Source organism: Polypterus senegalus, chromosome 3, assembly GCF_016835505.1.
Source record: "Polypterus senegalus isolate Bchr_013 chromosome 3, ASM1683550v1, whole genome shotgun sequence".
Classification (NCBI taxonomy): Eukaryota; Metazoa; Chordata; class Cladistia; order Polypteriformes; family Polypteridae; genus Polypterus; species Polypterus senegalus.
The window spans coordinates 139,277,052-139,349,140 of NC_053156.1; the positions used below are offsets into that span (position 1 = coordinate 139,277,052).

The window sequence follows — 72,089 nt, forward strand, 5'->3', positions numbered from 1 at the left end:
AAAAATATTAAAATAAGAAAGCACATTTCTATATGAAAAGCCAGTTTTACTTTTGTCAAAATTATTTAAAAGCCATTTGACATAAAACTCAGCTACAAAAGAAGGATGCTCTGTACATCTTACTGTGAATACAGAAAACATGCCACTCACTGCAACTTAAAAACTTAACAGAAGATACCCAACGACAGAAACAGCACTGTTACCATGGTAACAGAAATAAAAGAAAGCAGTAAAAAACAGTAGCTACAATTACTGTACATTAATCCCATTCCTTTACAACATTCTTTAATGATAGCACTACGCATGAACTATAACAAAATTATGGTATACAGTATTTAGTTTATATATTGTACCTTAATTTTCTGTAATGTAAATGTTTGAATAAAAAAGACAAACTTAGAAATTAAGTGGTATGTTCATATAATGTATACAGTATGTCTGTGTAAATCTAGTATATAAAGCAAAGTCTAAAGATGTTCTTTTAACTCCATACATATTCATACTGCTTGATTCTAGTCTAGTTTGTTAGAAGTGCAGAAGTCTGAGGTTCAGTGTATTTATTTCAACACTTCAAATGTATTTATTTTTGCTTGGTAATAAAATCCATAATATACACTATATGCCAATTTACATAATGGGTCTTCTTGAACCATAATTTGAAATTTGTCTAATCTGGTGATACCCTTCTTACTACAGATACATTTATGAATAATACTCAGTGAAACTTGGAAAGGGTTCAGATTTATCCTAGGAAAGTTCTTAATTTTGGGTGGCGCAGTGGATAGTGCTTCACAGAGTTAGGGAGACCCGGGTTCGCTTCCCGGGTCCTCCCTGTATGGAGTTTGCATGTTCTCCTCGTGTCTGCATGGGTTTCCTCTGTGTACTCCGGTTTCCTCCCACAGTCCAAAGACATGCAGGTTAGGTGCATTGGCGATTCTAAATTGTCCCTAGTGTGTGCTTGGTGGGTGTGTGTGTGTGTGTGAGCGCACCCTGCGGTGGGCTGGTGCCCTGCCCAGGGTTTGTTTCCTGCCTTGCGCCCTGTGTTGGCTGGGATTGGCTCCAGCAGAACCCCGTGACCCTGTAGTTAGCTTGGATAATAGATGGACTAGAGTTCTGAAAAATTACTAAAACAATGAAGACATATATTGTACCAATAATACTGTATTTTATTTTGTTTTTAAAAAGAGAATGTTTATTTGCATGCCCAGTGTACCATATACATTTACATATGTAGCTAAAATGAAATGCTAAATGACAGGAAAATAAAGAAAACTCCATGCAGGTATATATGCACCTAGAAATCATAAGTACCTTTAGAGTTTTTAATTTTTAATAAAGTGGTTTATAGGAAGTGATAGGCTTGGAGGCGCAATGGTTAGCGCAACTGCCTTATAGCTCCACGATCCAGGTCTCTACTCTTTCTATATTATGTTTTCAGGTCCTCACAATTTCTATGTGGGTTTTTCTTCAGGTTTGATTAACTAGTAAAAAGTGTGAGAGATTGTTCAGTGGTAGATAGGTGCCTTGAGGAATGCTGGTCCATGTCCAAAATTTTGTAATGATGGATTTAGCTCCTGTAATCCTTAGATAGATTCAGTAATGGATGGATGGATTTAGGTGCTTAAAGATGCCAAATAATCACAATGCTAAAAAAATAAATGGCTAGTTATGAATATGTTAAACTAATGCCAGCTGCCAATAAAGAAAAGAGAAACATAATAATTGTGTTCTGCTGCCACATTTCTAGGTGAAGGGAGATAATTGATCAAAATGACAGTAATGCCAGGATACCAAGAGAAGAAAGAGAACTGATAAAGCCTAATACAAACTAGTCAGAAAGAGTGCCACTGTTATTAAAAAGTAATCTGAATCAACTCTAAAATTGGGTTGAATTGTTTATATTCCCCAATTAACATGAAGTGATCTCTTTTAAAAAATTAACAAGATGTAAATGAGAACAGGCCATTCAGCCAAACAAAGCCCATCAAGTCCTATCCACTTATCCATCCATTTTCTAACCTGCTGAATCTGAATGCAGGGTCACGGGGGGTCTGCTGGAGCCAATCCCAGCCAACACAGGGCACAAGGCAGGAACCAATCCTGGGCAGGGTGCCAACCCACCGCAGGACACACACAAACACACCCACAGCACACACTAGGGCCAATTTAGAACCGCCAATCCACCTAACCTGCATGTCTTTGGATTGTGGGAGGAAACCGGAGTGCCCGGAGGAAACCCACGCAGACACGGGAGAACATGCAAACTCCACAGGGAGGACCCGGAAGCTTAACCCGGTCTCCTAACTGCGAGGCAGCAGCGCTACCACTGCACCACCATGCCACCATCCACTTATCTAATTGTTAAAATATGGACAAAACTTTGCAATTTCCAGGGTATATATAATGTCAGAGCAGTAAGGTTTACATTATTATACAGTCAGCTTTTAGTTAAATTGAGTGGTGGATGGGAAATGTAAGCCTAAAGTAACCTAAAATCTTGGTTAAAATAATTATAGTGAAAATGAGGTAAAAAATATGGCTGCAGGTTAGGTGATTCATTTGATGACCTATAAAACTTGGTTATGAATTTCAGCTAGACAGTTATTTTCTAAGTGCGTTGCCAAGGGGTGATTGATCCCATTGGAAGCAAAGCCATGACCTCATTTAACCCATCACATATGTAGCAGTAACAGGTAAGGCAGGCATTTTGCAGCTACACATAGTGGCACACATATGCGAGAGACAGGGGTTGGAAGAGGGGGACCATAGTAAAAAAACTGACATACTATTCAGTAAGGTGTTTCATTTAGAGTGATGCCTATCAAACATATTATTGAAAAAGATGGAAAGCATCAACATTTCTTTTAGAAATGCAAATGTACTGCAGCTGCTTGTTCATCCTGAAATTAAAAAAGTTTACATGCTTTCATCAGTTCCTACATTATATTGTGCACTTGCAGAAACAAACTTTCTATGAGAAATAACTCCAGTCCTTTATCACTACGAGTTGGATTCAGTAGATCAAGTTAACCTTTTAGAAGCATTATTGATATGTTAGTTTTCTGCTATTATTTTTATGGTTAATCTGCTGACTATTTAATCAGTCCCTAGCTAATAAAGACCTGTATGTTCTAGTAAACGGCAACACCTAACTAAAATAAAGTACAGTAAAAAAGTCTGTCTTAGGGTAAAACATAAAATAATGAAGGACTGCCACCATTTGGGACATAATGACTGTATTTTTTTTTAAATCAAATATAGTTTGTCAACTTATTTGTGTCAAAAATTTCACCATCTTATGTCATTTATTTTACTTAAGCTACTTATCTTTCTCTATCAAGTAAACTCTCAGTTTATTTTCCCATAATAGGGAGTAGACATTTCTAAAATATGCCACTGAAATGGAATACCACTGAGATAAATCTGAATACTGTCACTGTAGATCAGTTGTGTCATTTGTTCATCACTGGGAGGATCATCCATCCATTTTCCAAACCAGCATATCCAGAGCAGGGTTGCAGGGCAGCTAGAGCCTATCTTAGCAACCATACGGTGCTAGTTAAAAACTCCTGAACCGAGTGACAATGCATGTTTGCATTTGGCATTGCAAGTTCACCTCACCTGCATGTCTTTGGCCTGTGAGATTAAACCAGAGCACAGAGGATCAAACAATTGATCCTAAAGTACATTTGTCAATGGGTTACAGCACACCATGCATCAAGCAGTCTGAGTTTTAAGAGAGGAAGCCACATGGCTGCTTCAAAAATCCTTCTCAGGGTAGACAATAGAAGCAGTTCTTCTTTGGATTGAAATGTGCTATAATACTACATTTCTTCCTTTGACAGTCTCCGTTTATTCTGTAAAACATCACATATTCATCTTTAAGGAGCACATGGCCCCCTTTGAAATCGTACCATGATGTTGACAGGGATAAACCACATGCTTAGACTTTAAGGGAAAATGAACACTTTAACTACTAAAAACACGTTGCTAATTTGGAAATGTAGGTATATGGAATAGGAAACATTGAATCTAATATCTAGGAGATACCTTTCTAAAAATGCTCAAAGGCATTCTCAAGGTAAATGCAATGCTGCATCGCAACTATGTATTTTATCAGAAAACTAAGCCTCCAGTTATTTTTTGTGTGATGATATCTTAGTTGGACAAGATTGGCTTCTTCTTGGCCATTTATGCTGCTAGGATCAGCTCCACTTCTTTACTGCACTTTTGATGCTGAAATTGTAAGATTGAAAAATGTTTTAAGTCTTAAATATCCTGACAGCACATACTGAAGGTTAAAGAGAAAATGTTCAATATTTTCTTCAGTATCCTGGGCTGTTGAGTTAGGAATTGCTTAGGTAACAAATGTCCTTATTGTCCATCCCAAGGCCTTTCATTTGTTATCAGAGTTCAGCTACTTCAAAGACTTGACTGATATAAGGAAAACAGCACAAAAAGATGCGTTCTCAAAAGATATTCACCTAAATAAATATGTGTACTTTTTTACAAAACACCTTGCAGCAACAAATCTAGTTCAGGCCAAGGAGAAAACTGAATGCCAATATCAGGCTTGAAGATGAGAATAAACATTAATAAATTACGCTTTTCATTATACACATTCAAATATAATGTAGGAACTAGTAATTAGGATTTAGATATATAAAACAGTTGTATTCTTTATACATCAACATTTATGTAAACAGAAAAAGCCAATAAGCAGTGCTGTAGCAGATACTGTACTGTTTTTGTACCATACTCCATTTTTATATCACACATTTATGAGCATCATCTATATTTAAAACTTTCCAGGTAAACTTCCATTTGGCTTCTGTTTTACTGCTGCACTGCAGCACAAGTACTTGCAGGCTTGAAGTAAATTGAGATTATTAGCCACAGATTATCATGTGCTTTGTCACCTTGACAAATGATTTAATACACAGTGTTTTGGTCAGGGATCCTGATTGATACCTTTTATTTATGTGTTCTGTCGTCGTATCTCTGCCACTACTGTTACATTTGCCAAAGACAGAGCCTACTCAAAATTAGATGTTTTTTAAATTATAAATTATAGATGCAAACTTCAGTAGATGCATGATTTAAAGAGAGTATACATAGTGTGCCATCTAGAGTGTGCCTAACACATTACAACACACTAACAGTGCTATGGTTCCTATTTTGAGAGAATGACTGTGACCTTGCAGCTTATGAGGATCTTAACACTATATTTACAAACAGTTGTATCCTAATTAGGGCTTAAACAGTTTTCTATTTGTTGATTAGTTTGTTAATTAATGTGACTTGCATAAATATCAAATATTTTAAGTGAAGTTTCTCCTTGCAGTAAATTTTTCACATTCTGATATTTACAGCATTGTATAAACAATCATCTGTAGCAGTACGTATTCTTTTTATACAAACTGTTACTTATTTAAAAAATGGACACACACTTTTTGCTGTTCAAAAGAAATATCTAAAGTGAGAAAAGATGTTATAAGAGAAAATGTGTCTGTTGAGATAATGATTATAAATACAAAGCTAAAAAATACAATAAACTCTAAAAGTAATGTAATGGAGGCCAATCATTTTAAGGTTGTATTGTATATTGTATATTAATGATAGTAAATGTAGCAAAAAATGCTTCAGAAATATAAGAAGTAAATTTAGGATAAAATGACAGTAAAAGCAAAAAGGTGCTCTTGTAGACTCACCTTCAGTGTTCAAATGCTGTTACGTAAGGTCAGACATGGCTGACAGTTTTACAAAGCCAATTAAGTAATTCTTTTACATTTTATGTTTATCCTGGAAGATAAAGAATAGAATAGAATATTTATTCCAAATGCATCAATTATATTATCAATATAAAGTACAGATGACTCTTCATGAAGTGGTAACTTTATAATTTCTATAAATTAGTGGCTAAATGCAATAACAAAATAAATATAGTATAAATAAAACAATGTTTGGATTAAGCATTTAAGTAATGTGTGATCTGTTGTGGCATATATTTTAAAAGTAAATTCATCCAGCAAGCTCCAGATATCCCATTATGTTTACTGCAGCAATGAAGAGAATGGCAGTCTGACAAAATGTTACCCTTGCTACTGTCCAGTACTAAAAAAAAGAATAGCATGATTGAGCTGTTTATTGTTTTCTCAAGGAAAGTGAATTTGCATGATAAAATAAACAAGTAAAAAATAAGACAGCTGGACAAAAGTGCTTTTAAATGCTCAATTCCACATAACATAAATTAGTCCTTTTGTTTTACTTTGCATGAAAAGCGGATATCTACTATTTTTTTATTTTACAATACACTATTTGACTAACACTCTTAAGCACACAGTACCTTCATACATACATAAAATTAAAAGTTAAAAAAGGTGGGCCAAGAAAAACTTGTATAATCTGTGTTTAAACCAACAAGGTAAATCAGAAATTTCAGACAAGTAAATTGTTTTGCTATTACTGTGCTTCCACATCTGCCATTGGAGACTGAACTTAAAACAGTTCTAACCAGAAAGGTTTGTATAATGGCTCCCTTAGGACACATATACTGCTAGTATAGAACATGAAGGATGTCTCAACAATGCCATTGTTATGTACAAACAAGTGGGTGACTTTCATAGGAGTCAAAATGTTTGTCTTTGTGTGGCTGGTTGTAGGGATAATGAATGTGGAAGAAAGTTGTTGCTGATGCTTAAAAGTAGGCACACATAGTAGGTGGCCCAGATAAAGAATATTATGAGAGGAAAGGGTAAATTGTGCAGTAGACACAACAACTACATCAATACAGTATATAATATCTGCTCCAGAGGTTTGTTATCCTCCCTGAATCCATGGTACAACAATAGCTTGAAGTGAGACTTTACTTACTCTTCTTCTCCAGGAAAACACTGCCATCTCCAGTGTCTGGATGTGTTCATTGGAATGGTTCATTGTATGATAACTATTGCTTCAAGGTTAATATTCATAAAATTCTTTTAAGAGTTTATTGCACTTATATATTGACATGTTGTATTACTATATTTAATTACATTTGTTTATGTATAACTGCTTCATTGCCTGAAAATGTTTCATTTAATAATATGGTTCAGCAAATTCACCACTACATTAGGTGTAATTGTTGCATTATGATTAATGAATGTCAAAATATTAATCTGAGGCCATGTGATTTACCAGTGTTATTGTGAGGGACATGTATCCATGTGGTGGAGGAGCCATTTTGTACTACAAATGAGCTGACCACAGTTATAATGCTATGACTTATCAATCATTTTTATAATCTACATGACAGGGAATTTCACCCACACTTTCAGGCTAATTTGGAGTCAATAATCAAACTAACGGGTGGCACGGTGGCGTAGTGGTAGCACTGCTGCCTCGCAGTTAGGAGACCCGGGTTCGCTTCCTGGGTCCTCCCTGCGTGGAGTTTGCATGTTCTCCCCGTGTCTGCGTGGGTTTCCTCCCACAGTCCAAAGACATGCTGGTTAGGTGGATTGGCGATTCTAAATTGGCCCTAGTGTGTGTTTGTGTGTGTCCTGTGTTGGGTTGGCACCCTGCCCTGGATTGGTTCCTGGCTGGGATTGGCTCCAGCAGACCCCCGTGACCCTGTGTTTGGATTCAGCGGGTTGGAAAATGGATGGATGGATAATCAAACTAACATCTATATCTTTAAATTGTGGAAGTGGAGTTCAATCCATATGAACGTGAGTCTAATGTGAAAGCTCAAACGTGACTGTTACTGGGCTAGGAAATAAAGCTAGGTCCCTCGATAAGAGCCACTGGGGCACCGTGTTGAAAAATATCTTACTGTATATAAATTACAAATGTAATCTAATCTGTTTAGGTAGTTTGCATTAATCTAGTTCAGGTGTTTCCTAAGGTACACTACTAAAAATAAATAAACTTAGCTTGTGCTAATCTCTGGAGATTTTAATCATGTGACGCTGGACAAAACATTACCTGCCTTCTCCCAGCATGTGGATTGTAACACCCGGGGAAATAGAACTATTGACCTAATGTATGCAAACGTTAAAGACACATACAGTGCCATCCCGCTGCCTGTGCTTGGGAAAGCATATCATAACTTGGTTCTGCTTCAGCCTCACTACAAACCAAGAGTGAGGGAGCTACCTACAACCACATGCTCATTCAGGAAATGGTCCCCTGAGGCTGAGCAGACTCTGAGAGACTGCTTTGGAACTACGGACTGGGATATCCTGCAGGGGTCACATAGTGAGAACATTGAGGAGGCTGTTGACTGCACTACTGACCACATCAACTTCTGTATGGACATTGTAGTTCCAGTAAGAACAGTACGCCACTATGCTAACAACAAGCCATGGATTACAAGTGACATTAAGGGCCTTTTGAACCAGAAGAAAAGGGCTTTTAAAGGTGGTGATCAGCGTGAGCTCAAGTGCGTGCAGAAGGAACTCCGAGTCCAGCTCAGGGAGGCGAAAGAGCAGTACAGGAGAAAGCTGGAGCAGAAGTTGCAGAATATCAGCATGAAGGAAGTGTGGGATGGGATGAAGATCATCACTGGCTGCAGCTCGAAGCGCAGTGCTACCATCGAGAGAGACGTGGAGAGAACAAACCTGATGAACAACTTCTTTAACTGGTTTAACCACCCTAACCCACTCTCACATTAGAGTACTGCATCGTCCACCCATCCTTCTGCTGATACCAGCATAGGAGAAAGTTTCCCCCCACCCACAATTACAGCAGCTCAGGTAAGCAGAGAGCTCAGGAGACTTCGTGCCAGAAAAGCAGTAGGTCCAGATGGAGTATCACCACGACTGTTGAAGGCCTGTGCGTTGGAGCTGGGGAGTCCTCTACAGCGCATCTTCAACCTGAGCCTGGAACAGGGGAGAGTCCTGAGGCTTTGGAAAACATCTTGCATCAACCCAGTCCCAAAGGTATCACGGCCTGGGGCCTTATGCATAATGCCGTGCGTAGAATTCACACTATAACATGGCAGAAGCACAAAAGCCGAAATGTGTTTACGCACAAAAAAATCTAGATGCAGGAATCTGTGCCTACTCCAACTTCCACGTTCTTCCGCTACATAAATCCCGGTCAGCCTGAAAAATAACGCTTGTGCACCCAAACTCCTCCCAGAATTACGCCTCTATGAATATACAAATCAATATAAATAGCCCTTAAGCACAGCCTTTTGTGAAAAGACAATGGGAAAAGCACAGGGGAAAATATAAGAATTTCAGCTAATACCAAGTGGAGGCAAGGAAAAACTTACTATTTGTTGGTTTAAACAGTGGTATAATCAATAGAAGGAAGTTGATCGAGTGACAGAGTGTCAGAGAAACTCGAAAGCTCAAGTCCACAAAGTCACACAGTACCCGAAATAAAAAAGAAGTTGTCACATATCCAAGTCGCAGTGAAAAGGCGAGTCGTAGCCCAAAGTCTAAGTGTCGTATGAAAGCTTATTAGGGTACAGAGAAAAAAAAATAGGCACACAGTGGGGAAAAAAAGCAGGAAATATCAACTTTAATCTCGAAATTTCCACTTTAATCACGTAGTTTATTCTGTCATTAAAGTATAACATCATAAACTTCATCTTAAAATCAATTAATTTACTAGTTTCTCAAATCCCATCGTAACTAAAGTAACACGTTAAATGCCTTGTTTTGTATTTGATCTTCTTTGTGCTCTGTGTATGAATCACTACGTGGTTCTTAAACCGGCTTTCTCTTCCTCTGACAGGACACAGAATCCATTAAAATTGTGATATTACAGCTGTCTGAATAATTAAAATACTGAGATGTATACGTGATATCTTTTTCATGATGATAGGAATGAAAGCATGTTATTAAACATGGGAACACGGTGGTGGTACTGTCTCTTTTAAACGTACTAACCCCCAATTCCTGTCCTTGCTTTTCTTTGTCCAAATACCCAATCGCCACACAATCAGCCCTGTAATAGACGTTAAGCCATCTGTAAGCTTACAACGATGATTCTTCAAAACTTTTAAGGAACATTGAAATATCTTCGTAGTACGTGTTTAATTATTCTATCCATCTATCCTTCCAGCATACAGCAATCAATCAGGATCAATCTGTGAACTAGCTAGTGCTGCGGCACTGTGTCCTCACATGTTTAATTATGAACAGTACAGATTATTTAAATGAAGTTAGTTTTATCTGTATAATATAATCAACATACACTGCTCACAAAAATTAAAGGAACACTTTAAAGAAACACATTAGATACATCAGATCTCAATATGAAGTTGGATATCTATACAAATAACGACAGGGCAATGTCTTAGGAACCAAAGGATGCCAAGTATTTTAATGGAAATAAAAGTTTTCTGCCTACAGAGGGCTCAATTGTGTAGACACCCTAAAATCAGAGTGAAATGAAGATGTGGCAGGCTAGTCCATTTTTTCAAAAACTTAATTTCTGCTACTCAAAATGCTTTTCAGTATCTTGTGTGGCCCCCAAGAGCTTGTATGCATGCTTGACAACGTCGGGGCATGCTCCTAATGAGACGACGGATGGTGTCTTGTGGCATTTCCTCCCAGATCTGTATGAGGGCATCCCTGAGCTGTTGTACAGTCTGAGGAGCAACCTGGCGGCGCCTAATGGACCGAAACATAATGTCCCACAGATGTTATATTGGATTTAAGTCAGGGGATCGTGAAGGCCATTCAATTGTTTCAATTCCTTCATCCTCCAGGTACTGCCTGCATACTCTTGCCACATGAGGCCGGGCATTGTCGTGCATTAGGAGGAAACCAGGACCTACTGCACCAGCGTAGGGTCTGACAATGGGTCCAAGGATTTCATCCTGATACCTAATGGCAGTCAAGGTGTCTTTGTCTAGCTTGTAGAAGTCTGTGCGTCCCTCCATGGATATGCCTCCCCAGACGATCACTGACCCACCACCAAATTGGTCATGCCGAATGATGTTACAGACAGCATAACATTCTCCATGGCTTCTGCAGACCCTTCAACGCCTGTCACATGTGCTCAGGGTGAACCTGCTCTCATCTGTGAAAAACACAGGGTGCCATTGGTGGACCTGACAATTCTGGTATTCTATGTTAAATGCCGATCAAGCTCCACTGTGCTGGGTTGTGAGCACAGGGCCCACTAGAGGACGTTGGGCCCTCAGACCACCCTCAAGAAGTCTGTTTCTGATTGTTTGGTCAGAGACATTCACACCAGTGGCCTGCTGGAGGTCATTTTGTAGAGCTCTGGAAATGCTCATCCTGTTTGTCCTTGCCGAAAGGAGCAGATACCAGTCCTGCTGATGGGTTAAGGACCTTCTATGGTCCTGTCCAGCTCTCCTAGACTAACTGCCTGTCTCCTGGAATCTCCTCCATGCCCTTGAGACAGTGCTGGGAGACACTGCAAACCTTCTGGCAATGACACACATTGATGTGCCATCCTGGAGAAGTTGGATTTCCTGTGCAACCTCTGTAGGGTCCAGGCTTCACCTCATGCTACCAGTAGTTACACTGACCATAGCGAAATGCAAAACTAGTGAAAAAAACAGTCAGAAAAGATGAGGAGGGAAAAATGTCAGTGGCTTCTACCTGTTAAACCATTCCTGTTTTGGGGGTCATCTCATTGTTGCCCCTCTAGTGCACCTGTTGTTAATTTCATTAACAGCAAAGCAGCTGAAACTGATTAACAACCCCCTGTGCTACTTAACTGACCAAATCAATATCCCAGAACTTTCATTGACTTGTTGCTATACTCTGATTAAAAAGTGTTCCTTTAATTTTTTTGAGCAGTATATTTTGCTGCATTTCATCTTAAAAATATTGTCATCATATGTAAATACGTGCTTTATAAAGTGGAGCAGGTTGTGCAATATTATAACTGAAGTGGAAGTTTACAGTGAGGTAATTGTACTTATAAGTACAAACAGTTCTACAAGGAGCATTTGATGGACTGATCGACTGTGTTTAAAGTTCTTGGGATGAAACTGTTTCTGAACCGCAAAGTCTGTACAGAAAAGACTCTGAAGCGTTTTACCGTGGCTGAGGCAGCGTGTGCTTAATGCTGTATCCTGACAATTCTCTTTCCGATCAGCTGCTGCTGTGATTCACCACTCAGATACAGTGATATAAATACTCCGAGTGATGCAGTGAGAGCAATATGGAAAAAGATGATCTGCAGTGGCAACCCCTAACAGAAGCAGCTGAAAGCAGAAAAAGAAGGTGCAGTGAGAGTAACAATGCTAAAGCAGTTATGGTATTTGGAATACTATGGCTATTCCCTGGACCATTATATTGTTACAGGTTAATTACAATCAGATGCATTACACTAATAAACAATATGCAGTTAGTTTCAGTGTATTTATAATGCCGTGTCAGGAATGTGCGTCTAAGAAAGAAAGGGTAACCACACAGGAACAGTAGCACTGCTTTGACACTGGGTGCCGCCAGTCTGCAAAATCGAAACGGAGAACTTGCGTACGACAGGGTATGAGGTACCGTGGAAATGTGCGTGGCTTTATGCCAAGTTTAGGTTTTATACATCGCGATTTGAACTTTGGAAACTTTCTTACACAACATTTCTTTGCGTACGCACCGTTTATACATGAGGCCCCTGGTGAGCTGAATGACCTCAGGCCTGTCGCCCTGAAGTCATATGTGATGAAGACCATGGAGCGGTTGCTGCTTCACTACCTGAGGCCACAGGTCAGCCACGCCCTCGACCCTCTGCAGTTCGCATACCAGGAGAAGGTGGGAGCGGAGGATGCCATCATCTGCATGCTACACTGATACCTCTCCCACTTGAACAGAAGCAGTGGTGCAGTAAGAAGTACAGTGGAACCTCGGTTCACGAACGTCCCGGTTCACGTACAACTCGGTTCACGACCAAAAAGATTGCCAAACTTTTGCCTCGGTTCACAACCACACACTCGGTATACGAACAAGCCAGGTTCCCTTGCCTGCCTGCAAGCTGAGCTGAAAGAGAGAGAGAGAGAGAAAGGGCGAGCGAGCACGTGCCTGCTAGGGAGGTGGAGGAGGAGATTGCTTCACGTGTTTGCTGAACAAGCCAGTTTCCCTTGCGCCCTCAGTTGAGAGAGAGAGAGAGAGAGAGAAAGGGCGAGCGAGCACTTGCCTGCTGGGAAGGGGAGGGGAGATTGCTGCACGTGTTTGCCTGCCTATCTGTAGGCTGTAGTGCAAGCTTAAAACATCCCTCCCCCACAGGCAGCCTGAGAGAGAAAGAGAGCTGCCATGCTTTTCATTTAAGCAAAGCCGCTCCTTGTTCATTGTTTTCAATAAGACGTGCACTCTCTTTGTGCTCTACAGTATTTCGTGTGCTTTTGCAGTTAACTATGGCTTCTAAGCAAGTGGAGAGTTGTCAGAAGAAAGTTTTGAAGAAAATTGAAATCGAAGTAAAGAAAGAAATTACAAAAGGTGGAAAAAATGTTTACCAGTTTACTCATTTACCAATCGGAGAACCCTCGTGCTTTCAAGCAGCATAATGTAAACAAAGCCAGACTGCCAGTAATGTGGAGGGTCACAAGAACGTTCTTTTGGAATGGCTGCATGAGGCTTTCACTCCCACCAGTTAAACAGCTAAAAGCACCAGAAACCCAAGAAATCACAAGAGAGAAAACACCTGAAGGAAAACACTTCATGCCAGAACTCGTTTCATGCAAGGTTAGTTTTCTTGGTGGTTTTTGTATTATGGATTTTTCAAAAGTAATTTTTAGTTCATAATGCGATTTGTTGCAATGTTATTTTTCTCTTTTTTCAAATGTTCGCTTTTTTCCTTGTGCTTAAAACTCATGAAAGGTTTACAGATGGAGTTTTTCATAGCGATTAGGTGCGATGTTACATTTCTCTTTTCAAATGTTTGCTTTTTTCCTTGTGCTTAAAACTCATTAAAAATTGTTTACATGGAGGACTTCATCGTGTGATTTGTTGCAATGTTACTTTTTTGGTTGCTTGCGAGTTGGTTTTTAAATGAAGTTCGTATTTGTGCGATGTTTATTTCTGCTGTGCTTAAAAGTCATTTTAAAAACATTGTTTACAGCGATCAGGCTTTAGGTTTAATAGCGTGATCTCCTGCAATCTCGCTTTCTTGTTTGCTTGTGAGTTGGTTTTTGCAAGCGCTTCGGATTTTTTTCTGCTGTGCTTAAAAGTCATTTTAAAAAAAATGCTGCGCACGTGCTACAGAGAGATTAGAGAGCCGGGCAGCTGACAGGGAAGGGATTGGGGGGACGGATAGGTGTGTGTGTGTTTGTGCGCTCGCGCTACACAGAGAGAGAGCGCGTGAGCGAGCCAGCTCCTGTAGCTGATCAGGGAGCCTGGGTGTTTTGTGTCAGTGTTATTCAATGTTTTTACATTAGTTTACTATTACACTGTGGATTCTATGGTGTAATTAACTATATTTGTGCTTAATCTGTACATATTTTTACATATTTACATACAGTTTGTACGGTCTGGAATGGATTAATTGTTTTTACATACAATCCTATGGGGGAAACTGCTTCGGTTCACGACCAACTCGGTTTACGACCAAAGTTCTGGAACGAATTATGGTCGTGAACCGAGGTTCCACTGTATGTTTCTGGACTCCTCTAATGCCTTCAGCATCATCCAACCTCTGCTCTTTAGGGACAAGCTGACAGAGATGGGAGTAGATTCATACCTGGTGGCATGGATCGTGAACTATCTTACAGACAGACTTCAGTATGTGCGTCTCAGGAACTGAAGGTCTGACATTATGGTCAGCAGCACAGGAGCGCCGCAGGGGACTATGCTTTCTCCGGTCCTGTCCAGCCTATATACATCAGACTTCCAATGTAACTCGGAGTCCTGCCACGTGCAAAAGTTCACTGATGACATTGCTATCGTGGGCTGCATCAGGAGTGGGCAGGAGGTGGAGGAGTATAGGAACCTAATCAAGGACTTTGTTAAATGGTGCGACTCAAACCACCTACAACTGAACACCAGCAAAACCAAGGAGCTTGTGGTGGATTTTAGGAGGCCCAGGCTCCTCATGGGCCCCGTGATCATCAGAGGTGACTGTGTGCAGAGTGCAGACCTATAAATACCTGGGAGTGCAGGTGGATGAAAAATTGGACTGGACTGCCAACTCTGATGCTCTGTGCAAGAGAGGACAGAGTCGACTATACTTCCTTAGAAGGCGGGCGTCCTTCAACATCTGCAATAAGATGCTGGCGATGTTCTATCAGACGGTTGTGGCGAGCGCCCTACTCTATGCAGTGGTGTGCTGGGGAGCATAAAGAAGAGGGATGCCTCATGCCTGGACAAACTGGTGAGGAAGGCAAGCTCTATTGTAGGCACGGGAGCTGGACAGTTTGACATCCGTGGCAGAGCGACGGGCACTGAGCATGCTTCTGTCAATAATGGAAAATCCACTGCATCCACTGAACAGGATCATCTCCAGATAGAGGAGAGGCTTCAGCGGCAGACTGCTGTCACTGTCCATCTCCACTGACAGACTGAGGAGATCGTTCCTCCTCCCCCATGTTATGCGACTCTTCAATTCCACCCGGGGGGGTAAACGTTAACATTATACAAGATTATAGACTATTATACCTACGTCGTATTCTCCACCTTGCATTTTTTTTTTAAGTTGCACTGCTTTTTTATTGCTCTTTAATTAATATTGTTTTTATCAGTATGCTGCTGGACTATGTGAATTTCCCCTTGGGGATTAATAATGTATCTGTCTATCTATCTATCTATTTAAAAGATTACTAAGGTACTCCCTCTCTCTCTCTCTCAACTCACTATTGTCACTTTCTCTGCAGTGCTTCTTCCGGTTAGCCTTTTCATAGAACATTACAGTTGGCAAGGAGGAGATCAGAAACACAGTTTTTGCAAACCAAAGCAAAAATTCACATATGTACTGTAGCTTGAACATGAAGAAAATAAGCAAGATAGAGCTAAATCAAAGCGAAAAACTCTGAAGCAAAAGCTTAAATTAAAGTTATTCAAGCTTACATTGAGCTTCTAATTGTTATTTGCCTTTGAACTACTGATTTTTCTCATCATTGTAGCTGTTTTTCATTTGTCAGTCCATCACTTGATTCTTTTTCTGGTAGTACTGAATGAAAGTCATTCACCAACTCAAGATGGGACAGCAGTCCATTTCAGCACATACAGGTACTCACACAAAAATCTAAACTCACAGTTAACAATATGCTAAATCAGCACATCGTATGGATACAGGAGGAAACAGACTGAGAAAAAATGGTTTACTGAGGGAATCAAAGTTCTACAGAAGCAGTGCCTTGACCAGAATTTGAATCCAACACTATGGAAAAGAGAGACTGCAGTGTTAGCTCATTACAACAACATTTATTTATATAATACATTTTCATACAAATAGTGTAGCTCAAAGTGATTTACAAGAGGAAGAAAGTAAGGTTTATGTGAAACAAAAGTAAGATTAGGCAATACTATGTAACAACAACAACAACAACATTTATTTATATAGCACATTTTCATACAAACAGTAGCTCAAAGTGCTTTACATATTAAAGAATAGAAAAATGAAAGACACAATTATAAAACAAAATAAATCAACATTAACATCGAATAAGAGTAAGGTTCAATGGCCAGGGGGGACAGAAAAACAAAAACTCCAGACGGCTGGAGAAAAATAAAATCTGTAGGGATTCCAGACCATGAGACCGCCCAGTCCCTCTGGGCATTCTACCTAACATAAATGAAACAGTCCTCTTTGGATTTAGGATTCTCACGGAAGGGCTTGATGATGATGATGGTCACGTAGACTTCTTCCTTTTAATCCGTCCATCATTGTTGGAGCATCATGAAGCTTTGAGTAGGTGGAGGTGGCGCAGGCCACCACCACAAAGAAACCGGAAAAAGAAACAGAAAAGAGAGTAGGGGTCAGTACCGATTTTAGAGCCACCATGAATAGTTATTATGATGAATTGAACATACAGAGTATCAGGATTAAGTTAAAATGAAGTTATAAAAAGGCCATGTTAAAGTAATGTGTTTTCAGCAGTGTTTTAAAGTGCTCTACTGTATCAGCCTGGCGAATTCCTATTGGCAGGCTATTCCAGATTTTAGGTGCATAACAGCAGAAGGCCGCCTCACCACTTCTTTTAAGTTTTGTTCTTGGAATTCTAAGGAGACACTCATTTGAGGATCTGAGGTTACGATTTGGAATATAAGGTGTCAGACATTCCGATATATAAGATGGGGCGAGATTATTTAAGGCTTTATAAACCATAAGCAGAATTTTAAAGTCAATTCTGAATGACACAGGTAACCAGTGTAGTGACATCAAAACTGGTGTGATGTGTTCTGATTTTCTTTTCCTAGTTAGGATTCTAGCAGCTGCATTCTGCACTAGTTGCAAACGATTTATATCTTTTTGGGTAGTCCTGAGAGGAGTGCATTACAGTAATCTAGTCGACTGAAAACAAACGCGTGAACTAATTTCTCAGCATCTTTCAGTGATATAAGAGGTCTAACTTTACTTATGTTTCTTAAGTGAAAAAATGCTGTCCTAATGATCTGATTAATATGTGATTTAAAATTCAGATTACAGTCAACAATCACCCCTAAGCTTTTTACCTCCGTCTTGACTTTTAATCCTAATGTATCCAGTTTATTTCTAATAGCCTCATTGTATCCATTATTGCTGATCACTAAAATTTCAGTTTCTCTTTATTTAACTTGAGAAAATTACTATTCATCCATTCTGAGATACTAGTCAGACATTGTGTTAGTGAATCAATAGAATCAGGGTCATCAGGTGCTATTGATAAGTACAGCTGTGTGTCATCAGCATAGCTGTGGTAGCTCACGTTGTGCCCTGAGATAATCTGACCTAACGGAAGCATGTAGATTGAGAATAACAGCGGACCCAGGATAGAGCCTTGTGGAACACCATATTGGATATCATGTGTCTTCGAGTTGTAATTCCCACAACTAACAAAATATTTTCTCCCTGTCAGGTAGGATTCAAACCAATTTAAGACACTGCCAGAGAGGCCCACCCATTGACTAAGGCGATTTCTAAGAATGTTGTGATCAATGGTGTCAAATGCAGCACTCAGATCTAAGAGGATGAGAACAGATAAATGGCCTCTGTCTGCATTTACCCGCAAGTCATTTACTACTTTAACGAGTGCAGTTTCTGTGCTGTGATTTGTTCTAAAACCTGACTGAAATTTATCAAGAATAGCATGTTTATTTAGGTGGTCATTTAACTGCATAATGACTGCCTTCTCAGAACTTTACTTAAGAAGGCAGGTTAGAGATGGGTCTAAAATTTTCAAGAGCTGAGGGGTCAAGATTATGTTTCTTAAGTAGGGGTTTAACTACAGCAGTCTTAAGACAGTCTGGGAAGACCCCAGTATCTAGTGACGAATTTACTATGTCAGAACATTATCAATTAGCACGCCTGATACTTCTTTGAAAAACCTTGTTGGTATCGGGTCAAGGACGAGGTGGAGGGTTTTAATTGAGATTATTTTTTTTAAATCAGGTAAATCTATCCTAGTGAAAGAGTTTAATTTGTTTATAACAGGATGTTGGGGTTTAGGGGATCCTTAGTGTTGGGGAGATATACTATGTTATTTCTAATATCATTAATTTTTGATTGAAAATACAGCGACAGCCTCACAGGTTTCACTGGAAGCACTTAGGAGGCATTCCTTTGAGCTACCTGGGTTTAGTAGGCGATCAATTGTTGAAAATAAGACTCTGGGATTACTAGCATTGTTATTTATAATCTTGAGAAATAGCAGCGTCTCTCAAGACGGACAGTGTTATTGTATTCTGTTATTTTGACTTTTAATATTTCGTGGTGGATAGTAAGTTTAGTCTTCCTCCATTGACGCTCAGCTCTACGGCATGTTCTCTTTAAATCAGACACTCTTTGGGTCTTCCATGGTATACCAATGCTAGAAGATTTTTTCACTGTCTTTTCAGGTGCAACTATGTCAACAGCAGCTCTCACTTTAGAATTAAATCTTTCCACCTTACTATTTACATTGTCCTCGCTATTATAGCTGGCACTATAAACGGACTGATTGCTTAAAATGTTTGTAAGTTTTAAAGCTGCTGCGAATCAAAGAAGCGTTTTTAACAATATGCTTCTCATGAGTGTTTTTATCATTATTTCTATATTAAAAAGTAGAAGAAAATGGCCTGATAGACCAATATCAATGATCTGTTTTATATCAACTTTCAGTCCTTTAGTAATCACTAAGTCTAATGTATGACCTGCTTTATGTGTAGGCTGATTTATGAGTTGTCTCAAATCAAAAGAATCCAGGAGGTTCATAAATTCTTTTACTTTTAGATCACACTGATTATCTATATGAAAATTAAAGTCGCCAACTATTAGGAGTGTGTCATAGTTAGTAATTAAAATTGACATTAAGTCAGAGAATTCCTCAAAAACGCGCTATATTTAGGAGGTCTATACACGGATAGTACTAGAACTTGAGAATCTCCATGAATAACAACGGCGAGATACTCAAAGGACTTGAACTTACCAAAACTGACATCTTTACATTTTAATCGCTCGAGTAAATGTTAGCCAATCCGCCCCTTTTCCCTGGCGGTTTGCATGAGTAAAACTGTAATCCGGAGGCAGATTCGATTAAAACTGCGCGCATCTGAATTCAGCCATGTTTCATTTAGTGCAATAAGATCTATTTTTTATCACTAATAAGATCGTTGATAAAAACGTTTTGTTAGTTAAAGCTCTAACATTTAATAGTGCCATATTTAATGTTTCGGAGGTGCAGAGATGAGTACTATGTGTTATTGTTATTTGGAATAGGAACTAAATTATTATTATTAGCGCTCTGTGTATTTTTGTTTAATCTGTGATCTGTTTTATAGTTTTAATACATTGTTCCCTCTAAAATAGTGATTTTAATTAGATTATTGGAGTTTATGCCGTATTTCCTAGGTTTTCTACGTGCATTGAGATTGCTTATTACAGTATTAATGGTGTGCACTTTAACGGAAGACTCTATTAAACATTCATCATGTCCTGGCACAGCAGTATTATTTCGGAAGGGGTTAAGAGCAGAGATAGATAGTCAAGAAAAACGAATTACCTTCGATATGTTTTCGGAGAGGACCCGGGCGCCAAAACTGTTCGGATGCAGGCCATCACGCTTGAAGAGACGCGCCTTTCCAAAAAGAGATTCCAATTGTTGATGAAACCGACATCCTTCTTCTTGCAGAAACCCTGTAGCCAGTTGTTCAACCCTAGCAGACGACTGTACTACTCGTTGGATCGTCTGACGAGAGGTAGTGGACCCGAAATGAAGATCTTTGCCGATGGGGTCCTCTCCTTCGTGTCTTTAATCAAAGCTGCGAAGTCAGCCTTCAGGATTTCTGATTGTCGGTGCCTTATATCGTTTACGCCGCATGCAAGACGATTGATCCAACTGCCCTCTCCTTGTGTTTTCGTAGACTGCTGGCGCACGCTTCATTACATCTTGGACACGAGCACCGGAAAACAAGAAACAAACGATTTTGCATTAGGGCATGCGACATTAAGGTTTCTAACGATAGAATCACCTACCACTAATACATCACCAGGTGCTGAAGGCGAAATGGGGACGCGGAGAGGGTCAAACCGGTTCTGAGATAACAAAGAATAAAGTAAGGTCAGATGGCCAGAAGGACAGAAAAAACAAACAAAAAAAAACTCTATATGTCCTGGAGAAAAAAAAAGCAAAATCTACAGGGGTTCCAAGGCCAAGAGACCGCCCAGCCCCCACTGGACATTTTACCAAACATAAATGATCTAAATGGTTTTCAGGCTTCACATGAAAGAATTTGATGATGATGGTCATGTGGACATCTGGAGTACTGCCTCCAATCCATCAATGTCTCCCATTGGCGTAGTTCTGATGGGGGATTTTAATGTACACATCGATGTGGAAACTGACACTTTTAGCAAATGTTTTACTTATTTGTTAAATTCAGTAGGATTTTGTCAGATTGTCAAAGGTCCAACTCATAATCATAACCATACATTAGATTTAATTATAACTTACAAAGTTGAAATTCAAAATTTAAATATTACTCCATTAAATGTAGTTATTTCCGATCACTTCTTAATTACGTTTGATTTAGTTCTGCCCATGCCAGCACTCGAGATTAAAACAAAGACAGTGCGACATCTAGATTGTAATTCTGCTTCAAAATTTATAGATACCTTGAGTAAGTCGAGTGTAATTGTGGAAAACCATTTAGATCAGTTAACATCAAATGTAAACGTGGAAAACAATTTAGATCAGCTAACATCACATTATAATGTGACCTTGAGAGATGCTCTGGACACAGTGGCTCCCCTAAAAACAAAAGTGATCAAAGCACATAGAAACTCTCCCTGGTTTAATGAAAATACTCGAGCTCTTAAATTAGAGTGTCGAAAACTGGAGCAGATGGAGAACAACAAAGCTACATGTCTTTCAAATTGCATGGACAGAGAGTGTAATAAATATAAAAAGGCCCTCTTTAAAGCTCGCTCAGAATACTATTCTACATTAATAGATAGCAATAATAAAAATCCTAGGGTACTTTTAGAGCAGTGGCTAAATTAACAAATGGGAATTCAGATCAACAGTGCAAAATACCAACAGATATTAGCAGTACAGACTTTATGAACTTCTTCAATGAGAAAATTAAAAATATAAGATCCAGATCTCAGCATCACAGTACAAACCAAATACTAGCTTAGCAGACCCTGTCACATTGCATTCAGCACTTTAATAATTTTAATCCTGTAACTCACCAGGAAGTCTTAACTTTAATTACTAAAATGAAGCCCACTACTTGTTCCCTAGATCCAGTGCCAACAAAACTAGTAAAAAGTGCAATGGATGTTCTTGCAGCCTATTTTAACCATTATCAATAGTTCATTACTGCATGGCACAGTACCTGAAGCACTAAAAGTGTCAGTCATTAAACCTTTACTTAAAAAGTCAGACCTAGACCCACACATACTAAATAACTATAGGCCTATTTCAAATTTACCATTTCTCTCTAAAATACTAGAGAAAGTAGTCGCCAGTCAGCTTCAGTCACACCTTACGCATTACAATTTATTTGAGAAATTCCAGTCTGGCTTTCGACTGGTCATAGTACAGAAACGCACTAACACGGGTTGTAAATGACATTCTGATATCCTCTGATGAAGGAAATTCCACTGTAATTATGTTGTTGGACTTAAGTGCAGCGTTTGACACCATTGACCATTCTATTTTACTGCACAGGCTAGAAAATGATGTTGGGCTTACAGGCCCCTGCTCGCTTGGTTCAGTTCTTATTTATCAAATCGATTCCAGTATGTACAGAAATGTGCTGACAGTACTCCATCATTATACACAGAAGTTGAATATGGTGTCCCAGGGCTCAGTACTGGGACCTTTACTGTTTTCACTTTACATGCTTCCACTGGGATCTCTCATTAGGAAACATAATGTTAATTTTCACTGTATGCAGATGACACCCAGTTATACCTTTCATTTAAATCAAATGAAGTTTCTCCGATGTTGTCTTTAATTAGTTGTGTTAGTGAATTAAAGGAATGGATGAATGAGAACTACTTGTCTTTAAATACAGATAAAACAGAGATGTTAATTGTTGGAGGGAATGACGCTGATCACAGCAATATTTTGTCGTCATTTAACTCAGTTGGAATCCCAATTAATTTTACTGAATCAGCCCGCAATCTAGGAGTTATCTTTGACTCTAGCATGTCATTTAAAGCGCATATTACAAAGTCGTCCAAAACCTGTTTTTCCATCTTAAAAATATTAGGAAATTAAGCGCTTTCTAAATAAACAGGATTGTGAGAAATTAATTCATGCATTTATCTCTAGTAGGATTGACTACTGCAATGCGGTGTTCACTGGCTGTTCAAACTGTTCTCTATACAGCCTCCAGTTAATCCAAAATGCGCTGCAAGAATTATTACAAGAACAAGAAAATATGAACACATAACCCCAGTTCTTAAATCTTTACACTGGCTCCCAGTTAAATTTAGGGCAGATTTCAAAATCCTCCTTTTAACATATAAAGCATTAAATGGCCAAGGTCCGCTTACTTGTCTGAACTTATCATGACTTACAAACCTGAGCACATTAAGATCTCAAGATGCCGGTCTGCTTAGGATTCCAAGGATTAATAAAATAACAGTGGGAGGTCGAGCTTTTAGTTACAGGGCCCCTAAACTGTGGAATGGTCTCCCTGCTTCCATAAGAGATGCCCCCTCGGTCTCAGCCTTTAAATCCCGGCTGAAGACTCACTACTTCAGTTTAGCATATCCTGACTAGAGCTGCTGATTAACTGTACATACTGCATCTCTGTTGTTAGTCATTAGCACTATAACATAAGTAACATGATAATTATATTTGAATACTAACCCTCACCTATTCTGTTTCTTTTCTCGGTACCCAAATGTGGCCATTGGTGCCACGCCCACCTGCCAAGTTGTTTGCCTGCCTATGGTAAAGTCATCCCTGATGGAGGATCACAGGAATCATGGGAAAGAGGGGTCCTTTCATCGGAGCAACGTTTCAGCCGTGGCATGGCCAAATGGAGATGCAGCTAGATGGATGAGGTCTCCAGGACTCTAAAAATATCGAAACCTAATTATGTCATATCATCTACTGTTAAACCGTAATTCTAAAATTTGTATTATTATGCTGTCTTAAGGAATTGTTCTGTTGTGTATATTGTATTGTATTGACCCCCTACTTTTGACACCCACTGCACGCCCAACCTACCTGGAAAGGGGTCTCTCTTTGAAATGCCTTTCCCGAGGTTTCTTCCATTTTTCCCTACAAGGTTTTTATTGGGAGTTTTTCCTTGTCTTCTCAGAGAGTCAAGGCTGGGGGGCTGTCAAAAGGCAGGGCCTGTTAAAGCCCATTGCGGCACTTCCTGTGTGATTTTGGGCTATACAAAAATAAACTGTATTGTATTGTATTGTAATGTAGGAATTGCATGGTGCAGGGATGGTGCAATAGGAATATTAATACTAGAAAACCACTTCACCTCTGATTCAACTTTGCTTGCAGGAGCTGTGGAGGCAACATGCTATGCTGGAGAGACTAAACAACACTATCCTCAGCAATATTTTCTATAGCCTTCTATAACGAGAAAAACGTAAAACTTCAAAGGAATCTATTGATTTCTATTCGTATACAAACATGTATGTAAGTAAGCAAAGAGTAGATGTTGGATGAATAGTATTTATGTTATTAATCTTTTATACTGTTGAATGTTTTTTAGAGAGGCCTTTCACATTAGAATAAACTGAATTTATTGCATGACTTGGAAATAAGCCTTGCAAACTTATAATGTTTAGATAAAAGGGTAGACCAAGGGTACTTGGTCTTTCAGTCACGGCCTGTGCATTTTCAACTGCATGCAGTGGTCAAAATTAAAATTGTAAGATTTCTTCTGGGATTTTCAAACTAGGCACAACTTTATGCAGTACCCTTCATTTCTGTTTGGCCAACATCACTATTTACAAATCCATTTGGGATACGTATGAAAACAAAAATTTTGTTAAAATGTTTCAGCTGTCTTGGTTTTTGTCCCTCTAATTTATGAGATATTGCATCACTGCTGCTTAAAAACCATCACAAACAGAAGACCAGCTGCAATTATACGATAAATCAATGTCAAACTGTGCAAAGCCGATTTATAAAATCCCATATTACAAGTTACAATTACTATATATATATATATATATATATATATATATATATATATCTATATATATATATAGATATATATATATATCTATATATATATATATATAGATAAATATATATATATAGATATATATATGTATACTGTACATTCCATTATATTTAAAAAATACAAATATTACTCAAACACAGTGGTTTTCAACATTACACTTCAGTAAAAAACAAAAAACTCCTTTTTAAGCATTAGACAGGTCAGATAATTGTAAATACCCAAATGTCACAGAGGCATAGTGTGTTCATTATTATATTTGCAATATATTCTTAAAAAAGTGATTGGGTAGTTGTAACTTCTAGTATTGGATTTTATAATCAATCTTGCTGTTCTTGACTTTGATTTATATTTTATCACTGACAATAAACTAACAACAATCCAATCCAGACTCCTCTCATCAATATTTAGAAAAGATATTAACTGTATTATATTTTATGCTACAAGTATAAACCTTACCGAAGAGCACAGCTGACACTGTATGTGAAATGCTTATAATATAAAAGTGTGTATACATACATCATGTATGTGTGTGTGTGTTTATATATATATATATATATATATATATATATATATATATTGTATATATATATATTGTATATAAATGTATGTGTTTCTATTCCATTCAAATTTTAAGATATAAAAGCCAAAAAGTTGAAATCTTACATTCTCAGTTCTTTATACGTGTAGCATTGCATTTTACAAGTAAAACCCACAATATACTGCAGAACATCCATAATATATATAGCAGGTCACCTACAGCATATGAAATATTTTCAAAAGAATCATCAGAGAAAGGCTGCCTCTCCTTTTTTCAGAAACAAAGTCTACTTAAAAATATTACCATCCATACCTCAGTCTGCATTTGTTTTTTGTTTTACTTTTTATCTTAAAATACATGTGTTGGCTTAAAGAAACACTTTAAGAAATTGATATATATTTAAAAGTGAAGTGTTTCTGTTGTTTTGTTTAGATGAATTGAAAATAACAGTGCTTCCTATCAAATATTTCAGTTCTAGTATTATTTGGTTTCTAGCATGACTGTTATTTGCTTCTAACAACACAGTTTACTGTACAGGAATGAGTTTGATTTGGTACTGTGTTTCAAAATAACTCTCTAAATCTCCTGAGGATGTGAGAGCCCAAAATATATAATTAAACTGGAGCATTGAGAATTGAAACAATTAATTTTTTTTTATTTATGTCTGCCTTATTCATATATTGTGTTTGTACTAACAAAAAAAAAGAAAAGATAATTAGAAAAAATGCAACATATCTCTCTAAAGATTTATATCAAGCAAATAAAAGGTAGAATGAATAAAGAAAATGAAAACTTAACAATCAGCTTTATTACTGATTTGTTTTTAAAAATAAATCAAACATTCTTTAGTTTATTATAAACGTAATATGAGTGATATCTAAAACTAAAAATCTTTGATGCATAATTGTCAGAAGGCAAATTTTAAATGGCAAAATATTTGAATGGGAACATAAAATAACCATTTAAGTTTAAGTTTTTCAAAGTTTTTTTTCTTCTTATTTTTGATTCAATGAGTAAAAAGAAAAAGAGAAATAAAACACCTTAAAGAGACTATATGCATTCTTATGCTGCTGAGTTTATACTGTGCCCACAGAACAGTAAATTATGATAATATATTTATCTACATTTTGCAGATAGGGCAATTTAAAATTTATGGACAATTCAGTAAAGATGAAATATTCATACAGCTTTTGATATTCTCTTATCTAAATATAAGGCTCTTACTGTTTCTGGATCCTCATCTTTTGGCCACAGTCTTCACAAACAGTGCGTTTCTTAGAAATAAAATATATTAAAATACATTTAAAAATACATTTTCAAAATATTTTTCCATCTCAATATTATTTTATATTAATTGATATAATCATCTCCTGATGCATATATTTTCATATCTAATATTCATACATTTAAATAAAAAGGTTACAATACATAAAAATACTAAATAGAATATATAAAAGTGAATTTTTATGAGAAAACTATTAGAATAAAATAAGCATGTTCATTTGCATTTTTGGTTTCAGAAAGCATCACCGACCTTTTATAAACCATACGTTTCAAACTGGACTTCAATTAAGGTAATTTTGTCCAAAGTGAACTAAATTTGATTGAGAAAGAGCATTAAGTAATGGCAAAATTTATGTAAAAGTTACAAGTACCTGGCCCTGCGAAATACAAACGTATCTCTTCTTTAGCAAGTACGTTTAGGCTGTATTATCCAGTGCTTAAGGTTCTGAGCTCTGGGTATGATTCTGATAGTCAGTTCTGTTATCTCCTTTCTCAGCTGGTGGCAGGAAGATAAGATTTATCACTGTGTACACTACCAACACCCTACATGGCTTCTTCTTCCTGGATCAGACTAGCAATATTCTTAACATTTATGAATATTAATTTATTTGTACAGATTCCAACACAATCCTTGATCCAACCTCTGATAAACTCCCTTCTGTCTTGGGGCACAGATTTCCATTCTCTATTTGCTCCCTTTGTAAATGTGTTGATGATCTTAATCTAGTTGACTAATGTAATTTAATTAACTTCTGTACCCGAGAATACCTTTTTCTCCCTATTTTGAGTTCCAGTTCTGTATCGGTTATGTTTTTGTTTCTCACTACCCATCGCTTGCTGTCATTAATGTCAGCCTCCTTTCTTCCCACCTGTCAGATCATAAGTGTGATAATGCTTTAGATGCTTATGACTTCTCTAAATTTTCAGAATTGCCGAAATTCAATAAATCTCTCATCCAGAGCTTTAAATTTATTTCTTTTTGGCCCCTAAGTTTGAGGAACTTATTCATTTTAATGATGGGTCAACTCAAGATCCTGCCTTTAGCTGGATGACAATTAAATGATTTCTGTGCAACACTACTATTTTTTCCAGCAGCTTGTCTCTTGACTCTTGTCAAAAGGTTTCTGATCATGAATATCGTCACCACAGCATGGGGGACCATGGGAATTGAGTTTGATGCATGCACTGATACAGAGTGTTGCTGCACCCACCACCCAACAAACCACCTCATACTAGAACTAGGGCTAAATTAAATGTTCCTTGTCAGGCCATGTTAAGTTTATGGTTCAGCACACTAGGGCATGCTTCTACTTTTTCTTGGTCCACACCCAGTAAATTAGTGAACCTTGGGCTTCAAGAATGTAATTCATTGTCTAGGATTTTTCCTATTTAAACCAAGGAATGGTCCCTTATCTCAGCATCACTCTTCCCCATACTTAATTCCTCTATTTATACCACCCAACTTAACCCCTAAATTAATTTGGTTTTGATTATCCTATTTTGTACAAACTGTGTGGCAATTTTCATATACATGCATGCACTTTATTGCTGAATTACAGCATGTTAAGGGAGTGACGGTCCACCAAGAACACTGTCAAGATCACTCACACCGAACACAGGGGCTCGTGGGCAGATGAGGGTACATGGCTGACAAGGCATGAGGCATGCGAACAGCGGCACCTAAGTCCAGGGAGGGAGGGACACCGACGGTGAGTCTAACGAAAGAGGGATGACTCATGAGAGGACTGAGCGAAGCCGGCGGATAAGAAGCAAGGCGTGTCTAGGTCATCATAGCAACACGAGGAACCCAGAAATTAAAAAGAATGCTGACTCCACGAGGGAGAGATGCCAACAAGGATTCAACAAGTTAGAAAGAATTCTGTTGGGAAACAAGCATTTGGTAAATACAGTGTTTCAGTGGGACAGTTGGAAAATTAATTGTGGTGGTAACACAGCATGCAACTTGGACTTTGCACCATCAAAATTTGTGTACTCTACTGTCATATTTTAACACACTTTTAGAGTGTGGACTGTGTGCCATCTTTTTAAAAGGTTTTTACTCGTGATATTTTTAGATTCTTATCTACTTTTATCAGTAACAAGTTACTGTTGTTTTTCTTGAAATTGCAGCCCTGTAATATTATGTTTAAATTATAAAGGTTCTTTATATTAAGGTCTGGTTTAATAATTGTATCACTTAAACATTTGAGCTGGTTAAAATAATTTCAAGGGTTCTCAGACTCTTAATAAAACTGGGTGGCGTAGTTGGATATTTAAATTGTGTTTAGGTTAGATACCTATAAGTGTGATCTAAATACCCGTCACACTGGTAAGGGTTTAGTTTGCTCTACATCTAAATCATCTAGGGAAGAATTTGACATTTCATTTTGTTGACAAACAAATGACTGAAGTTCAACCAACCTTCTTTGTGAAAGAGTGAGGTTAAAGATGGTAAAAAAGTGATGAAACCAGCAAGAAGCTGCAGACAAGAAGCTGGCCTGTAAATAAAAAGTAATCACTCGGACTTTTGACTTACCTTTTAATGTTTGGCACACTTCCAAATAAAGACTACATTTGTTCATTTCACAAATTATCTCCTAAAATAATGGATACATTCTTTAAGTTAGTACTTTTATTTATGAAAACCTTAAGAAGTTAGTTCTAAATGCTGACATTACATTTTGTATTCATTGAAACATTGTTGGAGTTGAGAAGTTGACGAGAATGCATAAAACCAGAAAAAAAAAAAAATCAGTATCTAGCAGAAGCATCAGAAACTTTTTTGCAGTGTGTGTATTTCACTGCTGGTGGCATGTGGGTATAGTGGGTATTGCTGCTGCCTTGCACATCCAGTGGTCCTTAAGTCATTTGTGTGGATATTGCACATTCATCCCGTGTCTGTGTGGGTTTTCCTTAGGGTCCTCCAGTTCCCCCACACACACACACATTTCCACAAGGGTTGTGAGTGGGCATCTAAGTCAATGACTATTTCTGGAGTTGTACTTAGCATTTCTGTAGTACACTCTGCACCCCAAGATCCTGAATTGGACTGAGAATGAGATGAGATTAGCCATTTGACTGTTTTGTGACCATGTAAGAATCATTTTCTAATTCAGTCTTTACAAGCATACCCTCAGTTATCCAAGTTTGTTCATGCATTATTTTGCTAATACTTTTACTGCTCATTTTTATTTTTCAGTTACAAGGGGCATCTTGTGCTGCCCGGGGAGGTGAAACCAACTAAATTTCAGAATGAAACATAGCCTATGGTATTTCTCTGTACAAATGGGGAAACTGAGAAAAATTTGGCTGAGATAGGTACAATTTACTTTTGTATAGCCCAAAATCACACAAGAAGTGCCACAATGGGCTTTAACAGGCCCAGTCTCTTGACAGCCCCCCAGCCTTGACTCTCTAAAAAGACAAGGAAAAACTCCCAAAAAAACCCCAGTAGGGAAAAAATGGAAGAAACCTTGGGAAAGGCAGTTCAAAGAGAGACCCCTTTCCAGGTAGGTTGGGCGTGCAGTGGGTGTCAAAAAGAAGGAGGTCAATACAATACAATATACAGAACAGAACAAATCCTCAATACAGTATACAAATAAAAATTTTAGAAGTACTGTACGTAGCCGAATGTAACAGTAGATGATATCACATAATGTGATTTGGATTTGTTTAGAGTCCTGGAGACCTCATCCACCAAGCTGCCTCCCCCATTTGGCCATTCCACGGATGAAATAGTGCTGAGCCAGCCAATCCGATGTATATTCCGAGGTATAACCGTGTGAATTTACATACAGAGTGAACACAAATTCAGCTTTATATTTTATATAATAAGATGGAAATAAAATTTAATAATAATAATTTTTACAATGATGATTACACCAAGGCATTTCCAAGTCAGTATGCTTCTTTTTCTGATACTATGTATCTTATGATACTGTCAATAAGAAATAGTCAGATTCTTTCTATCTGTACTGAGAATTCAATATTAATTCTGTTATCTCTGTAGTAAATTAAATGAATATACACTGCACCGTACCATTTTTACAGTTCCACCTACAGTCACTCCTATTCATAGCCCATTTTTAGAATCAAATATTAATGCTACATTTATAAAAAAAAATTAAAAAAAGAAAAGGGCACCCACTGTTTGCTTTACTAAAACGAAATATGTTGAAGATTGATATTTTATATTATAGGCTTATATTTCCTTTAAAGCTTTTGTGAAACAAAACAAGGACAAAATATTAAGGTTTGAGTTCAAGATGGAATAGCACCTGTTTATTTCTAAAAAGGGATGAGGTTGTCAGAGCATGTGTGTGCGTACAGCACCTGTCTTTTTACTCTCACTCCTTTACTTCACCCCAGTTAACCACCAATAGAGGGCTTCTCAAGGGCATCCTTTCACACCCTTAAGGGACTACAGTTAGACAAGAAATAAACAACTAAACTTCCCAGGAATGCTAATAACAGCTAGAAAGAGTCAAGTCTTTTAAGCTTTTACTTAAAAACTATTTATTTGTATCAAAATCAACAGGAAAATATCCTGATACACTTTCAAATACACCACAACAGTTATTTAAAGATTCCCACAACAGTTTTTCAGAAGAAGATGGTCCTGAATTCTGTCTTAATTCACTTCCCCTTAATTGTCACTGATTTCATCAAGTGCATTATTATAAAGGAAAGAATCCTGCTCAATTTTAGCAATACCATTGAATGTAGAGAAGAGCCAAGCAAAATGGCACCTTTTATTGGCTAACTAAAAAGATTACAATATGCAAGCTTTCGAGGCAACTCAGGCCTCTTCTTCAGACAAGATGTAATGTGTCATTACAGGGGTTCAAGATGCTGCAAATGCTAGCTTCTTGGACAGCTTATAATACACTGTACACCTTTATTTATATGTTTTGTATTATGCAAACAAATTTGAGTTTGTCTAATTCTTGATTTTCAGGTTCTTTAATTAGATGGTATAAACCCTGAGCTACTGGAGGAACTCTCTTATCAACAATTATTTTTGACCGAATAACAAAATACAGTATGTTAAAAAGTGACACTTCCAGGATGTGTTTTCAAGGTCTGTGCTGATCAGCCTTAACCCAGTCTGTCATACTAACATGGTTTAAAAGATCCACCATTGTCCCTGTGCCTATTAAAGCAAGTCCAGTCTGTCTGAATGGCTCTTGTCCCATTGCACTAACACCTATATTAATGAAGTACTTCAAGAGGCTATTAAAAAATCATATATGTTCTTCCCTGCCAAAATAACTGGATCAATTATAGCCTACATTTCACACCAGTAGATCCACAGAAGATGTCATTACTTTTATCCTTCATAGAGCACTGGCCTACCTGAACAACAAGAAAGGGAATTATGTGCATATGCTATTAATAGAATATATTTCTGCCTTTAACACAATAATCTCCTTAAATTCATCACTAAGCTCAGGGACATGTGTCTGGCCACTTCATTGTGCACCTGGATCTGTAACTTCCTGATAGGCAAACCTCAGGTGGTTCAAATGGGTAGCCACGCCTCATCATCCCTCACTTTTAACACAGGTCTTTCACAAGGCTGTGTTCTGAGCCCTCTACTATACTCCCTATACATACGCCTGCATGACTGTACATGACTCTAACATGATTGCCAACTTTTCTGATGATACAACTAACAACAGACCTGGTATCTAACAACAATGAACAGGACTGCCTAGATGAAGTACAGAGTCTGTCAAGAAAAATGTCTACTCCTGAATGTGGGCAGGACAACATTGTTGATTGTGGATGGTGGGTGAAAAGAGCAGAGGCACTATCACCCTCACAATACTAACAGAAGAGAAGTGAATATGATGGTCAGTTTCAAATACCTTGGTGTTCATATCACAGAAGACCTAACTTTTTTCAAACAGACTGCAATCTTGATAAAGAAGGCATGACAATGTCTACCATGTCAGATGCCTCAGTCATTTCAGGCAGCCCTCTCATTCACTAAAGAACTTTTTGCAAATCCATTACTGAAAGTATTCTGATAGGAAGTAAATGTGGTGAGGACCCAGGATTGTAACTGTCGGTTACAAGACAGCAGTTCTTACCTCTGCACCAGCCAAACAAACAGGTCTGCTTTCTGTTGATTGATGTTTGATTTTCAGTTTATACACATTGACAGCAATATGTAAATTGAATAATTTCATTTTCTTCAGTTATTTTCTTGTTTTGTTATACCTTTTATGAAAGTGTTTATTTGATATTTGACTTCAGTCTTCACACATTATACACTTCATGTCAGCATTTTTGTCATTATTACTATTATATGAAAAAAGTTTCCTTTTTTGTTATGTGTTCATTATTTCTTGCCTCATATTTCTTGTCATCCTACATTTACACAGATTCTTGTAGATACAGAACACACATGAAATGCATGTATTCCAAATAACAACATATTATTTATCCTACACAATTCCAGGCACCTCACACCCAGATAAACAGACTTGAGTTGGGAAAATTTTGTGTCTGACTTTAGCTGTGTCAGTGGGGGATGAGTGAGCAGGCTGCTTGTTGCTTGTGCTGATTGACACATTTGCAAAATAAAGACGCTGAAAATGAGGTGCAAGGGAATTTAAGGTGGCCCGGCATTACAAATATTTTCATAGGCTTCAGGGATTCTTGTGTTGACTTTGAGGACATTAACACTGAGCAATGTCAGACCAAGGTGATGGAAAATATCAGTGGTACCAACCATCCCAACAACTTCTTCTTTTCTGTACTGAGGTCAGGAAAAGCCACTGCTGCATGAAATCCAATTCTGAGAGACTAAGGAGGAGCTTTTTTCCACAGTCCATACACAAATTGAATAAAGAAACTGTCTAGAACTTCATGACACTCTATTGCTAACTCTCTTACATTAAGCTATTTAAGTTATTGTCATTTATTTACTTATTAGTTACCTACACTGTATGAACAAATACTTTATAAGATTGCATTGTTATTCATTTTATGCACTGCAATTACATATTTTAAACATGAACACAGCATAGCTTGGTACTTCATGTACTTTGAAGCAGACAGAACTAGAAAATATGGAGAAGCTTGTTTAAAGAAAATTATGATTTCAATTAACAGCTAGCAGCAGGGGATAGTTTGAACAATAAATCAAAGTAAAAAAATGTCCATATAAATGCATGAATTTATATATGCTACAAAATACCATACCATACCATTTTCTAAGCCTGATCAATCCTGAGCAGGGTTTTTGTGGAAGCTTAACCCAGCAAGGTTGGGGCACAGGGCACCAGCCCATCACTGGGTGAACACATACACATCCATACACCAGGGTCAATTTAGTATTACTAGTCCTCTTAACATGCATGTCTTTGGACTGTAGAAGGAAACTGGAGGATGTGTACAGACTAGGGAGAACATGGATACTCCACACAGGGAGGACTCGGGATGTGAACCCTTGTTTTCCTTACTGCAGTGCTGCCCAAGTTATACATTTGAAAAAATGTCAAAAATAAAACTGTGCGTTTTTGAGCTGAATGCAATGAGTGGGAAGACAAATATAATGTAGATCTGACAAGTATGTGTCAGTACTAAATAGGCTCTAGTAGTTCTGAAGCTCATCTTTGCACTACAAAGCACAAAACCGATGTTAAGGGTGGAGTCTGTACCTGCAGCTAATGGTGTTTTGGCATTTCTCACAGTTAAGCATCCAGATCGTTACAGTTTAATGGAAAACCTAGTGGTTGAAATGTTTTTTTTGAGTGTGGCTGTTTTTGTGACCATGTGAGATAACAATGGTTAACCTGTTTCATTATGTATCAGACTGTTAAAATACATAATCTTTGGTACCAATGAGAATTTCTAAGTAAGTTATAGTAAATTTAAAGGTACTGGTATGAGTCATTTTACAGTAAAGCATTTCATTTTTCTAAAGAATGGGCATAATGTTTCTCAATTCTTTCTCCCAAGTGTGGAATAAGCTTACCATAACAATCAAACTGTCATCAGTCTTATACTACTACTACTAGTAATAATAATAGTAATAATACATTTTATTTATATACTGTAGTGCCTTTCCCATGCTCAAGGGGCTTCGCTTTTCACCCAGTCCACCTTCACGCGTCTTTGCTTTTATCTGAGTACTGGTTTTCATCTAGCATTGGTGTAACTGTAATAATACACTTTTTTGTACAATATTGTAACTTTGTTCTTTGTTACATATTAACTTTGTACATCCATGTTTTTGTATATTTATTTGTTTTAGAAAGTCACCTTGGATAAGGGTGTTTGCCAAATAAAGAAACATAATCTTCTGCACAATCCACGCATATAAATAATAGGGCCATAGAGTACAATTCAGAAATATAGAATATAACTTGGATAAAACACTAGTCTCATCATTCTGTAATCTTTAACAAAAACAAAATTATCCGAAACTTAATCCTTCAATATAAAGAATTTGCAGTAGATAACTGCAAAAGTGGGGTAGAGTGCCTAATCTCAAATGAGAGTTTCAATGAATTCAAGAGCATGTTCGTTTTTGAAGAATCATAAAATGAAGCCAGACAAAAAGAATTATTGTCTGAGAATAATGGTAAAAATATAACAGCTCGTAAAATGCAGTATTTTGGTGAAAGAAATTCCCTACAATTTGTAGAGTAATCAAAAGCATGCATATATGAATTTCATTTGTTATAAAAAATGAAGTCATATCAGTGCAAGGCCATGCAGTCTGTCCCCATGTCAAACCAAAATTATTAATTATACTGAAATTATGCTGCTGTGGAAAAGACAAAAAATTATAGCTTGATTCTAGCAAGAAGTGTGCATATGTGAAAAGAATCAGAGCTACTGTAATTCAAAGAGTAACAAAGAAACAGTTTCATGTTACTATAGATTCATGAATTAATGGGGATCACTGTTTCCATTGAGAGATGTGAATTTGGTCCCTCACTTAACCTCATTAATCAGATAATGGGCACAAAGCTATCTTCAGATAATACAGTCATTTCATTTTGTGTAAATAACAATTCCAGAAAAGTTTGAGACTTGTCAAATCCATGTGGAAATATGGATTTGACACTTGAATTAACCTGATTAATGTATGCAGAAAAACAGATGGAACAGAAGAGGGTGTGATGAACGATTACATTTAATTAAAAGTTGAAGACATCAGAGACCTTTACGCTTCTTTCTTTCTTTTTTCTTTTCATGGTTGTGATATATTTGGCTACACAAAGTCTGTATTATTAAACCTTTGTACTCTTATCTTTATACTTCTGTAAAAGTAATCTGCATCTAGCCCTAGAGACAAATACCACATAGTCATGTATATGAAAATAAAACTTGATGTTCTTTTTGGCAATGACTGATGTCCTTCCTGCCCTTGAGAATAAAGAATAACAAATGCAGTCTTGTGTGCAACTGAAACAGCAACATTTTGGACATTCATTTTACTGTGCTGTAGAGTAACATCAGAAGTTAAAATTACCTAAAACATTCTGTACTAACAATGTACTCTCAACTCCTGAAATCTCTCAGACATCATTTTGATTTATAACCTGCCACTTTACCTCTCCCTCCTATTTCTTTGTCTTCCATTGGATCCTTTCTGCAGATTCAACAAAGGCAGTGTTTCTAAAGTTAATTCTACTTAACAGATTGTTATCCACATAATCCTGTTTTTAAAGCAAGCACCATAGCAGTGTATATATAATTATCAAAGTCATCTAATAACTTACAACTAGAACATACTTTAGCAGTGCCTTTTGGTTCATTGGCCAGCAGTGCCAAGTCCATGAATTGCTAACAATTTTCTCAGGTTCAAATTCACGGCTGAAAGCCTGCACTTCCAATTCAGTGTAACCCGACATCACAGCCTGTCAGCCTCTCAAGCGACTGGAAAATGCAGCTTAGGTGTAAGAAGTATGATATTATTTTCTTTCACTTAATCTTTCTGTATCCATCCAATTTTTGAAAAAGAAGAAAATTAAGAACAGTCAAGTTTCTGTTCTTAATTTTCAGAAAATGTGTTGCTTGCTTTTTATTAAGTAAGTACTCATTTCCTGCAGTCACAGGAAGTTTGACGTGTTGATTCCGGAAAAAGCCTTTGTCTAAAGGTAAATATTTAATAATTACTTTGTCAGTAAATTTAAGTAAATTTCTCAGAAAGTCACTGTTGAATCATGAGAGCATGTAAAAAGGTCACTATTTCCTAATGGAAGAATAACCTCATTAGATCTCAGTTCTAAAAGAGATGTTTTTGATTACTATGGGACTAAAGGTTCACTTGAATGTCAACTCTGTCTGGGTGCTGGTGTCTACTGACCATGATTATTGTGGAAAATGCTAAATAAAGAAGAGTCTTGAGCCATCATTATATGTTAAATTCCAATATGGTTGTCCTTTATTTGTACCTATAGGTGGAACCCACATGTGCATTCTTCAGATCATAATGGTAGATTAAAAAAATCAGAAAACAGAAAAGCTTCTTTTATCAGCTAGGTCCATTTATATAACATATTTCGATATGTTAATTTAACTGCATGGATAAAAAATGTTTATCCAGGTTTGCTGAAAGGGTAGTGTGGGACTTGTTACTGTTCACTCCAAGCTGCCACATCCGTCCCATTATAGAGGTGAAAGAGCAGCAAGGATCCAAGCTCCAAATAAAGCTGATTCCATACTAGGCCACGACTTTTGATATCAAACCACTGTTCTTTAAAAATTACCACAATTATATTTCTAGATAGTAACAGGACTTGATGATAACAGCAATTGGTGATTTTTATTATGGTTGTCTTTATGTCAAGAAGACTGAACTATATTTAATGAAATCTCTTTTTGAACTAAGCCTTGGGATTAATCTGGTAACTTTTATGAGTTTTATTAGTTAGTTAATACTGATTAGGTGTTCTGATAGAACAAAAGAGAAGAATTGTAAGGGAAAAGAGATAAAAAGTGTTTGAAACTGCCCTGACGTTAAACTAAGGCATCCTGACTTTATTTGTACCAGCAACTTTTAGATTAGAAAATGATATTATATAATACATTTAATCTTTTCCTTTGTTCTGTGATAATAGTTTATATATAAGAAGTAATTTCTTATACCTAGGAAAATCTTATTTCTTATACCTAGGACTTTCAATATGTTTAACTAGTTTTGGACTTTACGCAATACTAAATTCAGAGGTGTGTTTCTGGAGTGTCCCATTTATCTAAAGGTGATTGGTAAAAATTAAAATATGTTATGTAAATTAACCTAACCAATAAAGGAAGCTTTCTGTTAGTTTTTTTAGCCTATAGGTGCAAATAAAGGTTGGCCATGTTAGAATTTCATATGTAATGATGGCTCAAGACTCATCTTTATTTAGTATTTTAGCAACAATGGTCAATTTCCTCCCCACTGCCTGATAACTGAAAAGCCAATTCTACAAAATGAAAAAAGCAGTAAAGGCAACTTTGTCCTAAATTTAATCCTGTTTTGGAACTAACATTAAGCATGGAAGATTCTCCTTCTGAAGACAAATGCTCTACTATTATGATTTTGTAAGACTATTACGTTTATTTGCTGCTGTTATAAATTTTGTGTGAGTTTCTTAGTCAGTTCTCTGATGGTTTTTAATCAAATGGAGTCTGGATTTATTAATGTTACACTTTTGTATTATGTCACCATATTGTTGCCTTGATATTGATATGTGAAAACTGTTGCTGAGGAAGCAATTCCACATTTAGTGATGTCATCTATGCAATCATATTTAAATTGTGTGTATCTAACTGCCCAAAACTGTGTGTAAAAACCTTTCTCAGACATTTACTTTGCTTGTATAGAAATTCTGGTTAAGACTCTTTTGCTCCTATGTTAGACTTTGTATTACTGCCAAGTGTTTTAGTTGTGATGATTAGTTTTCTGATCTCCAGGTCCATTCTTATTTTGCAATCACGGTGTGCCTTATTGCAGTGCTTGACAGTTTTTCTACTATACATGCTATACGCCCAGCCCTTTGATGGATCTTCACATCCTCTTTTTGTACTAATGATTATCTGACTATATGGCCATACCACAGTTTGTGAGGCTCAAGGACTGTGTTTCTGATACGGATGTGAGTAACACTGGTGCGTCACTTGCAGAAATTCTTTGATGATTCTGCACTTAATGGGGTATATTGATAAGAGGGATGAGAAAGAGTATAGGAGTCAGGTGGAGAACTTTGTTTCTTGGTGCAAAGAGAATTGTCTTCATCTTATCATCAGCAAAACCAAAGAACTGGGGCCTCATGCATAACGCTGTGAGTAAAATTCACACTGAAACATGGCGTACGGACAAAAGCGGAAATGTGCGTACACACATAAAAATCCAGATGCATAAATCTGTGCGTATGCCAACTTCCACATTCTTCCGCTCCATAAATCCCAGTCAGCGTCAAAAGTCACCCACGTGTACGTGCCTGCTGCCACTCCCCAACTCCTCCCAGGATTACACCTCTTCGAATATGCAAATCAATATAAATAGCCCTTAAGTTTAACATTCTGTGAAAAGACAATGGCAAAAGCATGGGGGAAAATAGAAGAATTTCAGTGAATACCAAGTGGAGGCAAGGACAAACTTACTATTTGTTGGTTTAAACAGTGGTATAAACAACAAAAGGAAGCTGATAGAGTGACAGAATGGCGGCACAGTGCCCAAAATAAAAAAGTTGTCAGATATTAAAGTTGCCGTGAAAAGGCGAGTCGTAGCCTATCTAAGTGTCATTTGAAAGCTTATTAGGGTACAGAGGGACACAGTGGGGAAAAAAAGCTTGAAATGCCAACTATAATCTCGAAATTTCCACTTTAATCACGTAGTTTATTTTATCATTAAAGTAGAACATCATAAACTTCATCTTAAAATCATTTTATTTACTAGTTTCTTAAATATCATTGTAAGTAATGTAGCACCTTAAATGCTTTGTATTTTATGTGTTTTTCTATGTGTGTGAATCACTACGTGCTTCTTAAATGGGCTTTCTCTTCCTCCGACAGGACACAGAATCCATTACATTCATGATATTACAACTCTCTTAATAATTTAGATGTACACTTGATATCATTTTTATGATGATAGGAATTAAAGCATGTATTAAACATGGGAACACTGTGGCGCAGTGATAGTGACAAGCTGGCGCCCGTCCAGAGATTGTTCCTGCCTCCTGCAAGATTCTTGCTGCACTGTGCGTGACCTTTAATGAAATAATTTATTGCAGCAGTACTGTCTCTCTTAAACGTACTAGCCCCAATTCCTATCATTCCTTTTCTTTCTCCAAGTAACCAATCGCCACACAATCAGCTCTTTAATAAATGTCAAGCCATCTGTAAACTTAGAATGAACGATTTTTCAAAACTCTTAAGGAACATTGAAATATCTTCGTAGTACATGTTTAATTATTCTATCCATCTATCCATCCAGGGTCGCGCCAGTCTCAGCATGAATATAGCGCGAAGCAGGAACAAAACCCTGAATGGACGTCAGCTTGTCGCTAGCGCTGTGTCCTCACATGTTTAATTATTAACATTTTCGTTTAATTGTTAACTTCTTCTTCTTTCTGCTGCTACCGTTAGGGGTTGCCACAGCGGATCATCTATCTGCATATGGGTTTGGCTAAATTTTACACCGGATGCTCTTCCTGATGTAACCCTCCCCATTTATCCGGGCTTGGGACCGTCACGAACAAACACACTGGTTTGTGCATCCTCTGTGGTTCATCTTTAATTATTAAAAATATAGATTATTTAAATGATGTTAACATTTTATCTGTATAATGTAATAAACATATTTTGTTGCATTTCGTCTTAAAAATTATATCATCATCATATGTAAATACATGCTTTATAAAGTGGCTCAGGTTGTGCAATATTCTAAACCTGGTCACTATTCAAGGAGTGGATGTTAAGATGGTGCACTGCTACAAGTATTTGGAAGTTCATATCAGTAACAAGCTGGAATGAATTTTTACTAAATTATATAATAAAGGGCAGAGAAGGTTATTTGTTCTTAGAAGACTGTACATTTTTAATTTGAGTAGTGATATCCTTCACATCTTCTACAACTAGTTGATGGCCAGTGTGATCTTCTTTGTTGTGGTGTGCTGGGCTGGTAACATTATTTCAAGAGAGGCCCACCAAATCAGCAAGCTGATTCAAATGACATCCTCAGTTATGGGACATACTTTCAACCCCCTGGAGATCATAGCAAAGCAGAGAATTAAAATAAAACCGAGTGCCTTTATGAGCAATACTGCACATCTTCTCTCTGACACTCTAATACTGAGTACTTTCAGTCAACAAATTATTCAGCAGAAGTGTGTCAAGAAATTCTTCTGGGTGTCCTTTATACCAATAGCAATACATCTTGCCTCATGCTAACTGTGACGGCTCTTTTTTTCTTTGGCCAAGACCAAATGATTTTTTTTCTTAAGAGTAATTCTAATGTGTGTTTGTGTGTGTGTCCATTGGGGGTTGTTTTTATAACAACATCTATCTATCTATCTATCTATCTATCTATCTATCTATCTATCTATCTATCTATCTATCTATCTATCTATTATCAAACCTGCTCATTGCAGCCAGGATAGGACAACCCTGAATTAGACTAAGAATATTTGACTATAGATGGAATTATGGTCCTACATATACAGGAACTGATATTTAATTAAAATAAAGCTGCAGTGCCTTAAAGAAGTGTTCCAATCTCATCCATTTTCTACAATTAAATTTTCATTGCCTGGTAGTTTGATGCACCACACTGAGAATTTTTGTGATTTGCATATTCTAACACACAGAGCCTCTCCCAGAATGAAATAATACTCAAATGCTAAATACTATATTTCAATATTTGCATTACATTTTTATGGCTACAGACATACACACTTGGACGCACATGCATGATTTCTTGCTTGTGTATGACATCAGTAATAGCAATACAAAAACTGGTAACAAAAAATGCATCTACTGTATTACTCAATTACTTTTAAGTAACAAGGCATTAACAAAGGCTTCTTCTACTGTAGCTAACACTTACAAAGCATCAGTAAACTCTTTATTCATCTATGCAATGTGACCTACAGTACTAAAATAACATCACTTTGGAATGGTCAGAGGCTTAAGTGAAACATATTTCTCTTGACATGGAATACTTAATTATAAAACTTGCAAATCATTCATATTAAAAAGTAATTTTACCAGCATATCAAAGGGTCTTCTCATGTCACATGTCACAGAGATAAATAACCTATCTAATAAGTGTAAGGAAGACCAAAAAAAAGCCTTTGGTAAGGTGTTGTTACATAAGGGTAAATGAGTAATAGATGCAGTTTTGCAGCACATAAAGTGTTATTGTATAGCAAAAAGTTAAAGCATGGTGGTTTCTCAAAATAAACAGATGAAAACCTGGATTCTTCTTTTGTAGTATTAAGGTCCCAGAAGGACTGGTATACCTTTAGTCTTGTGAGTAACACTACAATTATGAAGAACCATTAATATTTTCTCAAACCCAATGGACAGATGTTCACAGTTGTTTTTAACTTTCTATCATTTCTAAACTTTGTTTTTAAATTGTTCACGCTTTACACAACTTGAACATTGCTTTTGTGGCTTGTTGCATTTTCATTTTTCAACTCATGTCAAGTTTATTGTCATGTATACTTAGTTCAATGAAATTAATATTATATTTTATTATATTCTCCTTAGAAAAGTTGACAAAATGTATACAGTAGTTAACATGCAACATATCTACACAATTTTATTTAATATATACAGTATACATTCACAGGTTATTATATAGTTGTAATCAGTTTGTAATGTTACAGTTTTTGTTTTTATGATTGATTGTTCACTAATTTTACAACCTGAGTGTAGAAACTGTCCATCTCTGGTGCAAGTAGCAGTGGTCCTGTGCCATTTGCCAAAACAGATGTGTGAGAAACAAGGCTGTGCAGAATTGCTGAAGTCTCTAATTACACTGTTTGTCTTTCTAAGACAGCAAGTGTTGTATATGTCCTGAAAAAAAGTCAGCTTGCTGCAAGTAATATTCTTTGCCACCAACTTTACTTCCCAGTACCGTAATTTACTGTCTTGAGCCAAGCAAGCACCATACTGGAATGTGATGCACCCAGTGAGGATGGACTGTACTGGGCACCTGTATGCATCAGTCTTCTCTATCATTAGTTCAAGGGTGCATGGAAAATGTGTTCTCCAGAATTTTTCACCGCCTGTGTCTCTTTTGAGAACAACTGTGATGATCTTTTTTAATCTCTGTAACATTATTAATAATTAACATGAAAGTGTTAATCTTTAAATTTCTGTTCTTAAAAATGAGTTTTCTTCAGTGTTTACTTTTCTGTGTTCTAGGTAATGTCACTGTTGGAAATGAATGTCCCTGCATCCTACAAGATGTGGTAGACATTGTGCACATTTTCATTGTATAATGTGCATCTTTCAAGCAGTCATGCCATTTTCTTATTACTTAATTTTGCCCTAGCGCTGTAGGAGAAGATTGCTGTTGATGCTTTTTCTTGTATAGAATAATTGATATTCTGTGGTAATTCAATCAGGCTGTGTAATTATATGCTTGCAACTTTTTCATAAATTTCATGCCAAGTAAATGAAAGAGGTGCAAAAGGTTAGCAGAGAGTTATATGAAGACAATATTTGAATAAAGTTGCATATTAATATAAAATAGACATCAAAATGAAAATGTTAATAACAAAATCCAATTTTAGTTTAAAACTGGCTTATGGAAAATTCACAAAATAATATAAAACACAGGTTACTAACCTCAATTGAGTGATGAATCTTTGATGCCCACCGTGAGAACATTAAAAGTTAGCGCCTGTGAGTATTTGACTATGATCCAGAAAAATGTGTAATGACATGCAACAAATAAATTCAGACTGTTTGAGAATGACTGCCAAGATATACTGAAAGATAGTCTAATTAAGTATAACAAGAAATAAAAGACCAAGTTTTAACTCAGGAACTTATTTTGTTGCAGTGAAATCAGGTAAGCGCATAAAAAACTATTGCAGCTCTCATATAGCTTTCGAAAGGAATGAATTAACTGTCAAAAAATTTCAAGTAATATTTTAAAAACTGATTAGTCACTGACAAATTCTGAAACACAGTGAGAACTGTGCTTGCCAAGCATTTGCCTTCAAATCTCTGGTTCAGTAAAGAACATTTTGTCCTAAGGCAGGCAGAGTGGCTAAGAAATTAGACTGTAAGGTGGTTTCTGGTTCAGTCACCACCTCTGACTTCTTGTCTGACACTTAATGTAACATGCGTATGTTCCCACTAAAAACAAATTATAAACATTTGTACAGTAGATCTGTACTTTTGAAATGCCCTTAGGTGGTGTTTGCTGTTGATATAAAATATAAAATAACAGTGGGTGGGTCATAAAAAGAGATTCTGTATTGTTTTAAAAAATGTAACATCTCTGGTTGATCATTTATTTTGGTCTAATGTTGGCACACCCAAAGCAATGTATGGATTGATTTTTTAAAAAATTATAATAAGAAAAAGCAGGTTCATATGAAATTCATTACATTATAAAATCAATAGTATTCAGTACTGATTATAACTTAGTCACTGCTGAACTAAAGAAATCACTGACAATATGTACCTTTTATTTGTTTTCTACACTCTCTAAATCTTTATTTTTAAACTACTACCTCATGCTTCATACCCACTTTCCTACATTCAATGCAAATCTTCCATTACAACACATTGTCCTATGTCCGAGTTATTTATTTCTTCTCCCTGACAGTCTCTCTTCACTATGCTAATCAGCAGCATTTGTAGCATTTATACATTACATTATAATGCAGTATTGTATTATTTAGCCATTTGCAATCATCATCTGAAAATCAAAAGAAAACCTTGTAGCATTTGTGAAAAGAATGTATTCACTCATTTTTACATAAATTAAATTCTTGTTGGCACAATTCAGATTTTTTAAAGCTGAAGTCATGCAAACTATGTCAGTGAAAAAGGCATGACTAATACACAACTGTAATGTAGTTATGTGTACACTTTTATCCAAAAATCCCCTGAGTTTTCCAGCAAAATATCCAAAGAGGTCCCCTACCCTGTCTCTTTTCTATAATAAATCTAAGCTTCCTCAAAGCTCAACTCTCCTTGCAATCTCCTCCAGTCTGAAAGATATAATAAGTCACAAAATTTCAGTTCCCTGCACGTATAGAGAACATAACCACAGGTAATATTAGAATTTTAGGACTTTTGAGGCCATTTAGGAGTACAAAAAAATAATTTACTATCATTTTTAAGAAACCATCTCAAAAGACATTACCTGAAGACTGTACGTGCATAAGAGGCACCTGCTCGACTCAAGATCATAAAACTTTGCAGAGGGTGATGAAGACAGCACCGAAACACTACTGACACCAATCTGCCCTTTGCACAGGGAATGCAGGATATAACTCACACTGTCTTAGAAAGGCAGTCTTACTAAACACCTCTGCCATCATTTACAGTTACTTTTATCAACAGTGTTTCTGCTTTACATGGCAGTGAGACATAAGTCCATCAGATGTTCTGCAAAATAGCTACTGTCAATAATTTAACTTTTTACTAAAATGTTTATAGCATCTTTCAACTGTGTCTTCATAAGCATTTTTTCCAGTTTTCTCTTATATGCACAATGTAATAACTTAATCCATTCATTCTTATAATATATGAATTTGTCTTTGTACTGGATACTGCAAAGACTGCAATCAGAACAGTTTTCTCTTTTAAAGATGGCCACATTAATTGAAAACAAAAAAAGAACGAGAAGAGATAAATGTTAGGAAAGCATCGTTAACAAGACATTTTCACTCACCACTGATGAGGACCGCACTAACTATAAAAAAGACATCATGGAAGTGTGATGTGCTTCTTTCATGTCATGTAAATGAAGCCAACAATATGATGCTCCTGTTTTAAAGAATCGCAGAATCCTGGGGTGGAAAGAACAGGTTTGTATAAAGATTTTTTTTTTCAGCTGTTTACTGGCCACATGGTGCCTAGCAAGCACTTGGCCTGAAGTAGTTAGAGCTGCTACTGTGCTTGCAGTGTGCATTTTGAGTCGTGTACCATGTGTACTCTACATATTCTGTCCTTGTTATTAGGCCTTGTCTATTTGTATTGCAAAGCCATTCATTTCTGAAGTTAAAGTGTTGGTGTTTCATCAGTTTAGATCGTTATATTTTTTTAATCAGAGGGTGATTGTGAGGCTCTCTTTTTACTTTGATGACAAGGACAGAGGATAGCAACAATGATCTGATGTCCGTCGAGACAGACCAGAAACCAACATCCCCTTGTTAGAATGACTTTGTTGAGACATAGAGGGTGCATGAACATGCACGTGTTGCACTAGACAAGAGCAAAAGTGTAAAAGATATTGTTAGCTAGGTGAGTTAATCTTTACATTATAGATGCCCACACATGTAATATATAGTAAAATCTTGGTATGGCCCAATCAGAATTTTTATGACAAAAAAAGCCACTGGCTTATGTCAGTCATCCCTTCTACCAAACATTACACAACCAGCAGATTCAGAGAAAGTTTCTATTAATAGGTTGTAAGATTATTGACAAACAAATAATGTATGTGTTCTTACATGCAAGGCTATTGAACAGCTAGTCAGAAAAAGCATACTGTATGTGTTCTTGTTTATGTAACTATATATATTATAGATAATTACTTGCTGGGAATGAGAGGAGAGGATTGATTGTAAGGTACAGATACACATTTTTGCACTTTAATGACAGAAGTAAGAATTAAAAGGGGACAGAAGGGAGGGATGTGGGTTATTAGGACTGAGGAGACTAAAGGTCAAAGACCGTGGTGACAAGTGAAGATACTTGTCTAGGTAACTCATAGTAGCTGAATTACACAATTCGGTAGGGCTTGATAGTGCTCTGTTTATATTGAACTTAAAAGAACAATAGACTTTGAGAAGCCATAACAGCTGTGAGCCCTCCTGTTGTTATTTACAGTGGTTGCTACAATATACATAATTAATATGTTTTTGTTTCATTCTATATATGCATATTTGTTTTACTTGAGTGTGTCATACAAGTAATGATGTCATTGTATAATGTACACATGACAATAAACTTGAACATGAAATTACTTTTTTAATTTTAAAATATGTAGAGATAAGTAAGTGACTTCTTGGCCCTCATTTAACATTGGTGTTTAAGATCATCACCATAAAACTTAATAGACAGCAGATTTCAGGTAATTATTATTTAAAATAAATAAAAAAATAAATGGTGCTGCAGTTGGTCATTGATTATCTGTAGCTACACCAAAAACATAAAAGTTAAAGAGAATATAACAAAAACAAAGCTGGGATTATACAATCTTATAAGAAAATAAATCAAACCAATTTTCAGTGTCTAAAAGAGAGTAATTTAGTAAAGCTCTTTTAAGATACATTGGCCTATATAAATTTATTAACTCTGTATTTCAAGATATTGGGAACAAAAATGCAGTAAATATTTTATTTACTTTCAAATTGACTTTTTAATTTAAATTAGTGTGTTATAAGTGCCTCCTGATGTTATGAATAAAGTTTATTTGTTGCTACACTGACTTCTGGTGTTTCTTAATTTATTATTATTATTATTATTATTATTTTACAATGTCAACATTTTTAATGTTGTTTTGTTTATATTTTTGCTGTAATTTGGTTTTGATTTTACAACCACAGGTGCCGCAATTTTGTGTCTTTTGGCATCACCAGCAATGTAGCTACCATGTGGATTCTGGATGCACGGAGTGTGTAGGAAAACATGGTGGCGCATATTCCTCTGTGTCCAGGTTTCTGGACACTGATTGAAAAACCTTTGCATCTTTTTCTTTTTGTAAAAGACTTTTTTGGGTATCTGAACTCCATGTATTTTTTTCACTTTTCATTTCCTAAGTTTTTGTTTTTGACCTTGGCTTGTTTGACTTAAACTTCAACTCATTTCCTTGTCATACTATTTTGTGTTCTGCTGTCCTTCCTGACATAATCCAGTAGCTATTTTAAACACAATTTGTAATAAAATTAAACATAACATAGCACTGCTATGCCAGCATCTTGTGAAAACAGATTAGATGACTTTGGTTTCTTTCTGTCATATATTAGAGTAGGTTTCACAGGTGCTGTCCTAAGTTTGTGTTTTTTGTTAAGGTAACTCTAAACCAAAATTGATACATAGCCTGTAACAATGCTTGATGCAATGTCCTACATTTAGTGTTTGTTTAAGTAGTAATCTACGTACAGCTGTGAATTTGTAATGTAGAAGTGAAGGAAGAATGAAGTGTTTTAACTGAATACCTTTTGTCTATTTTTAATGAACTATAAAACATCATCATCATTTTCATTCTTCTTTTCCTAGTAAGGGCTGTAGAAGCAGCACATTCAGGTTGGTCATCCCGGGCTTCCAATTAACAGCTATTTTCTTCCTGGACAATCAAAAAATATAATTCCTCCAGTATATTCCTCCTTGGTTTTTTCTCAGGAGGCTTCTACACCACCTGTGGGAGACTCTCAGATGCATCCTAAGTACATGATCAAACCACCAGATATGCAGTGGTTCCGCAATGACTATACTAAGTTTTTCTCCCTCACCTTGTCGTGGAGAATGAGCAGTCCAATTAGACTGAGTAGGGGTGATGCAATTCTTTTTGGGTGATAGGCAAGATTGGTAGTAGAATACAAAATGCACATTAATTTCACACAATCTTTTTTTGAACCTACTACCTTGTGGTTTTCAGCCTGAATCCTTAAATGCTAGGTGATAATACATTATAAGTAAACAAACACTCTTATATTCCATTAGTTTTAATTTTGTCACGTTTCAAGTCGACTTCAACCTGCATTGTGCCCCAAGTAATTCTGTATGTCTGCTAAGGAAACCTTTTTATAAAAGAGAACGATTATCCATTAATATAATTAAAATTAATACCACAATCTAATCATGATCTTTTAACACAATCTGCTATAGAATAAGTGTTAAATGTGCTTACTTATTTGATCATACTTTACTACCTAATCAATATTTGTTATGCTGTGCCTGATGATACAATCTTCACAATTGGTATATGACAAATTAAATTTAATTGAAATTACTTATTTACTTCTCTTCACTGAAAGAAGCATAACTAGCTAATTCTTCATGGCTTGAATATTTTTAAAATGATAATGTATAAGAAAAAGATATCACATTATAAGGTATAATAATAAGTAGTTTTTATTTTTTATCATGAGCTAACTAACTCCTTGAAGGATCACTTTTGAATTGGATTATTTGGTTTTTAATGCCCATGCAAAATGAATGTGGATTATAGAATAATGTTTTATGTAAAATCTGAAGATAAATAAATGCTCTAGTTACAAAAGTACAGAAAAGCAAGCATTATTTGCAATCTTTTAGAGGGCTTTTAGGGCTTATTTAGTAAAAAAAAATCCTGCTCATGTCTTATCAATCAGTAATAGCTGTAAGTACTAATTGCATGGAAATCAACTAGAAACAGATGGCCTGCAGAAGTAAACATCTGCTACAATGAGGGGAAGACCTTTGTACTGCAGCTGTTTCAAGTTGAATCAAGTGTTACATTTCCACAATCTCAAACATTAGTAAACATTTCCAAACAAATTACCTTCTAGCTGAATAAAAAGAAACATGTTTTTGACAGCAATGGTAAGACATTTATTCTTCTGTCCAATTATGTCATCAACATTCCTCTGACCAGAACATTGCATTTTAATTACCTCATATCCATGCTGATTTTATTTCATTTTCTCACAAAATACTGCACATACAATAACATTTTACTGTAATTCTATGACTAACTTGAGTGTTTTTAAAAACAAGTTTACAATGTAAGATTTGTTTTTCAGAAGTATGAAATTGGACAGACTTTGAAGTAAGGGTACTACTATTCTTCACAGTCAAGGAGGGAATTATTTTATAACATGAGCAAACTGCATAAATAAAGCAAACATGTATTTATCTCAAAAGTTACATTAAAAAATGTGGAACTTAATTACTGCTGCTCATTTTGAAAATTTTCTTTGCTTGTGAGGAGTGACTCACATTCTTGCACCCTTATTTAGCGCTATTATTTATTAATAGTACCACTATGGATAGTTAATAAATGGTCCACATAAGTGTGAACAAATCGATCCATCTAAACTCCATGGACAGTTAAAAGTTCCAGAATCTTCCTGCACTTGTTCTATGGAATCTTAGAAAGAAGTACAGCCAGTTAGTTCAAGCAGGGTGTATATCTTTAGAAACAACCAAAGTAGTGGCTCCTTTTAGTTCTGACATTCAGCTCCTGAATATTATTCTTGATGAAAATATGATTTTCTTACAATATAATTATTTTCATAGAATATAATACTACACTATATTTGTCTATAGATAGTGACATGATGTCAGCCTGGCAAGACAGTGCCATGGAAAACAGGGGCAAAAACTGAACCTGAATATGCCTGGCAATAATGTGAATCAATCTCCACTAGAGGAAACGTTTCTCTTCAATATGTGTAAGTTTCCAGTAATGGAAGATATCTTTAAGCACGCTCAAATAATATTGCTAGAGGAAAGTAAAGTGCAAACATATGAGTTTGCACCACAAGAACACTATGCCCACTCTTGAAGCATTGGCACTGGTCCTTTAAGAATGGTCAGGCTCAGAAGTGTAGTTAAAGCTTGGAGCCAGCAGGAGCAGCCCTGTATGAGAACTCGGAGAACTTTCTTAGAGGAAGGCTACTGAGAAATTCTCTGGAGTAGCTCCAGGATGGAGCATAAAATGACCCTGTGACCAGAGTATCAAGTAGTTTGGAGTTATGAGGTTAGAGACTTTCAGAGTCTGTAAGGCAGGGAAGTAGCTTGGCCAGATATATATTGTAAATAGAGATATTAAAGGGATTAAGGTGGTGCTTATTTATTTTCTAGCTTGTGTTAAGTGACTGCACTTAAAGAAATTTACTAAATTCTTGTAATCTTCCAGGTTAAAATATATTTATTTCTAAAGTAATCACCGTTCTATCATTGCTCTTTGCTAACCTAAGCTGTTTTTGCCATATTAAGAATTAGTACCACCAGAAATAATGGCCTTGTACCAAAAAGGCTGTTTATACCGTTTTTTCATTGAACCACACTGCGACCCATCCTAGTTCAGAAATTTGAACTATTGTAACTGTCAGTGACCAGCCACGAACCCACGACACCTGGATTACAAGGCCCTCAGAAGTAGCTTTTTCAAGTTAAACACTTGGCATAGTTGGCAGCACTTGAATTATTGATGGGTGGAGTGTAGTGGAGGTGCTATGCAAAAGGTAGAGGATTAGTGACAGACAACTCAGCTGACTTCATTTGGAAGTGTTCTACTTGTAGTGTTTAGTGGCTGTCTCTGTGCGGAGGAGCAGAGATGTTCTCCTATTGCCTCACTCTGCAAAGCTGATTCTGAGCACCTTTGTAATCCAAATGACGTAGGTTTGTGGGTTACCAACGAAAAATACCACAGTGTTAATGTCTGAACTGGAATTGATTGTGGTGTGATTACACTACAAAACATACTCACTCTACATTGTCACAATTCAACTTATATGGAAGAGTTCCCAAGCATGAAAATCCCAATAATTGCTGAAAATGCCCACTAGAGAAGGGAATAACATAAAATAAACCGCTAGTCACACGAAAAGCAAAGTAGTATCTTTATAAATAAAAATATTTATTAATCATTTATTATTCTGTTTAACAAGAGACTTCGAAGAGCACAACAACAAGAAGATAATCCAAAGCAAGCACAGTTCCAATATGAATCCAAAAGAGTAATGCAAAAACATAGCACAGAGGTCAAAAATCCAGAAATTCACAAAAGCACAATAACAATCACCCCAGAAAACTCACCACTATCAAAAATGAACTAAACAGATGAAAAATGGCATTTGAATCCTAGCCAGGTGTTGTGATGTAAGATGTTGCATATAACTTGATAAATGTTTTGTATGTCTTTATTTTTAATTTAGGTGAAGCAATGTAATTTAATGTTACTTTGGTGAGATGCATTCGTGTTTGCCCCCCAGTTTACGACTTTTCTTTGTAATTTTATGACAGGATTTGGGGGATGTATCTTAAACCAGTTTGATGAGCATTTCTTTGCTAAAGTCTTTCTCTCATCCCCCACACAAAGCCAGGTTAGCTTAACATATGGTCTTGGGGCGTTGCAGGTGTTAAGATGTACTATTTCCCCCATTGGTCTGAGCTATGGCTGTCTGGATTGGCTGTAGGGGTTGGACAGAAAACCTATAAATTTGCTTGCTCAACCACATTCTCTCTCTAACCAACATATGATGAAGAAGCATCTCTCTTGCTAACCTGTGATGATGTAGAAGTATCTTTCTCTTGCTAACAACTGAAGAAGACCATCACACCATGAACTGACAAGAACAGCACAATGAAGAGCACAGATTCAGCCATATTGAGGCAGGCTTGAGGTCTGTTCTGAAGAAAGCTGAGCATTAATGATGCCTTAACTAGAGACATTTTAAGTAACTACAAGTCTGTGTGCCACCTGAGTTACACATCACCATTTTATCAGGTTGTATGGTTGCCAATATTCAAATGTACTTTGCATTTTGTTATTATTTATGAATATTATCAGTAATACATTATTTTATGTGTAACTTAACTCCTGTTTGTCTTTTTGCTACATCTAATTGCCTGAGGTTATAGATATAGAAGGGAAGGTGGGGTTAAGTTATATACAATAACTAGCAGATCTCGTGCACTTCACTGCAGTCGCTGTAGTTGGAATAATTATGTATCTACATGTGACTTATAGAGCTTCTTTATATACAACATTTTTGGTTTGTCCTCCTGGAGCCAAAATATATAAATTTTCTCTATGACTAATTCGTGAACATGTTACATAAAAAATAGAAACGGGAAAAAACGGCAACACCGCCGGGAACAACACTAAATGAGATAAAGTAAAAAAGGGCAACACCACCGGGAACGATAGTAAAAAAACCAACAGTAAATGAGATAAACTAAAAGTCTACTAAACACTAAAATACAAAAACGAACTAGTAAGTAACAGTAAACCGCAACACCGCCGGGAACACTGGCACACCGCGTCTACTAAACACTAAGAAACACTAAGTAGAAACACTAAAGGAAAAAATACTATTCAGTAAGTACTGCGTCTAGTAAACAGTAAATCAGTAAAGGAGAGAAGACAAAATACTAAGGAAAAAGAATGGCAAGACCGTGTCAGCTGCGGAGCTCAGCTTGGAGCGAAATGAAGTGAATGAAATGAGGTGAATGGGAGTGGAGATGATCACGTGACTCCCCCACCCGCCATAACTCTCAATCCCTCCACAAACACACAAACACAGTCTCTCAGATCCCAACTCTCCTTTTGTATATATAGATACCTTATAAACAGTGGTAAATCTGCGAGATTAGGTATTCTAAGATTACATGTTAATAATACAATAGGGGTAAGTAGAGCAAAATATATTACTCTACCAAGATAAAACACCAGGGGAGGATCACTGACTGGAACAAGACAATGTCAGCATTTTCCAACTCTCAGTATCACTGTACTTTTAAAATAAAACCTCCTTGGCCTTCAAAAAACTTTTTTTAAAATTGTATATGTTTGCGTTCAAAAGAAATTCATATATATGCATCAGGAGTTCATTATTAATATTTGTCTTAAAAACAAATTTTTATTATTTAAGCATAAACCTTACTAATGTAATGTAGTTTTCTATCAAACCCCTTGTAAAGGTTTGGAAAACAATTTTGTGATTTTGTATAATAACTTACATTCTATCACTGCATTCTCTAAAAAAGCTAACTCTCTAACCAACCAAATAGAAAAAGTGATATTTTAAAAGAGCGAGTTAGTTAAAATTGTATTGTTCTGTTACTCCCATTTGTATGCTTAGTGAGCTATACCAACTTGCTGTTGTTACTTCTTTTTAAATCAAGCTTGCAAATCCATTTTAGTTAATTTAAAAAAATTGTAATTTGTTAAACTACTGAAACTGTATTACTAACGTTGATTTCCTGAAAACAGAAAAACAAAACTTTATTTTTCAATATTGCTGAAATGCACATTTCCAAAGAGTAAACTGGTAGATTTACGTAAAGTGTATGGTGTTGGTTTTGTTTATAATTAATAACATAATTATTTGTATCCAGGTATGACAAATATTATTTAGAATAGGCTGTATTTTGAAGATAAATGATTCTTGTTAACTCCAGAAATATACTTTTTTAACAACTTAAAATGACTATCAGTTTTGACCATTCAATTCATAACATTTTAAAGAAATGTCTACCCACAAACAAAATACAAGATAGACTTGCTTTTAGCAGCAGTGTCCTTCTTCCATAAAAACTTTAAACCATGCAGACTCTGAAAAGACTCTGATGGGAAATACTGTAGGCAGTTATGCAGTGTTTAAATTGACCTAATTAGCCTGTTAATAACCATAGGCTGAAGGTACAGTGCAATGATAATTAACTGGAGCAGCTCATTTAGGCAATGCTTGGAGAATTTAAGCTAAATGTAGGCAGCAGATGGGCGAAAAGCCCAGGATAACGTGAAAGCAAAAGGTGAATGGCTATAGGCAGCTAACTGGAGATAAATTAAGAGGCATAAAATTGGAGCCTCCTAGATTAAGCAAGGAAACAGAAATTATAATCGGAAGATATTTTACAGTTTTTTTGCCTTTAGGGAAAAGACAATTACATCACAAGCCTTGAAAAATAACATTTATATTAGTGAGAGATTAGCCAGCTGACAAAAGGATGCCAGGAAAAAGTCACTATACCAGGGTGGAACGCTGGCAACAGGGGGAAAATAGTACATTTGCTCATGTAGCAATACCCTGTATGCCCTGTGTAGCATGCCTGAGAAGGATGTTAGCCTGAGGCACCAGTACAAGTGTGAGGAAGAGAAATGCCTGAATGGAAGCATATACCTGTATTCCTAAAATGCTAGCCATGGGGCGATACAGCACTGTGCATGGATGTCTAATTTCCCTTGTAAAGAAGTAGAAGGCATTGAGGAAACCCCTAAAGTATCAGTAGTTTTAGGTCACTAAGATGCATTTAGTCTTAAAATGTAGGGGACTGTGAAGAGTGAAAGGACAAGGGTGAAGGAACAGGACAAGCTTCTATAACTGCACATGACAACATAATTCATTCTGTGGTTTGGCCAGAAGTGACCTCAACAATTGGTTTAAATCAGCCCAGCAGCCAGAAGACCTTTGAGTTAGCAGGAAAGTGTGGTGAACAGTCACCTGAAAGGATGAAAAAATGCAAGAGTCTGCAGAGGGTGAGACACACACAACCACAGGAAATAAAGGGGCTGCTTGGTGTGGTGAGGTGTTAGGCAAATGGGCATGCCACCCCATTTAGAGGAATACTCAAACCAAAAATGATATGTTACTTACCCCATGTGGTTTGTAGTGATGGCTGAGTAAAGATTTCATGAAGAACTATGATAATTAACTTTCTGATAAAACTGGTAGTATTGCCTATGCAGGAACTGTGTTCAGCCAGGATTGAGATTTTAAACTGAAGTTCCACTTCTCCACTTAATTCATCAAGAGTAAAGTTTCAGCCATCACTACAAACCACTAGTTAAATATATAAAAATACCCTTTTTGTGTGGAGTATTTCTTTAATGGACAAGAGTTGAAGGCTTTCTTAGGCCTATTTGTTACATATGTTGTTAGCAAAGGCATCATATTTTTGTATCTTTTTCCTCATAGGTGATAATTTCTGAGTTTGGATAGTTGCCAAGAGAGCCCATTTCTATAACAGCTTATGCTGTAAATCTATATTTTTTATAAGAGATTGACATTTTTACAAGCACTTTTCATGCACCCGTAAATAAACACTTCTTTAACAGTTGCATTTACGTATACCATGAACAATTTCAAAATCATGAGTAACTAATGTGAAAAATAATCCTGAAGAGAAGGAAATGTGAAGCATTTTATACAAGTAATGAAAAACATACTACATTTTAACTAATTATGTTCCAGTAATGAAATGACTGTTGCTTTAATATATAAAGGGTTATAAACACGCATAGAGATAACAGCCAGCTAAACAGAACTCAGTGGGAATGCAGAGAGAGAAAAGAAACATTTCAATACACAATTATCACCAAGTCAAATCTTAAACTAGCATTTGGATATCTGTGGGCAAGCAGTAGTCAGTCCAATATATAATCGAATGAATCTCAGCTTTGGTTCTGAAAAATATTTTAATAAATAATGTCAAAAAGATTTAAATTAAACAAATGGCAACAATGTTTACAAATTAAAAAGTCAAGCATTAGATTGAAGAGGTGGTTCATATCAAGTGGTCAGTGCCACTGTGAGCAGGTAACCTATCTTCCATCAGATGAACTAATGTTAACAGAACCTTTTAAAACTGTATTAAAGGTTTTGAACACCAAGCAGATGCTGCACGTATAATATAAGATGATACTTATTAGGATTGGGTATCAGCACTGATGTCGCCATTCAATTCGATTCTAATTCGCAATGCCCTGATTTGATTTAATATCGACTTTTATTTTGACTGAATTAGTGTGCACATATATATTTGAAGTGGTGGCTTTTTTAGAAATGAATATAATGTGACATATTTCAGTAACACTTTGTGTGAAGGGAGTCTACATAGTGACTTCATAAATTATACATAAGCATGGAAAGACATGTAAGAAGAAATGCTTGATTAGTAATGAACAGTTAACATCAGTATTTGGAAGATGTGGAACAAAATATAATTTTTCAGTGCACTGCACTCATCCCAAATTCACCATTATTTAACTAACATACTATATGTATCACCACATCGGAGTCCACACATATTATGAGGCAGCCTCTTGTTTTAATACAATGCATTGGCATCTATTTTTTTAAAACATCTTTATCATCTTATGAATAATATTATGAAATAATCAAATATTGCTTCTTAAATAATAAATGATATTCAATAATCCAGGGTTCCCAAACTCAGTCCAGGGGACCAACTGTGGCAGCATAACAGTATGGTTTTTACATTTATAAGACATTTAGAAATACTTTTATTTTTGTTCTAAAGCTATAAATGCTTAACTATCTTTTGTTGTTTTTCTATTATTTTCCCATTTCCTGTGCAGATTGCTCCCTTCATTTAACCCACATACTAACAATTAACAACAAGCAGAGCAGACACCCAGGAAAATGAAATCAGTGTCAAACCCAATAATTAATAAATAAACAATTAAATAACCAGATCTCTGAAAAAGCGGAATGAAAATAAGGGTGAAAATACTGTTAAAAAATGCTTAGTACATGTTAATAAAAATCTATCAAACTTAGTTTTGTGATTTTTACATTGACTCCAAAGCACAGAAACTTGAAAATAATGGCTTGCTTAATTAGGCTAGGTGTCCAATAAAAAAACAGAAGTTGGTTTGAACAAAAACTTGCAGCCACAGGAGGACCCCAGGGCCGAGTTTGGGAACCACCGCAATAACTTATTTGTGTGTTATGAATCTCCATGTAGACACCCTTCAACTAAACTGCCAAATTTATTCCCCTATTGGACATTTAAAGTAATCTTGGATTAGTTGAAATTAGAGATACAGTGAGTCTTCCTATAATTGTTCAGTTTCTCACTTGTAGCAGTCACATTACTTAGTCTCGAAGATATGTTGTCACAGTTCTTAGACAAAAGGCAAGCATTTTACAATGAGGATCTAGAGCTGATGCGTATTAACGGTGGCATTGAATGAATGGAACATTAAAGAAAAAGAAGTGGCCGTCATGACTGATAATGCCATTATTATAGAGCTACTTCAAGTCAGCTGCTTTCCGAACACGTCCACCTTTTGTATCACAGGCTGCTCTGAAACTTTCAACAATTGCATGCTTGCTTTGTTGGATGAGGCTTGTTGCAAACTTTTTCTACTGTAGCAGTACAGCTAGCCATGTGCTCAAAGAGAAGCAATAGGGTCTTTCCATGTCAAATTTGTGGATTTACCAGAAAAGCCATACACTTCTGTCTCAAACAATTCTGAAAGAAATACCAGGTGTACCCATGTTATCCAGGAGACACCCTGTAAAATTATTTTGATGTAAGACCAATATTTTCCAAGATACAGTCAATTTTGTGAGGGGTGTCAAATCTGGCATGGCTTTCTTTTTTTTTATTAATTTCACAAGACTATATCTTAAGAACTAAACCATCTAGAAAGCTCAAATTGTGTATACTGGTATCTTTATAGGTATAGTACATAACAAAATCAAAATGTTTGCTCCAGATGACACCAATTCAAAAATGAAAAAAAGTGTCTTTGGCTTTGCCATGCTTAGGCTTTCAGGAAGCATACTTGTAACTGATACAGCCTGCCGAATATTTTTTCATGTTTAGATACCTACACAGGGCTTTTCAGAAGGTTATAAACAAACAAGAAACTGCATCAGGATTTGACCAGCAGACCTCTCAAAAAATCATGTTGGGTATAACTTTCAGTCCAGCTCAAAGTACTATGGTAATGTCCAGGAATTTTTAAAATTATTTTTCCTGTATCCTACATGGTCCATTCTTTCTTAAAAACAAATCTTACTTTTCTTATGTGAATCTTTCATTTTTATTTTTCCATTCTAAATGGGTTAAATTTATCATTTGTCAGTAATTTAATCATCAAGTTCTTCATCACTAACTTGGGTTTAGGATTAATGGAAACAAAATAAATCACTAAAGGCACATTAAGCACAACACATGAACAACAGCTGCTTGATTTATCATTAAATACAATACTAGTTACTATGAAATGTTAACATCTTGGTATTGCAGCAACAAGAATGTAACCCATTTCATTTCCGCTTCAAACTAAGTGCATAGTGCAGGGTATTTTTGTCCTTGAGATCAAGATGGTACTGTGTCCTGATGACCATTGTAGGTGCACTAAACAATGCAATGACACACTGTAATGGCACCCAACAAGTATCGTCTCTAGGTGGCCAATAGAAATACTGTGCAGGATAGCTTGGATGGATGAAACCAAAGGTGGGTAGAGTAGCCAAAAATTGTACTCAAGTAAGAGTAGCGTTATTTCAAAATAATATTACTCAAGTAGAAGTAAAAAGTAGTCATCCAAAAAATTACTCAAGTAAGAGTAAAAAAAGTACTTGGTGAAAAGACTACTCAAGTACTGAGTAAGTGTTTGATCACAATAAATTATTTATTTTTTAGAAATGTTGTAATAAGACAGACAAAAATATAAAATAATGTGCAAATTCTGCTATTTCCAAATAATAATATAAAAAATGTATAAAATGAGTAAATGAGTAAAAATAAATAACAAAATAAAGATGCACAAATAGCACAAACTTCCAAATCTCAGTTTTTCACAACAAAGCTTTTGAAGCCAATACCTACAGTAGGTAACATGTATGTTCGAACAGTGTAAACTACTTACAGTGACAAGATATACTGTACACCGGGGTGCAGGTAAATCGCATTGCATTCAAAAAACATTTTTTTTTAAATGTTAGTCCCTATGGCATTTGCCACATAATTGACATACAGGGTGGCCAGTCTGAGATCTCTTTTCTTCTAACACACTGGTCATCCCACACGCACGATCAAACATGCAAGCTGCTGCAAAACTCCGGGGGCCTCATGTATAACGCCGTGCGTAGAACTCGCACTATAACATGGCGTAAGCACAAAAGCCGAAATGTGCTTACGCACAGAAAAATCCAGATGCAGGAATCTGTGCGTACTCCAACTTCCACGTCCTTCCGTTACATAAATCCCGATCAGCGTGAAAACTAACGCTCGTGCACGCGCATTATGTAACGCCCCAAATCCTCCCAGAATTACGCCTATTTGAATATGCAAATCAATATAAATCGACCTTAAGCGCAGCCTTCTGTGAAAAGACAATGGGAAAAGCACGGGGAAAATATAAGAATTTCAGCGAATAACAAGTGGAGGCAAAGGAAAAACATACTATTTGTTCAAATAAACCGTGGTATAATCAACAAAATGAAGTTGATTGAGTGACATAGCGTGTTGGAGAAACTTGAAAGCTCACATTCACAAAATCGCAAGAAGTCACATATCAAAGTTGCCGTGAAAAGAAGAGTTGTAAGCCCACTGTCTGAGTGTCATATGAAAGTTTATTAGGGTACAGAGAAAAAAGGCACACGGTGGGGAAAAAGCACGAAATGTCAACTTCAATCTCGACATTTCCACTTTAATCACGTAGTTTATTTTGTCATTTAGTAGAACATTATAAACTTCATCTTAAAATCGTTTAATTAACCAGTTTCTCAAATCACATCGTAATTAAAGTAGCACGTTAAATGCTTTGTTTTGTATTTGATCTTCTACTCGTATGTGCTCTATGTGTGTGAATCACTACTTGCTTCTTAAACTGGCTCTCTTCCTCCATCTGGACACAGAGTCCATTACATTCGTGATATTACAGCTCTCTGAATAACTAAAATACTGAGATGTATACGTGATGTCATTTACATGATGATAGGAGCTAAAGCACATTATTAAACATGTGTTTCATGAGCCTCGTGCTCATGACAAGCATTTATCTTTTGTCGAAATGTGTCGCTGCGTTTTTAGCTGTGTTGTTATTTTCTCTTTCTGTTTTATATTCAATATATATTGGCGTAGCCATCACTGCAGTCCTTGCTTTTCTTTCCCCAAGTAACCGATCGCCATACAATCAGCTCTGTAATAGACGTTAAGCCATCTGTAAGCTTAGCGCCGATTCTTCAAAACGTTTAAGGAACATTGAAATATCTTCGTAGTACATGTTTAATTATTCTATCCTTCACGACACTCCCAGTGAAGAATATAGATTATTTAAATGAAGTTAAAGTTTTATGTGTATAATTTAACAAACATATTTTGCTGCATTTCACCTTAAAAATGATATCGTCATCATATGTAAATACGCGCTTTATAAAGTGGCTTAGGTTGTGCGATATTATAACTGTAGTGCAAGTTTACAGTGGGGTGATTGTACTTATAAATACAAACAGTTCTACAAGGAGCAATTGATTGAGTGCATTTAAAGTTCTTGGGATTAAACTGTTTCTGAACCGCGAGGTCCGTACAGGAAAGGCTTTAAAACGTTTTGCAGTGGCTGACACAGCGTGTCCTTAAAGCTGTATACCGATAATTCTCTTTCCGATCAGCTGCTGCTGTGATTCACACTCAGATACAGTGATATAAATACTCCGAGTCGTGCCGTGAGAGTAATATGGAAAAAGATGATCCGCTGTGGCAACTCCTAATGGGAGGAGCTGAAAGAGTAAGAAGAAGAAGAAGGTGCAGTGAGAGTAACAACGCTAAAGCAGTTATGGTATTTGGAATACTGTACTATGGCTGTTCCCTGGACCATTATATTGTTACGAATTAATTACAATCAGATGCATTACACTAATAAACAATATGCGGTTAGTTTCAGTGTATTTATAAAGCCGCGTCATGAAAATAATGAGTAATCACACAGGAACAGTAGCATTGCTTTGACGCTGGGTGCCGCCAGTCTGCAAAACCGAGCGGAGAACTTGTGTACGACAAGGCATGAGGTACCGTGGAAAAGTGCGTGGCTTTACGCCAAGTGTAGGTTTTATACATCGCTATTTGAACGTGGAAAAGTTCTTACGCAACATTTCTGTGCGTACGCACCGTTTATACATGAGGCCCCGGCTATCTAAGTGATCTAGTTAGCCTTCCAATTTATATCGACTAAAGAAAGGATTTAAAAAAAAATTGTTGCATGGGGGAGGGTATGGGCTGGATTTTTTTCTCTCACAATGTCACAATCGAAGTGCGTTTGTCTGATCTGTCAGTCTATCATTGCTATTCCAAAGGCGGAAAATGTGGAAAGGCACTTTCGAACTTTTCATAAAAACTCAGAAAACTGACTTCCTTCAGTAAAGCGATCTGAGAAAAAGAAAGGAGAGGGAACTAAAATCGCAGTTAATCGGACAGCCGTCATTTTTCACTCGGCTGAATTCAAAAGCAAAGGCAGACACACGAAGCATCATTCCGAGTGAGTCACTCGATCATTAAGCATAAGACGTCCTTCCAAGATGGAGAGATGATAAAAGAGGCCTTCGTTGAGGCAGATGGCTAGGGAGAAATTCCTGCTGAGATTTCAAGACCTCTGGCCGGAGAAAAAGGAGTTTGTCCTTGTCATTAAACATGCAGAATACAAACAACTTAATAACGATCAATGGCTGCTAGACAACATTTTTTTTCCCGATCTGACCAACATGTTGAATGAGCTTAATTTATAGCTGCAAGGAAAAGAGAAAACCATGGTCAATATGATTAGCTCAGTTAATGCTTTCAAATGAAAAATGCAACATCTGTCCTCAAAGCTGCAGCGCCTTGATTTGGGGAACATCCAAAACCTTGCGTCAGAGCTGGAGACACAATGGAAGGCGTGTGCGCAACTTGACATCATACGCTACACAGAGCAGATTGAAAATTGTCTGTCAGACTTTGACAGACGGTTTCAAAACTCAGCTTTACTTGAGCCAATCGCTACATTTAAGTGGTATCCATTTATGGGAGATTCTCCCGCATCAAAAATTGCAACACTGTTTCACCTAAAACTCCTCTACAGTGGAGGATGAGATTTTGACACTAAAAGGATGACATTCAGCTGAAGTATGGGGCTCATGGACAATTTTGGAACTTACTCACAGAGGAAAAGTACCCAAACATGAGGAAATGTGCTACCTCCTTGACTGCATTATTCAGCTCTACTTATTTATGCGAGTCAGCCTTTTCTCACATGAAGATTATTAAATCCAAATACTGTAGTGACCATAAATGTATTGAATTGTTATTGTGCCATAAGGGTTATTCAGTTATGCAAGGTACGACAACATATATTTTATGTATAAAGTATACTCAATATAGCATTTTTAATGTAGGTAGATCATTTCGACTTGATCAATTTAAAAGTAGCTCACAAGCTGAAAATAGTGTCACACCCCTGCTGTACACTGACAGTATAATACTGCATATTAACTTGCCCTCCAAATAGATAGATAGATAGATAGATAGATACTTTATTAATCCCAAGCACAGCTGATAGAAAATAACATTAGAACAAGGCAGCTTGTGCACGTACAAGAAGGCTCACTTTACCTTGACTGTCTGTGTCTATACTTGTTTGGTTAAAACGTGCTTGTTCTTCACTCAGTGAAGTGATAGTTAAGCTTCAGCAGGAGTTGACTCTCATTTTGCATGTACAGTATTCTTTCTTTCCCTGTCCGCTGTCTGTGAGGAATTTGTGCCGTTAGGACATGACAGTTTGTGTGTGGTCATGTGACTGCATGGCTTCGTCTGATTTGTGAAACGGAGCCATGTGATTATTGTTGCTATGTCTGATTGGTGAAACAGTCATGCAGTAGATCCACTGGTGGATTCTCTCTGGCAAAAATATAGCTTACTGTATCTAATGGAAAAAATTAACGATTCAAGTGTTGCCCAATGTAGCAGAGTAGCGTTTCTTCTTCACAAATGTACTCAAGTAAAAGTATGGTGCAGTAAAAGTACTCTTAGAAGTACAATTTTTTAAAAAAGTTACTCAAGTAAATGTAACGGAGTAAATGTAACTCGTTACTACCCACCTCTAGATGAAACATATCAGGAAGTCTAATTCCACTTCACTTTTATCACAAATCACACCAATCCAACATTTCCCCGACTGACTTTGAGTTTGCCATCTTGTGAAGGGATGTAACAGTTGTATTCTCGAGTACCAGGTACTCTTGGCCATGGAGAATCACATTCTCTGTTCATCAACATGAGATAGGACATTGTCATTTGATAAAAAAAATGTTTGGCATTTTAAATAACTTACTGATTGAAAACTATTGACACATGGTGCATTCAGACTATGTTTAGGAAGGGAAATAAACATGAAAGATTGAAAGAAGAAAAATAAGGTTTTGTTGGAGAAAGAAGGGACAGTGTAGAGAGAGAGAGGTCAGGAGCGTGCACTGATACAGCACATTGCCGCACCCACCACATGACAAATCAACTCAGGATCCCAGATTAGGTGCCGAGTACAACAATGCAACAGGTGACACCTCAGCACCACAATAGTTCAGATGGAATGGAACCAGTGTGAGGTTTTTTATGGTGGCTGGAGTGCCAATTCTGCCACCAATCCCCAGGTTTTTCTTTGCAGGTTGGAGGGCCTACATGCATGGCTAGATGCAGATTAACATACCCAGGACGGAGTAATTGCAGGTTAAGGGCTTTGCTCAAGGACCCAACAAAGTTGAGTTACTTTTGGCATTTACGGGATTCGAACTGGCAGTGCAAATCACTAGCCTCAGAGCTATCACTCTGCCCACAGTTTAGAATAAATGAAAAATATTTTCAAAAATTATCTGCACTTTCCCACATGCCGTTAGGGTGCACTGAAAATGAAATTCAGAATAATGTTTTGTATTTGAGATGTCTGCTGTTCAAACCCTGATACAGTTACTTTTCTGTTTATTGCTTTTTCACAAGGCCTATCTAGTTATCTGAATAAGGAAAAAAACAAAAGCATGTGTTGGTTATAAATATTTGTTTTTGGGCCCTAAAAAAGCTAAGCAGAACAACTCAAATTAATTTTTTGTCAATTTCAAGGGGCTATTTTGACCATGCAGGGTCATCTGGACCAAATGTTGTAATTTCATCACATGCTATACCAATTAATGTACCAGCATGCAAAGTCTGAGCCTGCTCAATAGTTTAGATCTTTAGCTATGGACTTGTGGAATTTGATGAAAACATGAGGCCAGATAAAATCAACACCCACCTCCCTCAGTAAACTGGCTGTGCCTTGAAAAGTATTGATCTTACATAAAAAAATCAAGAGTGTGTCTCCTGACTATTATGGGTATACTTGGTAATTCTTCTAGAATATTTTGAGTTCGACGTGCATGGGCCATTGACTGATTTGGCATGGAATAACACCACATTTATTGGACTTGCCAACACACAAGCTTGTGATTGATGTGGTCACGCGATGGAACAGCACATTGGAAATGCTAGAAAGGAACAACAACAACTCATCTCAGCAGCTCTCAATATAGGCAGTGAGGTTGCTCCCAGTGTGACTGGCATGCAGCGCACTTGTATGCAACACATCTGCCACATATGTCCACTTGTTGTCAATGTGTGTTTTTCACGTAGGAATCTGCTGCTCTGGATTTTCAGCTGTACATCTGATTTACATGTCGCATACGCTGATTTCAGTTAAAGGAGACACACCATTTTATGCAAGTTAGTAAAGTGCTTTTTCCGTAAAAATCCTTAACAGGTGCATTACCACTATCTACTGAATCGGAAAAAAAATGAAGACAAGCAAAAATCTACCTATAGTAATTAACCAGGATAGAGATTTACAAGATTTCATTTGAGATTTTAAGAATTTAGATTGAATTGTTTAAATTAAGAATAATGATTAATCAGAAAATCAATATTTTTAGCCAGGCTTAATACTTATCAAACATTATATGAATCAAATGCTGCAGACTATGTCAATGAAATAGTTAACACCAGAATGCAGTACTGCCAATGCAGATAACACATAAACGCATAATCTAAGAAATATAAAAACCTCTAGCAGGTGTGGGACATGCACACACGCAGCACAGTAGAGCACAGAGGAACAAAACAAAAATAACAACTCACCCGCATTGAGTTTCTTATGGAAAGATGAGTAAATGTGTCTTTTTTTTTAGCTAAACCTTCTCATTAAAATGTTTTTCCATAACTTGCAACCACTTGTTAACAGCATTCTGTCAGCATCAATATGGTATTCTTGACTGTAATTAAAATTACCAGGGGCTTGATTTCAGCAATTTTTTAATATTCATGCTGTTGTTCACTCAAAGCCACGGGTCTGTGGCAATAGACTGCTAAAAGTGAAAGCACCAGTAGAGGCAAGAACTTAATGACAGTCAAGTTTTGTTTTTTACTAGCTCCTTTCATAAATAAGGGTTTCCCCAGGAAATTTAACAGTGAATTAGAGCAAGTGAAAAAGAAAAATAGAATCCATATTCCAGAAAACATGAAATAGTGATTTCTATGGTTAAGTCTTAGTATAATTCTTTGGAAAATATTATGGCAACGTTACATTAGGTTGATGTTAATCTGAATGAACTAACAGCAGAAGACTCTGGCAATGACATACTTAATCTACAACTAGATCAAGTATCGAGGTTATCTTGCTTTTCATGCAATGTGATTGGTTTTGAAAAATGTCCGAAATTTGCATGGACAATGAAGTATGAGATTCTCCACCCAAGCTAAAGAGCAAACATCCCACACTAAGTTTCTATAAAAACAGTAAAATATGTAATAGCATAAGATTAAACACGTAAAGGCTCTAGTATAGCACTAGTATAGTGACACAAAGGGCATTTTCTTGAGGGTAGATATCCAAGTAGCAGTCATTCTAAAATGAATTAACATAAAAGTGGGGTGGAGACCTCTGTAGTTCAAAAGGGTTTTCCAGATCAGACTTCTCCAGAAACACATATGACCAAGAAAATAAGGTACTAGGAGGAAGTCAGAATTATATTGTATTATAATTAACAAATTAAAAGTAGATTGTTTAAATAATCATGTTAATATTATAAACAATTACCTGTTATATAATTATAAATAAACTAGCCAACCCACGGCATACCATACGCCGCATAATCAGGCCGGTTTTTTAGATTTTTAAGCACAGGGAGAAAAGTAACATTTGAAAAATCGGTAATGTAATAAATCAGCAAGAAAAGCAACATTGTAACAATGCACGGAACAAACCAAAACACAATCGTCCGTGACTGAAAACTGGTGGACCATCCTCGCGCCTCCTCCTGCCAGACAGAAGGATGGGGGTGCACGGCGCGGAGGTTGGAAGGACGAGGAGAAGGACGTCTATTCAGCTCCGTCCGTCATGCTAGTCTGCTGATTTCTCATTCAGTATGCACTGCCCGCTCATGTGCCCACCTCCAACTCGTCACTTGAGTTTTCGTCTTTATACAGTCCAGATGTACGTGTGACTGACGTAGACTTTTCATTGCTCTGTGCGGATCTGGCTGCTTTTCTATATATAATCCACCAAGACACCCGACCACGGTAGTAGCAAGGTGGGAGGGGGGTGTGTACAAAGGGTTGGGACGTAAGCAGTGGGAGCGTATGAGTCGCACTTAGTGGGAATTCCACGGTTTGCAGCCCGAATGGGGTTCAACGGCTTACCAACGCCAGGTAGACACACGCTCAATGTCATGCATAATTATTTATTGGATGCTAAACACTTCTGGAAAGACGCGGTTGTCTAAAACAGGTTGGTGTGAGAATACAACAGTAAGCAAATGAAAAGATGGAACTCTGGAGAGAGCAAAATACAAGTAGCGAGGTGGGGGGGGTTGTGAACAAAGTGCAGGGGCATCTAAGAAGATGCATGTTAGTAGCGGATGCGAATTGCTGTATGTAGCGTGTAAAACAGTTTGCTATGGTGCACGCGGTCATGCGTCGTAACGAAAACTCGGTTTTTAAAGACTGCTTACTTCATTGTCTTTTAACTTCAGTTGTAAAGGAATGTTTTAAGGACCCTATGGGATACCCCTCGGTTTTGGCTGCTTTTCTATATATAATCCACCAAGATACCCGACCACGGTAAGAGGGGGGTGTGCACAAAGGGTAGGTCGTAATGAGTGGGAGCGTATGAGTCACACTTAGTGGGAATTCCACGGCTTGCAGCCCGAATGGAGTTCAACGGCCTACTCACGCCTTTCTGCGCTGGGTAGACACACTTTCAATCTCATGCATAATTATTTAATGAATGCTAAACAGTTCTGGAAAGACACGGATGTCTAAAACGGGTTGGTGTGAGAATACAATAGTAAGTAAATGAAAAGATGGATCTCTGGAGAGAGCAAAATACAACACAATAGTGAACCCACGGCATAACAAACGTCGCGTGGCTCAGACGTGCATGTGGACTCTTACCACAGATGAAAGGGACTAACTGGGTGGTTGGTGAGTTTTTCTGTCCGGGCAAATGGGCAAGCAGTGTGAATGCATAGAGAGCAAGGGTAGATGCCGGCCGGTGAAAAATGAGTGTTGGTGGGCAGGAAAACGTCTTCTGTGTTCCTGCAGGAGCATCTAAGAAAACGCATGTTTGTCGCGGATGCGAATAGCTGTATGTAGCGTGTAAAACAGTTTGCTATGGTGCATGCGGTCGTGTGTCGTAACCGAAAAGTTGGTTTTTAAAGACTGCTTACTTCAGTGTGCTTTAATCTTAGTTGTAAAGGATTTTTTTAAGGATCCCATGGGATACCCCTCGCAAACTGTTTCACGCACTGCATATGGCGATTCACCTCCGCGAGAAACATGCCTCTATGAACAGTCAACATAGCTCGGAGGTGCATGACATGCACATGACATTAACCATTAGTACATGACCTGCACTGCATGTGGCCTCCACGACAGGCGATTATAAATGACGCCATTTTTTCTGTGTCGTCGCGTCCGAGTTGGTGGGCGTGGCCCTGCGAGTCGTCGTCGTATCTAATGGGCTTGGAGTTGGTGGGCGTGGCTCCTTCCTGCATGCGCCATAGGTGTCTCACTTGTCGGCGGCTTAGTGAATCCATGCCCCTTCTGGCGTGCTTTCCACGGTTGTCTTGCCTTAGTGAATTATACTGTATATATAAATAAATAATTCTCTTTTATTTATTTATTTTAGTGTTTTTATTATGTAGTTTAAGTACATTTGCATTGTTTAATCCCAATACAAGTCAGTATTTTCTAAATCTGCCATGTGTATGTGTAACCACATCTGCAGTATGTTTAGTATCAACCATGCCTGGGAAAGTTAAGACATTAATTTTTGTGATTAATGTGGCCTGTTTAACGCGTTAAACAATACAGCAATGAGGTAAACACCTCATGCAGTGCTTTGGTCAGGGTGGCATTTTGATGAATTTTTTTTAACATTACAAAACTATAATACAATCAAGTTAAATGTGTGTACCTAATGAATTATGTACAATTCCAGTACCGTATTTATATACTAGCTTTAAAATTTTTAAGAAATTAAATTTTCATTTAAAGGATTAAAATTTTGTATTACACGGTTCACAATATTCCATATGTGAATACATGGCCCTGATGTTTATTTGATTGATTTATGCATACTGACATAGGTACAGGGGAGTGAGAGGAAAGGAGGTGGGGAAGAGGGTTTATGGCAGTTGTGGTTCAATATTAGAGAAAAGCTGCGAAGAAGAAGACTGAATCAAAGTCATATCACATACAGTAAGTGCTAATAAGTTATCTTTGAATGACACCAAATCCAAAATAAGTGTCTAGTATCTCAGTATTAAACTCCCTAGTCTGTCAGTTAGCATACAGTGCTGACTACCCTAATATAATAACAATATTCTACGAAAGAGAAGAGTAATGATTATCCCTACCAATTTTCAAGTTTGCAGTATTTTCTCTAATTTATGCAAAGAATGCAATATAAACATCCAACTAATGCATAGTGTTAGTTTTTAAGCAAGATAGCAGCTACAGAGCTCCTTTAATGTCAGCTTCTCTAGGTAGTCCCATCCTCCTCGTGTCTCTCTCAGGTCACAACCCAGGGTCACAACACTGTTATTTCCATGGCACACCAGTTGAAAAACACTTGTGAACAGTATAATCATCAAGTCGTTGATAGTGATGAATAATTGTGGATAGTATTTATGGAGTTTTAACACAAGTTTTAATGAATACCCATTTAAGAAATGCTTATTCTTTCAATTAAATTAGTCTTTAGCAGTATATTTAAAGACAAGAGTCATTTTAATTGTTTAATTTTTACTTTGACACATCTGTGTCTCATATGATATGCAAATTTGATAATTAATACATTGGCCTTGTTTTCTTATTGTCTTCTTTTCAACTTGCCTTTTAGGAAGGCATTCTAATTCAGGTTGTACATGCTCAAGTAGTTTTTTGTTAAAAGTTCAGGTTTAAGGTCTTTGATTAAGTTTAAACTATTCCATTTTTTTAATTCCTTTGTGTTGATTCTACATTAAATTTGTGGTTCAGTGTGTTTTAGCTTCATTATTTATGTATTAATTTTATAATTACATGTTTTAATGTTGGATGTGATTAATTACTTACATTTATGAAATGAATGAATCAGTTTTTTAAATCGATTCCCAGTCCTAGTAACAACACACAAAAACAGAGAGAACAGCAGAACCTTGTAGGATTATATCTGTAAATTGGTCTAAAAATGCCTAAAAATTCTCTTGAATAACCTGGTGAGTGCAGTTGGGGTTAGAGAAAGTTGTCTAACTAATTCAACCTGTCACTAACAACAGAAGATAAAAAAATAAGTTTTGAGAAGCTAGCTGATGTGAATGATGTCCTATCAAATTCTTAAATAAAATGAAGTTGTATGTTTTTATTCATTCTTGTTGATCATGGCGAGGAAGAGTAGTGAGTGATGTTTCATGTTGGTTGGATATACATGTAAGAACTTATCTGTTTATGTGTCAATTAAAAATATTACAACTCCTACTTGTTACTATTATTATATTTAAGGTTTCACACGTCTATAGCAGATAAATGTATTCTTTCCACCTATCCCATAATGCATACCTTTATTTATTAAGTTATATTGTTCAACAATTGTGCTGTGCAGACTCACAATCCATCAGCAAAAGTCAGAGGCAAAATATGACCAAAGATGGAATACCATAACGTATTCACTTACATATCCACAATTACACTGTGGACTGATTTAGAGTCACCTAGTCTGTATAACAGAATGACTTTACACAAACAAATCTTTTGAAGAAGATCCACTTAAAAAAGAAGAGAAGAACATTTATGGGGTGAGGTACAGCCCTGTAATTAAACAGGGTAACCATTTCGGACTACCGCCATCTTGTCCATCTCTCGGACAGGCACCACAAACCTTTTGACTCGTTATAAGTCACAGTCAGCCATTTGCTGAGCTGGAATAGTTGTTCTGGTCCCTTGCCAGTCCTTTTTGGCCTCACTCTCTGCTTTTGGGTACCACTTACACTGACATAGCCTTTCAATCTCTGTGGGGCAGAGGTGTACACTAACCATCAGTGTTATTTCTCTGGAAGTACCTAACAATATCTGTACATTTGGAAAGAAACAGAGAAAGAAAGTAAGATACATGAACTGTATAATTTATCAAAATCATCCTCATTAACACCATCTATAACATCTGTATATCCAATCATAATGGCTGCCAAGACATATGGAAAAAAGTTCAGTACAACTGAAAAATACAATTTATAATATGTAGCACATGACACATCTAGATCTAAACAGATGTGATGCCCCAGGCAGAATTAAGAAAAGGGTTGTCGTAAAAGGTTTGAGCAAAGAATAGGAAATAACTGTTGCAAGTATGAGGAATTATACAAATGCTACAAAGCAAATAAGAGATCAACAATTCCAACAGCAAGTGAAAGGAAAGTCAAGTTAACCTGGGTGAAATTTTATACTTATATATAGTAATAAATATGTTAAATGTATTAGAAAATGATGTAACCACAACATCTCTTTGGTTTAGATTTACCCTCAAAGCGCAGAGAATCTCAATTAATTTCAGCTCCTGTGCACCTTCGGTGTGGAGTGTATATTTTTCCCTTTGTGTTTTTCCACACTCAATTTTAAGTCATGCTTGGTGACTTTCAGCTGAGTCAGTTTGTTTGTGTGTACATGACTGTGCCTTGTGATTGTTTTCTCACCAACACTTCCACCAGAGGTGGGCTACAGCTCCCAGCAAGGTTTTTATACTGGAAAAGCAGGATATGAAAGTGGATGAACAAATGGATGTCTGCTTTAAATAAAATGTGATGAAGGCACTTCAGGGGTTAGGGTTGCTACTGCACAGCTTCAAGAATCTGAACTAAAACCCTCCATCCATTCACTGCTGTGTGTGTAGAGCTGACATGGTCTCTACACGTTCAAGGAGGTTTTCTGTGGGTATTGCAAGTTTCTTCTCATTAATTATTTGGCACCTGTAAGTTGTCCTCGTATGTGTGTGTGTGAAGATAAGCACAAATGTGCTCAGTAATACACTGGGGTAAAAATCTACTGTTGGTTCCTTGCCAGTGCTTCCTAGAAAGAAAGACTAAAAATGAATAGAAAGATGAAGGGAAACAGGACAACAAAAATCGAATGCCATGGTGGTGTCAGAATGGTGTTATTTAACCTCCTTAGCGTTACATTTATTTCTCGAAAAAACATACTTTTGCCTGAAAAAGTATGTATTTATTAAATCTCATCTTCCTACTATAAAATGTGCAAAACACTAAAAGTACAAACTCAGAAGTGTAGGAAGAATAATAATGATGCAAATAATAGTA

The 72,089-nt window shown here is 36.7% G+C and overlaps 1 long non-coding RNA gene across 1 annotated transcript; it reads right to left on the minus strand.

Moving 5' to 3' along the window:
* Window positions 1-5,717: 5,717 nt before the first annotated feature.
* Window positions 5,718-43,744, minus strand: LOC120526822. Its single transcript, XR_005633176.1, has 3 exons — window positions 43,381-43,744; window positions 26,509-26,558; window positions 5,718-5,802 (listed from the first exon to the last, which is right to left on the minus strand). It is a non-coding gene; the product is annotated as an uncharacterized LOC120526822 (long non-coding RNA).
* Window positions 43,745-72,089: the final 28,345 nt, after the last annotated feature.